We start from the raw sequence: 69,637 nt of genomic DNA, 5'->3' as shown, positions 1-69,637 counted from the left end.
CTTGGGGAGAACCCCAGGCCCTGCAGTACCCTTGCTGTGCAAATCCATCTCAGCCACCCCTCCCAGCACTGAGAGTGGGTCTGAATGTGAAGTGTTGTCCAGAAGTGCTTCCAGCAAAGCCCTTAGAGGTTCCGTGCAGGGAAAGGGCAATGGCCTGGGAATGAGGAGGCCTGGGCTTGAGTGAGACCAGCCGTGAGAACTTAGGCCCTAAGTTCTTAGGGGGTCACTTCCCCTCCCTGACCCTGAACTTGTCCCACTGCAAATGGGCATGGTGACGCCTGTTCTGTCTCTCTCGGGATTCGGCAAACTGAATAACACATATGAAAGTGCTTTGTAAATGGTAAAATGATGGACATATATATGGGAATCTGTTTTTCTTCTTTTCCTCTTCCTCAATAGGCAGAGTGGTTTTAGTAGCGGCAGCGGGTGGGGTGACCTTCTTTGGTGATTCCCAGGCATTAAAATGGCCAAGGTCCTCAAGCTATTTTGAGATGCTATAGGAATTTCATTCCTTGTATCCCCTTTTGTGACATAAAGCCTCAGAAATGGTTCCTCTGGCATAAACACTCTCTCATTTCCTTCAAGGAAAAGCATTGTGGGTAGTTAAGGTTCTGCTGATACAATCTGAGACTTAGGCCGAAACCGGTTTGGCTCAGTGGATAGAGCGTCGGCCTGTGGACTCAAGGGTCCCAGGTTCAATTCCGGTCAAGGGCATGTACCTTGGTTGCGGGCACATCCCCAGTAGGGGGTGTGCAAGAGGCAGCTGATCGATGTTTCTCTCTCATCGATGTTTCTAACTCTCTATCCCTCTCTCTTCCTCTCTGTAAAAAATCAATAAAATATATATATATAAAAAAAAAATCTGAGACTTAGCCTCTGTAAAGCACAGAGGTTAAGAGCAGTTGCTGGAGGCAGACTTCCTGAATCTAAATTCTGGCTTCACTACCTAGTAGCTGTGTGATCTTGGGTGTGTTACTTAACCTCTCTGAGCCTCAATTCCTCATCTGTAAAATGAGGATAGCAAAAGCATTGGCTTCATAGAATTGCTGTAAGGGTTAAATGAGTTTATATATATAAACTTATCTGTAATTTAGTGCCTGGCTTATAGTAAGAGCTCAATGAATGTGATCTTTGAATACAATGTGATGATGATGATGATGATGATGATGAAGAAGAAAATGAATACTGGGGTGGTGGTGATGATAGTGATGATGGTAATGATGGGCTGCTTGGTTTCCAGGGAAGCTCTTTACACCTCCCCAAGTATAATAGACCCATCTACCCAGCAATTCTTCCCCAGGAACCCAAACCATTTCACACGCGCACACATACACAAACAATGTCTCATCAAAGCTAACCTTATAATTATAAATGACAGGGCATTGGATGTGAACTTAAGAAATACAGGTCAATCACCCTGGGGCCCCATTGACTCATTTCATGTCACCAGAAGAATCCCTCAACCACTAAATGACTCACCTTCTCTCCCTCCCCTTAAATGGGAAGAATAATGCTTGCCTACTCTGTCATGTGCACGAATAAGTGGGTTTATTTTGTTAGGCAGCTTTGAACTTGTTGGATGAAAGGAGCTATTTAAGTACAAAGGAGGAGGTGAAGGTGTTTGAGCCAGGTGCTAAAATAAGACTAATCAAAACTGCTCTTCCTTATTGGGACCCACTCTTGGGTAGTGTCTCAGGCGTGTGTCACCTATGCCCAAACACTTCCACCACTTGGGGGCGGGGGGGGGAAGCAGAGGCACTGTGGGGTGGGAGAGGAGGTGACAGCCTCTGACCCTCCCAAAGCTTCCTAGGATCGGAGTCCTGACGCCTCCCAAGCAAATCAGTCTACACAGACAGTGGCCGACAGATAAGAGTCTGGACTTGAGAGCAGTTGAAGGTAGAGAGCCCCAGAGCTCTCTCCGCCTCTGGATCTGGAGACTGTGGCCACTCCTGCACAGAATGGGCTGGATTCAACAGCCATCAGCTGGGCTTTGTAAATGTCTCAGCAAGTGACTTCGATTCAGAGGGATCACAGAGCAGAGAGGGCTCCACTTTAGCACTTAAGACAAATAAGACCTCGAAGGCAGAGTCATAGAATCTGGGGACTAGAAGACCCTCTGCATTCATCTCGCCCAGCCCCATCAGATTCCCGAGTCCCCGCCTCAGCACCCCCACCAGGTGGCTGCAAAGGCCCTGCTTGAGTATCTCCTGTGATGGGGACGCCCTGCCTCCCATCTTTGGCAGGTGCAATGCTGCTTTCTGGAGATGTGTTATTCTCAGCCCAAACATGGAGCCTCCGGTCCATGCGTCTATTGCCTGCAAGTTTCATGCCCAGCAGCTGCCGGAAGGACTTGCCAGTGGAGCCTGTTGAGGAGCGTGGGTGGGTCAGTTTGATGGATAGACTGATAGTCTGACAGGCCCAGCAGTCACCAGGGTTAAATATGTCCAGAGTTTCGTAATGTGCAGGGGAAATGCTCTAGCTCAGCGGTCTGAGGGATTCCTCCCCCATGGGACTGGCCAGGAGAGCAAGGCCAACCCCTTCTGCAGTCTGGCCAGGCCGGGGCTCACTCCCCAAATAAAGCCCCTAACCCGCTGGTTCTCGAACATGAGAGTGCATAGAATCATCCGGAAGTCTTGGTAAACCAGACTTCTGATTCAGAAAGTCTCGGGTGGGGCTCAAGAATGTGAATTTTCCACAAGTTTCCAGGTAGTGCTGGTGCTACCGGTTGGAGGACCACACTTCACCACCACCCTGAACCTTCTCATGTTGGATTGTTTTCCCCTTTAAAGCTCCCAGAGGATGGGCTTTGGATCTAGTTCAAAGGGACTGCGGGTCAAGCCTTGACTCAGCCACCAGCTGAGAAGCATGACGGCCGCTCCCCGCTTGCGGGTTTCGGTGGGACCCTGGTCACAATGTCTGTAACGCCCAGCACGGGTCCTTGCTGGTCAGGAGCATGAGGTCCCGAAAGCTGACTTTATGCAGAGACCCGGCAGGACCTCTGGATGGAGCTTTTCCTCCGCACAAGAACCGCGATGCTTCAGCCAGATAAAGGGGCGGGGTTTTTTTAGTGTCTGTATCTTAAAAGCCCTGTGAGTCCGGGTCTAAATAGGCTTGGTCAGGTCCAGAGCCAGGCAACTCTCGTCTGTGCCGTTTTGCTGCAGTCCCAGTTCAACCCCAGTCATCTGCCATCTCCCAGAGCCACAAGCCCTGCTTCTGCGGGAACGGCTGGTTCAAGGAGCTCCCAGCATCGCTCTCGGCATGGGATGGAGACACTGAGACCAGCAGGCTCTGGCCTCCTTATGCTGCAGAAGGTGAAGCTTATTAGTAAAATAAAAACAAGGTTGCCTGCCACATCTCAGAGAAACCAGGAGGCAATGGAAGAAAGAAGAGGAAGCACAAGTCCAGGGCCCGGTGCTGAGCTGCAGGACTGGAATCCCCCCAAGGAGAAGCACCGACCGCCTGGCTCCAGTCTCCGGGGCTGGCTGAGGCTCGATGGAGCCGAAGGATCATGTTCTGTTTTCTGGCTCCTCGGGCTGAGGAATATGTCAGCACTGAGGCGACGAGTAGGGCCCACGGGAGGCCTGAAGAGGCCTGGAAGGGCAGGGAGGGCAGGGGGTGCAGGCTGCAGGGGCTGGACAGGGGGTGCTGGAGGCCGGGGTTGTGCATGGGTTGCAGGGAAGCCTGCAAAGAGAAAAACGCTGTTTGTAATATTGGCATTGGAAGCTCATGAAAAACAAAAGTATAGAATCAGAGGAGAAAACAGGGTTCTAGACCGTGAGTAACAAGTTTGTCTTCAAAGACTGCATCTGCAATGCCACCTCTAGGGCATTGCCAATAAGAGGTCTCTGCTTTTACACGTGACATTGACACAGACATCAGAGGACCTACGTGCAGTCCTCGCTCTCCAGAAGGTTCCGGTACGTGGCGATCTCACACTCCAGCCGGGCCTTGACGTCCAGCAGCACCTGGTACTCCTGGTTCTGCCGCTCCAGGTCAGCCCGGATCTCGGCCAGCTGCTCCTCCACGGTGCTGATCAGGCACTGCATCTGGGCCAGCTCGGTGCCGAAGCGGGCCTCGGCCTCACACAGGGAGTTCTGCAGACAGTCCCTCTGTGATGCCAGAGAAAATGAGAAGCAGGTTAAAAAGCATGGATTCCTGCCCGAGGGCTCTGCAGCCAGACGATGACACCCCCAAGAGGTTGCCAGAGACCAGCCCGGCTCCTGTTAGCAGTCTCCAGCTGGAGGAACGGACAAGGTGCTATGGCTCTTCATCGTAGACCTTAGGATGGGTTTGCAGGACCTCCCTCATCTGGGTTAATATTCATTCCCTCAGCATTCACATCACGAGAATGTTCAGTGCTAAGAAGAGGAGGCCAAGGTTCAGGCTGTGCCCTGGGCTCTATTTAAGGGAGGCATGCACTGAACCGGGAACTGCTCCTGGGAGTGGGAGCCAAGCCCAGTCTTCCATGCACGCACAGGAGCTCACCAGGTTGTGCTGAGCCTGAAGCTCCACCTCCAGGGCGTTCACCCTGCGTCTCAGCTCCAGGATCTCCGACTGGCAGCACTGCAGCTCCTCGGAGCAGGACGTGGCCTGCAGGCTGATGCCTTCAGACTGGAGCACAGTGGGTCCAACAACAGAGGTCAGCTCGCTGGCCCACGTGGAAGCCGGGCTGCCCCTGCCCCCTGCTCCGCAGCACCGCCTCACCTGAGTTTGGAACCACTGCTCCACATCCCGGCGGTTGGTCTCCACCATGGTCTCGTACTGGCCCCGCATCTCCTCCAGCACCCTGCTCAGGTCCACGGTGGGCTCGGTGTCCAGCTCAATCCAGAGCCTGTCTCCCAGCTGGCACGTCAGAGTGTGGACTTCCTGTGGGCACAGGAGGAGGACGTCCTATTCACTGAGCCCCCACTGCCCTCCACCCAAAGCCTCAATGATGTCCCACTGCCCATCATCCCAATGATATTCCTTCACCCTCTGCGGATGAAGAACATGCTCCCACTGAATACCAGAGCTCCTCTTCATGGCTTCTGAGGCTTAACCACAGGCAGGGCCTGCAGAGCTTCCATTCTGAGCCAGAGGAAGAACCTCATTTCTTCAGCTGAGCCTGAATTCACTCCCCTCCCCCAAGACGTCTACACGGATGACACAAAGGACCCCACCTGTTCATGGTTCTTCTTGAGGCAGAGCAGCTCCTCCTTCAGGGATTCCACCTGGGCCTCCAGGTCGCACTTGGCAAGTGTGAGGTCGTCCAGCGCCCTGCGCAGGCCGCAAACGTCGGCCTCCACCAGCTGGTGGAGTGAGTGCTCCATCTGGTACCTTTACCAGGTCAGGTATAGGAGTTGGGGTTCAAGGGTAGAAGGGACCCCAATACCCAATTTACAGCCATAACGTCACTGTCTTCTCTCTACAGTCTCATTGTGAGTTGGCATTTGCTGTGTAGTGTGCTCATAGAAAGCAATAGGGTGTTCCCCACTCATTCACCACTAAGCACCTAAGATGAACCGGCAGAGTGGCCGGTACTGAGGATACCGGGATGGACAGGTGGCTGACGGCCAGAGGGGAGGCAGCAGAGCAATGAGGTAATTACGATGCAGTGTGATCACTGCAGAACCCCCTCTTCCATTTTCCCTGCTGAGATGGACCCTGGAATCTCTCTCAGATTAAAAGGCAACAGTGAGAATGGAAGGAAGGAAATGGCTTTCTTTAGCTCTAGAGGAGTGAGGCTTCCATGTGCCCTGAAGAAAGACGACCAAACTTAAGGCCCCTTCCTGCTCCCAGGCGGGACCTTCTCAGGTGGTATGAACCCTTTGACCTCCACATGCCTCCACGGCATCATGACTTACTAGTGCTCACAAAGTAGTCAGGCTGCAGTGTGGAATCATGTCCTCACGGAGGCAGCAAAGTTCATAGGAAATGGCCTCAGGGTAGGAAATCAGGGGCCAAGTTCCAGTTCTACCTCTCAGTAGCCACATGACTTCTGGCAAGTCACATGAGCACTCTGAGCCTCCTTGTCCTCATGAAGGAGAGACCATCACTGCCCTGCATGCTTCACAAGGTTCTTCTTACAATGGAATCAAGTGGCCAGTGGTTCTAAACTGTCATGTTGTAAACTCTAAAGGCTAAACAATTATGGGGTGGGGGGGTTGTTCTTCCAAGATCTTGGGCTTAATTGCCCTTTGTTTTCTCTTGCTGGAACTGTTGGTTTGGTCCTGGTCGATTACATCTCTGATGCCAACTGCATCACAGGAGAGAAGAAGCCAGGAGATGCATCTGGCTCTGCCCCCTCCCCATCTGACTCCAACTCACTTGGTCCTGAAGTCATCTGCAGCCAGCTTGGCATTGTCGACTTGGATGACCAGCCTGTTGTTCTCAGATTTGATGCTCAGGATCTGAGGAAAGAAAGTAGGCTCAGTGATTCACTGTTCTCAGACCATCTGTGGCCTCGGGTCAAAAGAAGTCCTGTTGGCTGGGTTCAAACTGCAACATCCCCTTGGACAAACACAAACTCCCAAACATGTAAGGGATGCTTGTGTGGTGCAGGGCCAGAGGTAGGGGTGCAAACTGAACATATAAAAAAGATCATTTTATTTTGCCAGATGCGATGCTTAGCCAGATCTAAACAAAAAGGTCTAAACCAGAGAACAATGACTGGTTATGAAAGTTTTAAGGTGGGATCCATTCCTAATAAGAAGTCCTTTGCGCTAGTTGGTCAACCTCCCCATAGATCTTCTCTGAATCTAGTCAGATTTCTGTGGGGGGCCATTCTGACATTCCTTGTCTTCCTGTCTTCAGAACTAAGATGTAGGCTCTTAAGCAGCATTGACTTGATCATCAGAGGGGACAGCTGATGTGCATAAGAGGCGAGTGCTACTGAATGGATATACTCCTGCTCATGCAGAACATTGGAGCATACTCCTCTGACCCCTTTTACTGCACCAGAAGTTAGTTGCAGTTTTGCAACTATAGTATAGGAATTGTAAGTACTGAACCTAAGTAAGCATAAACTCAGAATCCTGGAGAGTCAAATCCTACGTCTCATCCTTTACACGTCCCCATTCACCTCCACTCAACAGTTTCTCTTCCCACATCTAAAAAACATTTCAGCTATTGCTGCTTCCACTTCCAGTCCAGGCCCTGGACATTTAGTGCAAGGGTCAGTAATCTTTGTAAAGGGCCAGATAATAAATATTTTAGGCTTTGCAGACCATGAGTCTCAGTCATGACTACTCAACTCTGCCACTGTAGCACAAAGACAGCCAAAGACCATACCTCAATGAAATAGCACAGCTGTACCAATAAAACTTTATTTACAAAATCAGACAGCAGGCCAGATTTGGCCCACGGGCCACAGTTTGCCAACCCATGACCTGAAGAACCCTAAACCTCACCTTCTGCTGGAGCTCCTCAAGGGTCCGGAAGTAGCCCTGGTAGTTGGGGCACATGGTGGTCTCATGGCATTTGCTCCACTCTCGGATCTTGGTCTCCAGCTCCGCGTTCTCCTGCTCCAGCTGCCGCACCTTCTGCAGGTAGTTGGCCAGGCGGTCGTTCAGGAACTGCATGGTCTCCTTCTCATGGCCGTTCAGGGTGCCTTCACTATAGGCCCCACAGCTTCCGATGTTGCCAGGAATGTTGCGGGTTCCTGGCAAAGGGCAAGCATTGTGACAGGTGTTGGGCAGACAGAGATTGGGTCGGCCCAGAGGGGTGGTCCCCACTTGAACTCGATTGGCATGTGCCCGGCTGTCCAGGAGGCCCTGGCAGGCAGCCTTGGCCTCTGAAACCTGCCCCCTGAGGGGAGAACTCCAGTGGTCAGAAGTCATGGCGCTCGAAGGCTGGCCTCCGGCTTTGTCCACAGTTGCATTTGCTGGAGCCTAAAACCTTCCTTCTCTAGATCTTATATAAGCCTGTAGTGGGAGTTGGTGCAAGAAAACTGGCATTTTGCTCATTAATATGTATATCGAATGTTATACGATCACTCGGTTAGTCAGTGATTTTGTCTCCTGTAAAGAGTTAATGAGTTCATAAAAGAGGCCTACCCCACACAGGATGCTGCTCATCCGTGCAGAGTCCTCGCACATGGGGGAAGAGCCGCCCACACTCTGGGGCTGTGAATTCTTTCCCCGCTGTCAGCTTGTGTCTATGAGATAATCAAGACCCTGGGACTCCTAAAATGTCCTCAAAAGTTCGGTCCCTCCTGTAGTCTTTTCCTACCTTAGAATGTTGTCATCATGGCAAAGTCTAAGATGCTAGTCCATCAGGCACATTGAGGAAAGAGAAAAATCACCATTCCCCCCCCCCCCCAGCAGATATGGATGGAGTGCTGGGGGAGCGGGGGGCACTGCTTGGCCTGATTGGAGGGAGCGGTGTTCGATTTTAATAAGAGAGAGAAGAAAGGTAATGGCCTTGATATTATAAAGGCACTAGGAGGAGTGTTAAACCTATTTTTAAATAAAAGAGCTGTGAAGATTTTAAGAAGAGAGCATCTGGAGAGACCAGAAAAAGACTTCACAGAATAGGGAGCGTCTAAAACGTGTTTTGAATGATGGTTTCCACGAGGGATTGGGGAAGAAAGTAGCTCTCATGGAGAACAGAATGAACAGAATCAAACATGCTTGGGAAGTGGGAAAGAATCTAACTGTGTGGGCACTTACTATGAAGACATACATGCCCCTCCTGGAAAGTTGTGTTTAGTCCAGATTGCAGGAGACTTGAATGCCAGGACCATCCCATGTATAGTCTTCAGGTAAAGGCAAATCAAAGATAAGATCTGCCCCTGGTAGCTGACTTTCCTCAGCTCTGAGGAAAAATAGCCAACATCCTTGTGAAGGAAAGTAACAGAAAGGAGAAGGAAGTTTCCTTCTGTGGACCAGAACAATGAAAGAAGAACCTAAATTCTAAGTTGATTTTGGTGTTTGAAAACTATATAACACACTTTAATAACCCAAGGGACATAGGCAAAACCAAATGAGAAAAGAAAGTATTTTGAGCTGAATTAAAATGAAAATACAACATATCAAACTGATTTTGGCAATTAAGACTTTCCGTGTGCAAGTGTGAAGCCGATGAGCAGTTTTGGAAGTGGGGAAAACACTTGGGAATGAAACTGGGTAATTGGTGATTCCCAGGGAATAAAATTATGTTCCTGTGTTTTAGAGTCTGCCGTCTAATTAAGGCAGGCAGTGATTTCTACTTTAGGGTGTCTGTTCTCAGGCACCTCCCCATCCTTTCTGGGCATTTTTCCTGGTCAGACACTCTCACCCACTGACTCCCTCCTCGCCTTATTTTAAAAGATACCCCCTCAAGAACTTTGATGTTTCACCTTTTGAAACTTCTTGCATTTCTTTGAAACGCACCTACCTTGATTGCCCATTACTTAGGAGACTCTAGAACAAAATTTAAATTTCCTTAATCTTCAGACACATTCAGCGCATCAGAAGTTTGTGGCCAGTCGTTTAATAAGCCGTGGAAAAGGGCAGCCAGCCAGCTTCAAGAATATGCTAACGAAGACGCTACTTTGACCCTATTCTTAAGATGAATGACTGCACCTGCCCTGGGAGTGCCCTTGAGGCAGCAATACACGTCAGAGCTGGCTCAAAAACATCAAATATCCAGCCAAAAGGGATCTCAAAGTCCACTAGTCTTGGACCCTTTGGCATTGAATCCCTTCTGATAACCCCCCTCTAACTAGTTGCCCAGACCACCATTTTCCAAGATGACTCATCCCTGGACCACCATTTTCCAAGATGACTCATTCCTGGCCAACTTGGCCCCTGTGGCTCCCAGTATCCCAGGCTTTGTACAAGACACTGGAATCAAGAGATATATAACAGCTAGCTTTGCCTTAGAAAAATTTCCACATCAGGATTATTAGAAAGTTCTTTATGCAGAGACAGATCTACCTCCCTGCTAGTTCTACCTAGTGTTTCCATTTGTTCTTTTATTCATGCATTCAACAAATTCTTATTGAGTTCCTACCTGTGCAAGCAGGCACAGACGTTGGGTGCGGGTGATACATTAGCAAGTAAGCCAGATTTTGCTCTTTAGTCCGTTTCCTTTCTCATTCTACCCATGGGGTCCCAGAGAGGAATAATCCAGTCATTCTGCCCTATAGCAGACCTTCAGCTCTTTAAGACGGCTATGTGATTTCTCATTCTCGGTTCTTTATTTAGCATGGTTCTAAGTCCCCTTGCCTGCCATCCTGAGTATATTCCTCTGAATACATTCCCCATAGTTCCTATCACCCTGAAGTGGGGACCTTAGAAGTGAATTTCTGATGAGTTTGGATTAAGAGGCTGCCAGTAGATGTGGGCAATATTCCCAAGGTAGGGTTTACCACCATCAGTGACCTTGTCCCAGTGACCCACTCCAATATTCATGAGCTCCTGCCATAGCAATGCCCTCTCAAAGCACTATGGGGCCTACAGAGATGAATCAGAGCAACCCCATTTCTCAAAAAACTGAGAGCAGTAGAGCTAGACCATGTAACTCAAAGGAAGGAGAGGCCACAGAGCCTTAGAGATGTAGAATTATCAAAGAGACTATCTGGGGCTTAAAAGATGCACAGGAGGAGGCTCTTACCAGAGTCCAGGTAGCACATGATGGAAACCCACTCCAGCCACTAGCAGTGCCAATAGTAAGGGAGGGAGGGAGAACAGAGATGTCCCAAAAGGACTCTCTAAGGCTGAGTGATTGGCTGTATATGTGGGGGTGGGGAGACACCAAAATGTTCTTGAGGTCACTCTGGAAGTATAATGAGATGGGAAGGAAAGCTGCGAAGTCAAGGCAAAGAGCTGGCTAAAGGGAGAGAAGCGGAATTAAGTGTGGAGAGTGTGACATGTAGTGAGTGGGACTGGCCACCAGGGGGTCAGAGATAAGTGTCTGGAGCCTGGGTTGTTTGGACCTACTGAGAACCCCTCCTGAGCTGCTAAGGTTTCTTACGCCTGAAGGCAGTTAGGGAGGTTGAGGCAGCCCAGGGCTCAGACCTGACCGGGAGCCCTGCTTCTCAATGGGAGAATGACCCTAGAGGGGAGTGGCATTTGGAATCTCTAAAACAGTGGCGGGGAAAATATTTTGGATAGAGGGAGTGTTGTCTGAAAGCAAGCAAAACCTGGATTCTAAATGAGCTGTCTTTTAGTCATAAAATGAGTTTGGTATTTATATTTTTGAAAGTTAAAACAACATTAAATGACAAGGTGAGGTTTTATTTAAAAATATATTCACTCAATGAAAAGCCATGGATGAAGAAAAGGTCGGGAAACACTGAATTGATGAAAAAAGACAAAAATGATTCAACAAGATGCGCTCGTGAAGGTGACTGTAAGTGGTCATGAGAAGGGACACATTGATTCTGTTCTTGGGAAGAGCAAAGGAAGATGGGGAGAGGACGAGGCAGGGCCTTGGGTCACACAGGCTGGACCACAGAAAACCTAGTATCTACATTTCAAATGCTCTTGTTCTGGAGAGCCCAGAATTCCACCTTGATTTCCTTGGCTTCCCAGTGTGGGTAGTGGGCGCAGAAGTGTGGGTCCCTTCCCAAAGCTCCTTGATCCACGGCCAGCCACCACCTCCTTCCCACTCTGCTGGGACTTGAGGAAAATGGCATTTGGAGTTGGAAAAAAGATGGTGGGTGCAAGGGCCTGAAAAGACCCGACCGGAAAGAAATATTACCAACCAGCACATCAGGAGTGCAGGGCTGGTTGACAGAAGACTAATGGGGTTAGTGATAGGTGGCTCCAAACTGGCTCTGGTCTCAAGCCAAGGCAGCCAGAGTCTCAGGGGGGAGGAAAATAATTAATCTGGCTGAAATTATTGTGACCAAAGCAAAAGCAGATACCATATCCAGGGCCAATCAGTGAGGGGATCATGATGCAGTCAGGCCACAGAGGGGAAGATGACATGCAGACGGGAGAATCACCCTGAGGAAAAGGAGTGCTTGGGTTTGGTACCAGAGGGAGCCCCGAGCCCTCAGACTGCAGTAATGACTGAGCAAGACCTTTGTCCAAGTGCCCAGGGCCAGCCACCTGCCGGCCTCCCTAACCTGCAGTCCCTTCCAGGTCTGAGTAGCCTTTCCTGCAGGCCTAGTAGCCATGGGGGTCCCACAATTAGAGTGCATTCAGGGTGTGACCTGGCCAGGGAATGGGGGACAGACCAGATGCCCATAGCCCTGGCACAGGAAGCGGTCCTGGCCACTGTTTAAAACATATGACTCTTGGGGGTCACTTAATAGAAGGAAGCCCGAAAGAGCCCAATGGAATTCTTGTCCTCCGACAGCCCAAAGAGTGCTTTTTAAAAACTTTTGGTTAGGCCACTTGGAGTGGGAAATTGAGCTCCAATAACAACAGTCGATGGTTTTTGTGATTGTTTATAAGTAGATGGGAGTATGGACACACCTTTGGGAAACCAGCATGGGAAGATGTGGTTCCTGGTGCCGCTGACAGGTTCTGCTACCACCTCATTACCTCCTCTTTCTCTCAATGAAGAAAAGACTGTCCCTTCTGGTTCCCAGGAAGCCCCATAAGCCAGTATTCATTGAGTGCCTTCTCCTAGTATATGCTGGAAACATTACCTGGATTATCCCTTAACAGTGGTGTGAGGGAAGTACATTATTCTAATTTTATGAATAGGTCTCAAGAGAGTGTGGTGACCTGGCCAACTTCACTCAGCTGGTGTTGCGGAGGTGGGATTTGAGCCCAGGTCTGCCCGAATCTGGAACATGTGCTCTAGCCACCATACTATGCTGCCATGAAGAAGGACCAACTTTGCATTGGTCTATGGACTAGGGTACATGGGTGAGCTGAGATCTGGGCACACTTGGCGCCTGCCAAAAGCGAAATTGACTCCTCAGCATGGAAGGGGCACAGCCTCTCCACTGCTGCTGCCCAAATGCTCTTCCACCAGGTCTGGCTGGGGACCACCTGGGCCTGTACCAGAGTCCCAGCTAGGAGGCCGGCAGGCATTTGGAGCACTTGTGGCAACCACAGTCCACACCAGCACTTGGAAGGTGGCAGCAGAGGAGACAAGCACATCGGTGGCAGCGTCTCTCTAGAGAAAACCACGTCCCAGAAGTGGGCCCGGACCGAGACAACTGTCCCCAGGGGCAAGCTGAGCCTCCATGTCTAACAGCAGGAGGAAATGCCATGCCTCCATGAAGGGGCCAGTTCGTATGAGAGAAAAACTTGGCAACTTGGCCAGGGCAGTTCTCAACATGACCTCCCTTTGACTGGGTTGGAACTCGAATTTGTGTGATTTTGCTCTGGAACAAAATACCAAGAGGCTGAAGATGCCAAAAAGCACAGTAGGGACATGTTAGTTCTGAGCTGTTCTGAAGGAATTCAAACTTGGCAACCAATACTGCTTTCTTTCACCAATCTGTAGGGATCTGCGGGCAAGGTAAAGACATGTGCAGTGTCAGCCAAGGACCTTCATCCCGAGGCTCAGACCCCAGTGCCCCAGAGAGGTCCGGGAAGCGACATGTCAGGGCCAGTGACCACCCAAGGGCTTGAGGGCCCGGGCTCTCTAGCACACCACATATACTGCCAAACCCAGGAAGGAGACCACGTGATACAGGAAGGATGTTTATTGACCATTTAATACAGGAGCCCAATTACATTTTAGAAGATTCTGAAGCACTGGAGTAGAATGAAAATCCCAGAAGAGAGAATGGGGGGGAAACAATAGTTTCAGTGGAAGGCAATGCAATATTTTTAAAAATCAGCCTAAGGCACAAATAGGAAGCCACTACTTAGAAGTTGTCTGCTGCCCTTTGATTCAGTGAAAATGCCTCCAGTGGGTTTGGTATTTCTAGAGGAAGACTAAGCAAGGTGAGGGTGATCCTAGCCGCAGGTCAGGTGGCCCTGACCTCCTGCGTTGGAACTCAGGCCTTCAGAGTCGGCTCTCATGAAGACCCACAGGCCGGTGGGGCACAGCTTGGACGAAGGGTACAGGAGGCAGGTGTAGAGCAGGGATTGCAGGGGAGTCTGCAGGGAGAGAGAGAAGGGAGAGTTAGACATGGGAAATAAAAAGATATCTCAGTGCTGGAGACAGAAAAGATCAGACCAAAATGTCGTAGAGAGGGTTTGCCACACACAAATCACACAACCCAACAGAACCTCTTCCATCAGACCCACGTCCACACTCAGCTGTGTCTTTCCATATCAAGGCGTCCCTGGGGCTTGGCTTAGGGACCCGGCTACTGTTTGTGATCCATTCTCTCAACAGCACAATCTGTACACACCAGCAATGGTAAACGCATCACTAAGCAAGGTAGTTTCTTTAGGATGAGATCTCCTTCACCAGTACGTGAGTTATCTCAGCGGAATCTGGCAGTCAGCTATGTGGCCTGGCCAGGAATTGCCTAGATGACACGTACTTGCAGTCCTCGCTCTCCAGAAGGTTCCGGTACGTGGCGATCTCACACTCCAGCCGGGCCTTGACGTCCAGCAGCACCTGGTACTCCTGGTTCTGCCGCTCCAGGTCAGCCCGGATCTCGGCCAGCTGCTCCTCCACAGTGCTGATCAGGCACTGCATCTGGGCCAGCTCGGTGCCGAAGCGGGCCTCGGCCTCACACAGGGAGTTCTGCAGACAGTCTTTCTATAACGGGAAACAATGGGGGAGAAGTCCCAGGGGATGAAAAATTCAGCAGTGAATTTGCTGAATTCACCAGGCAGGTGGCAAATTCCAAGAAGTCACAGGGCATTTCTAGAGCTCTGAAGAAATTACCATCAATGTGACCATGACTTTTTACACACACAAAAAAAAATCCAACTTGAACTGTGTCATGTTCTCCCTAATGCCTCCAATACATGACATGAAGGAGACACCCCACAAAATCTTGTGAAATGAGTGCCTGAACCTCCATACCTCATTCTGAAGGAAGTGGAGTTAACTTGTAATAGGAACCATTTTTCTGGGTCAAATTAGCCTTAAAAGCAAGCCTTCTCCACCCAGGAGAGAGGAACCCAGCTCAGGCTCAAACTTAATGTGTATAGAACTGAGTAGGGAGACTTCTCAGATATGCTGCGACCAGGCCGTGCAGTGGCATTCGCAGTGCCATGTGGGTGAGGGAGGACCCGTACCAGGTGGTGCTGGGCTTGGCGCTCCACCTCCAGGGCGTTCACCGTGCATCTCAGCTCCAGGATCTCCGACTGGCAGCACTGCAGTTCCTCAGAGCAGGACGAGGCCTGCAGGCTGATGCCTTCAGACTGAAGCACAGTGCACAGAGACGTGATCAGCGCCTGCCCAGATGGCAGCCAGGCTCCCCCTGCCCCCTGCTGCGCAGCATCGCCTCACCTGAGCTTCGAACCACTGCTCCACATCACGCCGGTTGGTCTCCACCATGGTCTCGTACTGGCACCGCATCTCCTCCAGCACCCTGCTCAGGTCCACGGTGGGCTCCGTGTCCAGCTCAATCCGGAGCCTGTCTCCCAGCTGGCACTTCAGAATGTTCACTTCCTGTGGGGACAGAAGAACCAACAGAAGAACCCCAAGTGAGAAAAGGGCTTTTGACAGCGCAGACAGCACCTGAATCGCTCTTGTTGCCGGGTCCAATGGGAAGAACCCATCTGGAGACCTTCCTAAACTCATGAGGCAAATCTTTAGAAAAGAAACTCCCATCTGCCACATCCCACAGGGTCAGTTTGACTCAGACCCTGATCAGCCCATTATCTTGATGCCAATGAACCCAGGTTCCAATCCTTGAGCCACAGGGTGGGAGTGCTCCCTTTCCTGCCCAACACCCACCACCACCACCACCATGAGTCTGCAGCCACAGGCCCAGACCTTCTCGTGGTTGCTCTTGAGGCAGAGCTGCTCCTCCTTCAGGGACTCCTGCTGGGCCTCCAGGTCGGCCTTGGCCAGGCTCAGGTCATCCAGGAGCTTGTGCATCCCACACATGTCCGCCTCCACCAGCAGGCGCAGGGAGTGCTCACTCTCGTGCCTTCCATCACAGGAGATGCAAGGTCAACAAGATGTCAAGGAGAGCCCCTCTCACCTGACCCCCGTTCCCACCTTGGATCCCCATTTGCTCACCTGATCAACTATCACTGTCTTAGACTCTGTAGCTACAGAGCCCATGGTCACTGACTAGATGGAACCTGAGTCTCAGAAAGAATAGTAGATGTCTAGAATTATATACCTTGAATAATAGTAAATAATGGACTCAATCTAAGTATTCAACCTTCAAATGCAGTATTCATTCTGCCATAGGAAAAAGAATGGATTAAATATAAGCCTTCTGGACCTACAGTTTGCTACTTCACCCATTGGATTAATTATTTCTCATTGTTTTTCTCGTTCATTCAATTGCAACTCTTAATAAAAGAAGCTACAATGACAGTTATTCCCACTAATGGATTAGGCCAAGGGTCAGTGAGTCTGTCGACGACCTATGCACTCAAAGTTTATTCTTGGAATGACTTGATTTTGCTTCAGGTTATAACACAAAACCCTCTTTTCTTCTAGATATGGAGAGAATATGACATAGGATCTAACCAATCTAGACCCTACCTCCTTTCTTGTTTTAATGTTTTTGTTCTCTTTCATCCCACATAATGACCATTTCTAGTAACAGATCAAATTATGGTTTGGAGAGGAAGAAAGAGGACACCTATTCATTGATTCATTCATTATTCTCATCAACAACTATTTCTGAACACCTACTCTGGACCAAGTACTTTGGTGGCCACTTAGAAATAAAACAGAAGAGAGGAGTCACTCTTAGCCTCCTTCTGGCCTTACTTACTTGATCCTAAAGTCATCCGCAGCCAGCTTGGCATTGTCAATTTGGCTAACCAGCCTGGCATTCTCAGCTTTGCTGCACAGGATCTAAGAAAAAACAGGAAGACCATTCACACACTAACATCACACTGGGCTCCAGCCCTATGTGTGGTGTCTACACTCCTGTTCAAAGAAACCTAAGTTCTTTCAGCCTTCAGTGGTTTTGCCTGCCATGCCCTCTGCCTCCCTCAGACCCAGCACACCCCAGACTACTCCAGACCCACCTTCTGCTGGAGCTCCTCAATGGTCTGGAAGTAGCCCTGGTAGTTGGGGCACATGGTCATCTCATGGCATTTGCTCCACTCTCGGATCTTGGTCTCCAGCTCCGCATTCTCCTGCTCCAGCTGCCGCACCTTCTGCAGGTAGTTGGCCAGGCGGTCGTTCAGGAACTGCATGGTCACCTTCTCATGGCCATTCAGGGTGCCTTCACCATAGGCCCCACAGCTTCCGATGTTGGCAGGAATGTTGCGGGTTCCTGGCAAAGGGCAAGCATTGTGGCAGGTGTTGGGCAGGCAGAGATTGGGTCGGCCCAGAGGAGTGGTCCCCACACGAACTCGGTTGCCATGTGCCAGGCTGGCCAGGAGGCCTTGGCAGGCAGCCTTTTCCTCTAAGCCAGGGTGGTACCCAATATCAATGGAGGAGGGGCAGACACTTCTTTCTCCAGGATTCTGGGTGCTGCCCAGAGGCTGGCTTGAGGTCATGTAGAAGGAAGTCATGGTGAGAGCTGATGCTACACAGGAGGTTCAGAGCAGCTGGAAAGGCCAAAACGCGAGTCTGAGAACCCCCTTCCTTCCTGGGCCTTTTATACCGTATCCCAGGTGGGTGTTGGCTCAGCGCTTTGACCTCACTGCCTTGATTCTCGACCTGTTGTTGTACCGCCATCCTGTTACTCAGCTGTTGAGTTTACCACCACGAGTTCCTCGCCTCATTAAAGGAATGCTGATGATCCGAGGTGCCTCTTGACTCTTTGATATCAGATTGTCGTTCATGGGAGATCAGAGTTTTATATTCCTACTCAACCACCACCAACAGTTAATGCAGCCTCAGATGTCCTCACTCTGGGCTGGACGGTCTCCCTGTGGATGCGGCCACACTGGAGGATCAAATCTTTCAGTCAATGATTTTTGTAGCAGGAGAGACAGCAAATCTATAAGATCCAGTGTCTCTCCCACCTGTGGTTGGACTCAACTGAGCTTTTCTTTCAAGAGAAATGCCAGTTTATAAAACTAGCAAGTCTACTGATACTTAAATATTGAGTGGTTCCCATTTCTTCTTTTTTCTTTTCTCTTTTAAATTGCATACTCCTCTAGAGGAGCAACAAAGCATCAATGCACTTCAAAACATTGCTGCTCTTTCAGTTTTGGTTGACTAGTCCACATCAGCATTCATTCATTCACTTGTTCAGCATGTTTCCTGAACACCCCCATAACTCAGGAGGTGTGCTGGGTCCAGGACACACAGTGGTCCCTGTTCTTCAGGAGAAAACAGTGTCACTAAAATCATAGGTTCTTAAACAAACTTGAATAAGAACCATAAATCAGTGAGAATTAGTGACAGAAAATTCATCATCCTGACCACAGGTGTATCTAGAGAGAAACTATTAACAAAAAACAACAACCTTATTTAATCTAGAAAATGGAAATTGGGCCACAGAGCTCAAAGGATGTTGTGACAAAAGTTCCAGAACTAACATTTATAGAGGATACAGGTAAGCTAGCTATGCTACTGTATTCTTTCCTATTGAGTCCTTACCACCTGTGAGGCAGCTGTTCTTAGCCTCCATGTACAGATGAGGAAACTAGAATAAAGTTCATTTTCTGATTCACAGAGCTGATAAGCTGGCAAGAGCTAGATTCTGTCTCATATCTGTAGAGCCCACTCTCTCTCCACCTCACCACAACTTCTAGGGGGAACAATCTATACTGCTTCCCAGGTCATTGCTCGGGAAAGTGTACAAGGCTTAGTTATTGGACAGGAAGTTGGAGTGAAAAAGAATATTATTGAGGGTCCTTGTATTCCGGCACAGAGATACTGAGGCAGGGAGGACAATAAAATGCACATAGAAAAGGTTATGCTTAAATATGAGAATCAGTAGCATATCTCGGATCCCAGTTTCATTAGAGTTTCATCAGGGCCATTGCGACCAACTTCTGTGGGGCCAGGCATTGCCCCTCCAAAGTGGCCAAGGAAAAGTAGAGGGACCTAAAGACTGAGGAAGATCCAATGGGATAAGACCCTAAAAGAATATAAATAGGTCTCTTCTCTGAGCAAAGTTCAGGAACAAGGATCCCCATGGGACCCAAATGGGAGGCAGTGAGTGTGAGGATGGGTGAGACCTAGGTTCTTGGAATTCTCTCAAGAAGAAATAAAATAAAGAGAACTGGAATTCTTCCCCAGAGGAAAACTGCTCTGGGTCAGCTGTGCCTCTCCCAGCTACCCTGAGGTCATCGATGAATAATTCTTTGCTGAGGCAATCCTTAGAAGACCTCTCCCAGCCAGGTTGTCCTTCAGAGGCCTCTGAGCACAATCTGCATATGTTCATCTTCAAACAACTTTTTGTTTCTCTCTTCCGTCTCGTCATAGCATCACTGTAATCCAGAGAATTGGACCATTAAAATGGTTTCCTTTGATTTGCTAAATAGGCTCCATCTTTTGACCCTATCCCCAGGCAGGATTTGTCCCATTGATGAACATCATGGTTCCTTCCATCTCGAAACACACTTCTAGGCATCAGAGCTGAAGTTTGCATCCCTGGCTGACACCCCTCTCTAAAGCTGGATTTTGTGTCCACCTTCCCCCCGTGTGGGCTCTGTAAGGTCTGTGTTGCTTGGTGGCATTGATGCTGCCTGCTCCTCTGTAGAGCAGTGGATTCTGCTGCTTCTCTTTTGTCTCAAAGGAACTGGCAGTAAGTGGACAGCATGAGGCAGGTGTTTGAGATACACTCGGCTGTGTAGGTGAGGAGGATCCCGCCCTGGACACCGTAGACTGCCCCCGTTCACTCCCCTGTGAAAACAGGCCCCGGTCCCTGAGAACAACATATGAGCCGGGTAACATGAAGGAAGGTGCTGGCGATGAAGAGCCAAGAGAAAGGTAGTCCTGCAGCCCTCCTTCATCCACAGGGGCCACCTCTATCTTCTCTCTTCAGGGGTAAAGTTTTTTGAGCTACCATCTATCTTCAGGGGGCAGTGGGCCACTGGGTACAGAATAGCATCATTCAATGCCATGGCAAATGTTGGGGCAATTCTGATGCATCTCTGAGTGAGAGCAAAAGCAGTGGAGTTGGAGCAGCCGATGGGGCTTGGGCCTAACCTGCAGCCACCTTGTCTATTGCAGGGGGAGATTCTGAAGATACCTAAGCAAACGCAGGCAGCACCCACTGTGTGTTACACCAGAAAGAAGTTTGCTTCTGGTAAAGATCAGAGTTTGAGGGAGGACACCTGAGGGATCTCTGACTTCAAAAGTCTATCTTGAGAGGCTTTGAAACAGAGGAAAAGTCACCATTTTCTTTTCTCTTCCATGGGATTTTTTTTAATGGACATACCTGTGTTTTTATTGCAGCTAGTGTCATAGTTCGTGACTTTGTTTTCTTTATTGATTAAGGTATTACATATGTGTCCTTATACCCCATTACCGCATTCCCCCCCCCCAGCTCGTGCCCTCACCCCCCTAGTGTCTGTGTCTATTGATTATGCTTATACGCATACATACAAGTCCTTTGGTTGATCTCTCCCCCTTCTCCCCAACCTCCCCTTCCTTCTCTCTGAGGTTTGACGGTCTGATCGATGCTTCTCTGTCTCTGGATGGGATTTTATACCCGTGTTACTTGGGCATCTTTAATTTGATTTTAAGGGGTTTTAACATTAGTATTCTGCTTTATTCTTGTCCCAGGTCTTCAGTTCATTAGAGACCGATCAGTATGAAAATAATTCACTTCCCCTTCCCCCCCCCCCCCCCCGTTCCTTTATCTACATTCTAGCGCAGGAAACTTGCTTTAATATTTATCTGCTACTAGAACCCATTACACAGAATTTTAAGGCAGCAGAGCAGAGTGTTAAAGCCAGGAACTCTGGAACCAGCCTGCTTGGATTCAAATTCTGGTTCTTCCATGTACTAGCTGTATGAACGTGGCCTGGTGACTTGACCTCTCTATGCCGTGGTTTCTGCATGTGAAAAATGGAAGCGGCAATAGCACCCAGGTCATCGATCTGTTTAAGTATTAAAGAAGTTGATATCTATAAATCATTTAAAATAATGTCTGCAGGAAGCACTAAACAAGTGTTAGCTGTTGCTTTTTTCAGATGGCCTTTAATCATGGTTTAGGTGTTCACATCATTTATAATTCAAAAATGCTTATTAAATTACCATTTTGTACCTATTTAAGTTAGCAAAGATCAAAAAGGGGGGAAATAGGGGACATCTGTAATAGTGTCAACCATAAATTTTTAAAAAGGTTAATGTCACAATGTTGGCACCGTCACACACTATGGCGTCATACAACCTCTTTGCAAGGCAGGTCAGAAATGTCTATTAAAAGTACAGCTGCACATACCCTCTGACCCAGTTATTCCACTTCCGGGAATTTATGCTGCAGACACACTTACCTGGACACATGTGCAAGGGGAACAAGGATATTCATCACAACAGCTTGGGAGTCACAGCAGACCAGGAAGAAACAAAATAGGAAAAGGCTTACAGCTATTGCACATAATGAGGTAGATCTATAGATGCTGACATAGAAGTGACACCTACAATATAAGAGTAAGTGAAAAAAAAATCCAAGTGCACAACAAAATACCTAGCATGCTACGTTTTATGATTACCAAAAGGGACGTCTATGTAGACATAAATTTATAGCAAGACTGAATCTCAGACCGTAAAGTCAGGTGTGAAAAACATATAGTTTTTCTGATACTTAAACTAAATTGCACTGTTAATCTTCATCTCTCATACGTCAAAGGGCAGAACCTTAATCTCAGTTATCTTAAGTACCCCTTCCCAAGGGGTGGCCCCAAGTTCCAGAGGCCTCTTTTCCATGGTGTTGGGGCCGAGGAGGAAGGCAGCGGTGTGTCCTCGGCATTTTCATTCATCCACCCTGCAGCCCAGGTGGCCCACCGGGCCCTCCTGCCTAGAGCTTGGTTGTCAGAACCCCCAGGTGTTGCCAGGTCATCCTTATCCTCATCCACAGTCCCCGGGAGCTCTCGGGATGAGGTCCCTGGGGTGCTGGACCAGGAACCACCTCTGCTGTCTTGTGTTCCCATAAGCCTCTGGATGTTATTCGTCCATTCCTCTGGGTTTCTCAGGGACCATTTCCTGTGGGTGTTAAGCTAATAAAACTCTCACTGGCCTGGCTGGAGATAGTCCTGGGGCAAATGTGCATTAAATGGAAAGGAGAAAAATAAACTGTGGGAACTTGGAGGGTGAATGATTTAGGATGTTGGGGAAATAGGAGCTGAATAAGTCATTATAGAAGTATTTATTTTGCCCACTTCACAAATTTTGTGCAGGAAAAATAGGGAAAGATGGACAAGTTGGCTCTATTTTGCACATGAAAAATCTATTATTAAATACTCTGATTTCTGAAGGTCAGGTCTAGCCCTAAGAGTTTGTATTTCTCAGTTAAAGAGTAGCCTTGAATATTCCTCCAGCTTTACTTGGTATTTGGTCAGTTCTTCTTTTCCACTCACACTGAGTCCCTAGTTTACCTTGAATATAGCCCCCCTCATGGTGTACTCTGCTGTCGGTTTACTTGGAAGACCCTTGGAAGCAGGGATTTTTATCTTATTCCTTTTGTCTTGTTCATCTCTATAATTCTCAGCATAGCACCTGACGCACAGTAAATGCTCAATCAGTGAAAAGATGAAAGAAATAACCAAATGAGCTCAGCTATGGAGCAAATCATATTCAGCATTAACCTCCACAGTGCTTGGTACATGGTGATGCTCAGTAAATGTGGAATGAATGAATGAATTAAGAGACATAGTATAAAGCCAGACAATAGCATGTTATGCCAAGGAAAGAAAATCCTGGACTTCTACACCCTGTGGTCCTAAATCAAATCAGGATAAGATTTGTTTTCATTTAGGATCATCTATATATATAAAAGCTTAAGTGACCATTCTACCGGTAGCTCGGTTGCACACTGACCACCAGGGGGCAGATGCTCAATGCACAGGCATGGGAACATGGAATAGACTGGTGAATCTCAGAGGGAAGGGGGAGGGGGGAGGGCGGGAAGAGATTAACCAAAGATCATACAGGCATAATAGAGGCCCGGTGCACGGATCATGCACTGGTGGGGTCCCTTGGTCTGGCCTGTGGGTATCGGGCTGAAACTGACAGTCTGACTTACCCTGAGGGGTCCCAGATTGCGAGAGGTCACAAGCCAGGCCAAGGGACCCCACTGGTGCACAAATCCGTGCACTGGGCCTCTAGTATGTATATAAAAAGTCCTTCAGAGCATTTACACTAGATCATATTGATTCATTTAACCCATGTTCTTTTGTGAAGAGAATAGAATTATTTAATGGCAGACAACTGGTTTGGTTTTACATCACTGGGACTAGCCCTCCTCTTCCAATGACATACTCTCCCCTCAAGAGTCCCCTGTACCCCTTCTCAGATATTGATATTGACCCTTGAAATGTTCAACATAGACAAGGCATTTAAAAGGAGGTAGACAGCCCAGCCAAGCTTGGCTCAGTGGTTGAGCGTCAACCTATGGGCCAGGAGGTCAAGGTTCAATTCCTGGTCAGGGCATATGCCTGGGTTGCTGGCTCAATCCCCAGTGTGGGATGTGCAGGAGGCAGCCAATCAATGATTCTCTCTCATTGTTGATGTTTCTATCTCTCTCTCCCTCTCCCTTCCTCTCTGAAATCAATAGGAATATATACACTGAGTGGCCAGATTATTATGATCTCTGAATGTGTAATAATCTGGCCACTCAGTGTATATCCTATATAATAAAAGACTAATATGCAAATTGTCCCCTTGACCAGGAGTTTGACCAGCAGGCAGGCTGGCCAACCACCCATGTCCCCTCCCCCTGGCCAGGCTGGCTGGACCCCACCCATGCACGAATTCATGCATCAGGCCTCATATATACTGAGTGGCCAGATGATTATGCTTCATAATCTTAAGGGGTTTATAATGTGCGCCTTTCTGAGAATGAGAGAACGACATTCAGTTCTTGGAGAGAAGTGATGGCATTTAACACCAGCAGGAGGAAACCGCTGCTACATAAAGCCCCAGTTAAAAGTGTGTGGTTAGGGTTCAATGTTTATTTTAACCATCGCAGGAAGAGAGCATGTATGATGTCACTGCTGCTGTCCATGGCGAGGACGGAAGGCCACCAGGCGTAGGTGGGAGATTGGAGCTGGGCTGAAGCAGGAGACGGGAGCTTTCCCGACAGGCAGCACCCTCAAGGTGGGTACACACACAACAGTCTCTTCTCAGGAAGATGTCAACCCTGCAGAGGGAGTTTTTCAAAGCTCAGATCATTGGGGGAGGAAGGGGGACAAGCCAGTTCCTGCCCCTTAACACAGCCCCGTCCATCAACTTCAGACAAAATGACCTGATAACACGAGAGGTTCTTCCAGAAGGGCACCCTCAGCACCGGCCACATTCAGCGCTGGACGCTGTGGGCCCAAATGCAAACGGGCAGCTCCTTCCCATGAAGACAAGGTTGCCTTGAACCAGGCCGGCCTTGACTCTGACTTTGGTGGCAGTGTCACTCCTTGGTCTCTCCACGTCGCCTTTTCTCTTAAAGAGCCACAAGGTAGGACGTGCCATGAGGCTGAGAGGAGCTATTTTTCCAACCATCTGGTAACCACATTTAGAAATCAGGACCGCAAACATATAATCCACATCCCCCCAAAAGGAAGTTCTGCAGGAGTCATCAGTGGCCCTTGGAATTCCTGAGTGCCTCCCGGGACTAAGGTGAGTTCCCCCATCACTTTAACCCTGGTTGGTCCAATAGGGGAAAGAAGACAAGACCATCCCTAAAACTGGGTCCCCTCCCCTTGGATGAACTCAGTAGAAGGGGGTTGCTAAGAAGGCTCTACCCCTCAAAGCAAAGTTTCCTCATTCTTTGGACAAATGCAAATACACTTTGCTCTGGAAAGCAAGTTATTCAGTGTATCCTTTTGTTTCTGGTTGAAGTTGGCTGCTAAAGGAACTTTCTTCTAACTGCCTCAAGGAAAAGGCCGGAGGCCCTGGGTGAGCTTTGAACCTGACCCGTCTGCCTCAGGACCCACACTCCTAGTCATGGTATGATATTGGCTCTGGAGGAGGTTTTTATGGTGCTTTCTCCCTTTCAGAGTGTTTTAATTCTGCCATCTCACTTAGAGTCCATGACAGATCTAAGACGTAAGTGGGAAAAGTCACATTAGCCCCATTTTATAGCAGGAACAAAACACTGAGGCTCGGGTGATTCTCGAGCCCCATGGCAAGTCAATGATAAAATCAGGTCCAGACACATTCATTCTTTCAACAGATGTTTATTGAGCATCTACTCTGTGCCAGGTGGTGGCCCAGGCCCTGGGGGAGCAGCAGTAGACAAATCTAATCTCAAGGAAGCATTTTAATGAGAAAATAATAGGCAAGTAAGCGAATTCAGCTGTTGAGAGCTACTCTGATGATAATAAACAGGACAGAGTGAGGAGGGTGTGAGGACTGAAGACTGAAGATCAAGCAGGATCTTTCAGAGGGAGTGATGTTTCAGCTGAGACCTGAATAACCAGGAAGAGGGAGGACAGCATTCCAGGGAGGAGGAAGAGCGGGGACAGGTCTCCTAGCACGTCCCGCACAGAAAGGCCGCCGTGGCTGGATTGTGGTGAGGACGGGGAAGAGTGGGAGACAAGAGCGGAAGCATAGAAAGTAAGAAACATAAACATGTTGAAGGTACTGTCGTGATATAGTTTCCATTACCCTTAAGCCCTGTGGCCAGCAGCCCTCTCCTGGTTGAGTCAATAGGTATTAATACTTCAGGGGGACGTGCTAGACAAAATTAAGTCACTGTTGAAATTTTACTGTAAAATTAGATGGAGAGGGGGAGTCTAGCCAGACAATAGTTGCGAGAGGCAGTGTTTATAGGGAAGAGAGATTTCTTAACGTGAACGGTCCCTTGACGTAGCAAGAGGAGAGCCTGGCCCTTTGTCAAAGACAGGGATCCCGAGCGGAGAGAACTCAGATTTGATGAAGGAGGTTCCCCCCGTGACCTAGGGAGGAAGTGGAACCAGCTTCCTAGGCAGGAGGCAGGAGAAAGTGGGAGAGGAAGTGATCAAATACGCAGTTTCTAGTCCCATATTTCCCTCTGGGACCATTGTCCGGGGCTGGAGATGTTAGAAACAGTCAATTTGGGGGAATCCTAAACAGTGAAGTTTCTTCCTCACTTTCCTGGTCACAAACGAAGTAAGTTTAGTGGGTAAATTTTCAAGTTAACATTGGTGTCCTTATAACACAAACTCAACTTCAAGTCGTGCCCTAGACTCACCCCGAATGATTCTTCCACGGGATCCCATCCCTGAGTGTCTCCAGGTAGATACTCTGAGCCACCACCGGTCATGGGGATCCAGCCAGTGAGATGTGGAGCCCATCTGGGGAAATCGGAAGCTGGGAGGGAAGGCTCCCCATCGAAACTCCACTTTTCCTAGTAGGTTTGGACAGGCCTATGCATGCGGAAAGGCAGTGATAGTTAGAAGCCAGATCTCCTAAATGTCTAATGAGCATCACTATGTGGGTACCCCCTTGCTTTAACCGCCTCTGCTGGTCGACAGACATTCAGAACCGGCTCCCAGTGCTGGCTGCACGGGCTGAGCCGGGCCCACAAGGGGTGCAGGGGGCACAGCTTGGGTGCGGAGCACAGGCGGGAGACACACAGGCGGCAGACGTGGAGCAGGGATTGCAGGGGAGTCTGCAGAGAGATGGAAAAGGTGGGCAAGGTTAGGGGTGGGAATTAATAGAAGGCTCACTGCTACGTGTGTGTGTGGAGCATGAGGAAGGGATCCTCACTCCCAAACCACAGGACATGATGCAACTGAAGCCCTCTGCCCGCTGACACCTGGTTTGCGCCTTTAGAGTTCGACTGGGTGACCTCTCCAAGGCCTGCCAGAATCAAGGTTTTGTACATGAGAGTCCGGTTCTATCCCACGGGGTATAAAATACTAGGAAAGATTTTAAAAAGGAAAAGCAAGTCCAAAAAACCCACTGGATCAAATCTCTGCCAAGAGACCTGGTAGATGGCAGCCTCCTCTGAATGGACAGTCAGTCCCTGCACACTCGCTCCACCTATGACTCAGAGTGCGCACAGGACAGGCAGTGGTCACTCACAGGTGCATGGAGAGCCTTGTGCTGTGAAGACAGCCCTTCTGTTACCCGGAGGAGCTTATGAGAAATGGCTAAATGATTTGGGCAACACGTACTTGCAGTCCTCGCTCTCCAGAAGGTTCTGGTACGTGGCGATCTCACACTCCAGCCGGGCCTTGACGTCCAGCAGCACCTGGTACTCCTGGTTCTGCCGCTCCAGGTCAGCCCGGATCTCGGCCAGCTGCTCCTCCACGGTGCTGATCAGGCACTGCATCTGGGCCAGCTCGGTGCCGAAGCGGGCCTCGGCCTCACACAGGGAGTTCTGCAGACAGTCTTTCTATAACGGGAAACAATGGGGTAAGGCGCCAGGGAATCTGTCCATGCACCAAATCTTAGCCGTGGTCACTATGGCCAGAACTGCCACTATGTGGACACCCACGGGGCACAAGAAAAATTGTAGAAACTCACACTCCAGAGCAGAGCTCTCGATAAATCAATCGTGAGCAAGACTTTTGCCAAAGTAGCATTGACTCAGAGCTTGAGTGGTGGTATATCATTCATCCCTAAATCTCCAATAACTGATGAAGAAGTTAGAAGTCAATAAATTTTGTGCAATGAATGCATAAGCTTCATTTTCTTAAAGGGAGAGATTGACTTTGAGGTATGTGTCTGAGCTAGAGCAATACATATTAAAAAAGAAGGAATGGACAATAATGGGTATGCAGATGAAAGGACCTGAGTAGTGAGACCTCCATCACAGAATGCTACCAGCTCATGGCTGTGGCATTCGCAGGGGCTGCGGGTGAGGGAGGACCCGTACCAGGTGGTGCTGGGCTTGGCGCTCCACCTCCAGGGCGTTCACCGTGCATCTCAGCTCCAGGATCTCCGACTGGCAGCACTGCAGTTCCTCAGAGCAGGACGAGGCCTGCAGGCTGATGCCTTCAGACTGAAGCACAGTGCACAGAGACGTGATCAGCGCCTGCCCAGATGGCAGCCAGGCTCCCCCTGCCCCTTGCTGCGCAGCATCGCCTCACCTGAGCTTCGAACCACTGCTCCACATCACGCCGGTTGGTCTCCACCATGGTCTCATACTGGCACCGCATCTCCTCCAGCACCCTGCTCAGGTCCACGGTGGGCTCCGTGTCCAGCTCAATCCGGAGCCTGTCTCCCAGCTGGCACTTCAGAATGTTCACTTCCTGCAGGGACAGAAGAACCAACAGAAGAACCCCAAGTGAGAAAAGGGCTTTTGACAGCGCAGACAGCACCTGAATCGCTCTTGTTGCCGGGTCCAATGGGAAGAACCCATCTGGAGACCTTCCTAAACTCATGAGGCAAATCTTTAGAAAAGAAACTCCCATCTGCCACATCCCACAGGGTCAGTTTGACTCAGACCCTGATCAGCCCATTATCTTGATGCCACTGAACCCAGGTTCTCATCCTTGAGCCACAGGGTGGGAGTGTTCCCTTTCCTGCCCAACACCCACCACCACCACCACCACCATGAGTCTGCAGCCACAGGCCCAGACCTTCTCGTGGTTGCTCTTGAGGCAGAGCTGCTCCTCCTTCAGGGACTCCTGCTGGGCCTCCAGGTCGGCCTTGGCCAGGCTCAGGTCATCCAGGAGCTTGTGCATCCCACACATGTCCGCCTCCACCAGCAGGCGCAGGGAGTGCTCACTCTCGTGCCTTCCATCACAGGAGATGCAAGGTCAACAAGATGTCAAGGAGAGCCCCTCTCACCTAACCCCCGTTCCCACCCCCTCATCACCGTGGCTCCTCATTTGCTCACTGTGCTCAGTCTCTGCCCTCAGAGATGAATTAGACACATCCCCTCCTCTCACAGGATTCGTGGGCTAGGGAAGCAGTTATATTTTTACCATTGTGCTTTGAAGCAACTCTGGTTCAGAAAGATGAACTGACTTGCCTAAGAATATGTGTCTTAGGACCCAGTACAGGGCTCGGGCCATTGCATGGGTTATTGTTAAGAAGGAGAAGCAACAGCATGAGCCTGGACCTTGATTTGCTCCCTTATTCTTTGTGTTGTGCTACTTGTTCATCTCTCTCCTTTATTTAGTGGAAATGCCTGGTACCTGAGGGCTTCATAGCTAAATCTGGACACTGACCCCTCTGTAAGTGGCTCTTCCAACTGATATGTGAAATTCAGTAGCTTTCCATATTCAGTTTATTCTTGAAATCACCCTATTTTGCTCTTAAGTAATGAGCTCAGGCATCCTTATCTTATATTTTAGGGAAATAAATGACATAGGACTAACATGAGGCTATGCCATACATGCTTGACTTACTGGTGTTTTTTCTTCTCCACCTTCTTTCTATTCGTTGTTTTTAATTTGGGAATTTAGGAAGAAAGAAACAGAACAGTAATTCCCTCATTCAACAAATACTTGGACATTTGGGATTTAGGTGGAGGAAGGAGTCACTCTGGGCCTTCTTAGACCCTTACTTACTTGATCCTAAAGTCATCCGCAGCCAGCTTGGCGTTGTCAATTTGGCTTACCAGCCTGGCATTCTCAGCTTTGCTGCATAGGATCTAAGAAAAAACAGAAAGACCATTCACACACTAACATCACACTGGGCTCCAGCCCTATGTGTGGTGTCTACATTCCTGTTCAAAGAAACCTAAGTTCTTTCAGCCTTCAGTGGTTTTGCCTGCCATGCCCTCCGCCTCCCTCAGACCCAGCACACCCCAGGCTACTCCAGACCCCACCTTCTGCTGGAGCTCCTCAATGGTCTGGAAGTAGCCCTGGTAGTTGGGGCACATGGTCATCTCATGGCACTTGCTCCACTCTCGGATCTTGGTCTCCAGCTCCGCGTTCTCCTGCTCCAGCTGCCGCACCTTCTGCAGGTAGTTGGCCAGGCGGTCGTTCAGGAACTGCATGGTCACCTTCTCATGGCCGTTCAGGGTGCCTTCACCATAGGCCCCACAGCTTCCGATGTTGCCAGGAATGTTGCGGGTTCCTGGCAAAGGGCAAGCATTGTGGCAGGTGTTGGGCAGACAGAGATTGGGTCGGCCCAGAGGGGTGGTCCCCACGCGAACTCGATTGACATGTGCCAGGCTGGCCAGGAGGCCTTGGCAGGCAGCCTTTTCCTCTAAGCCAGGGTGGTACCCAATATCAATGGAGGAGGGGCAGACACTTCTTTCTCCAGGATTCTGGGTGCTGCCCAGAGGCTGGCTTGAGGTCATGTAGAAGGAAGTCATGGTGAGAGCTGACGCTACACAGGAGGTTCAGAGCAGCTGGAAAGGCCAAGACGCGAGTCTGAGAACCCCCTTCCCTTCTGGGCCTTTTATACCGTATCCCAGGTGGGTGTTGGCTCAGTGCTTTGACCTCACTGCCTTGATTCTCGACCTGTTGTTGTACCGCCATCCTGTTACTCAGCTGTTGAGTTTACCACCAAGAGTTCCTCACCTCATTAAAGGAATGCTGATGAACCGAGGTGCCTCTTGACTCTGATATCAGGTTGTCTGTTGGTGAGAGGGCAGGGAAGCTTTTATTATTTTTCAAAGAACAAAAGTGCTCTTAGCCATTGGATGTTTATACCTTGACGGGGGTTGGCCTCCTTGCTGATTTGCCCACTCAAAGGCATGACTGTTACTTTGGGTCATTGGAGTAGCAGGAGAGACAAACCCCTGTGACTGCAGTGGCACTCTCTGGGTTTACAATCAACCAGCCTTCCCAATACTGGTTCTTAGTAGACGTTATGATTTGGGTTACTAATAAGTTCTACATTACTTTTTTTCTTCAGTTGTTTGCCTTTCAGACTCGCTCAAGGGGCAAAAAACTTCAGTAAGTCTATTCATTCAGCATACATCTCCCAGCCCATCCTACATGCAGGGCACCGTGCCACACACCTGACGTGAAGTCCATCGGGAAACAATCACAACTCAGATAGCTATAGGTGTCTGAGAGGTTCATCAGTATAAGAGTGACCCTGAAAACCATGTCAATCTGAACCAAGAAAAGTGAGCTCAAGAAGCCAAAAATAAAAATGAGCATAATCTTTGTAATCCCAAATAAGAATTGGCCATGAAACTCAAAGGACATTGAATTATCAGAGTCATGATGGGTCCTCTTCCTGGCTTACTTCCTTGATTCTAAAGTCTGTTACCAGGCACCTACTGTGTATGTTAGGGGATTGATCAATGGTATTGTTTAATCCTTCTTACCATCCTGCGAGGTGTGTGTTATTATTTTAATTTTATAAAAGAAAGAAATAGGCACTGAGGACCAGAGAGGTGAAGTCATTTTTCTAAGATCAACTCCATTATGAAATGACAAAGCCTGATCTCAATATCAGTTTCTTTTGACTCCAGAGCCTATCCTTGTTCTCTTCAACTTGACCACCGGACCATCTCCCACACTCCCACCACCACCCCAACAGAACAACTGTGTCATTGCCAAAACTAAGAAGGATTAAAAGGCCTACAAACTGGGCAGGAAGTTGAAATTAAGAGATAAAATTATCTGACATTCTATGTTATTCCTCTTTGTGTCCCAGAAAATACAGATGTTGGGGTACCAAAGCAATATGGCAGGGTTTCTCCAAGGACCATGCTGGAAGATGCCCAGGAGAAAGTCCTAGCACACCCTACTGACTCTTGGTACTGGGGAACGAAGATAGCTGACTGCTGAGGTCCAGAAAGTCTTCTCTCAAAATTTGTGGCAGGAGGTAGACAGGACCCTAAGACTGAACAACACCTAATGTGGAGTAAGTGGTTATAACAAGATCTTTGAAAAAATGAATATTTGCCAGTGCTTTGAGCATTGAGCAAAACTGAACAGACATCTTTGTATGGACAAGCTATGTATATGTGAAACATAGGCTATTGGAGTTCTATCAAGAAGAAATACAGAATTTGAGAATTCTGTTCAAGTTGGGTTTTCAAGGAAAGCCCTAGGGTTATTCAGAGCTCATCAATGAATAGCCCTTTGCAGACACCACAATTAGAAGTCATTGCCAGGCTAGGCCATCCCCTCCTTCAGAGGCTTCTGCATGCAATCTGCACAGGTTACATCTTCAGACACCCCTTTGCTGCTCTCCTCCACCTCATCACAGGGCAACAATCTTCTCTGTGAGCTAGAGAACTTGACTTTTAAAGTCATTTCTTTTGACTTGCTGAACAGAATTCATCCTTTGACCTTATTCTCTGGCAGGATTCATTTATTGGCTAAAGTCCATGATTTCTTCCATCTCAACATAAATACTTTACATCACTGTTGAAGCTTTATGTGTTTGGATGATGCTTCTTTCCATTTAAGCTCATTATGGTCCTGGCTTGGGCTTCTACTGAGTATGCTGTTTTGCATAATGACACTGGTGTTTCATGTCCCTTTGTAAAATTGCTTGTTTCTACTGATTTGCATTTTTCTGGAAGGAGGTGAATGCGGGGTGAGGATCCTTGCCCTCATACCTAAAACTGTCTTCCTTCCTAACTCTTGGCCCTTGGTGAACATATATGAACCAGGTTCTGTGACAAGGAGTGGTGAGGCAGAGGGAGAGATGGAGGGGACCCTTTAGCCCTCCTTTATTCACTTGTGTGCACAAAGTTCTTTGGGCTGATTCTGACTTTAGAAATACTGGTCTCCAGAGGCAGGAAGTCTAATGCAAATAGAAGTAGGGAGCGGTGGTCTTGAGATGCTATTTTCAAATATGGTGTTTTACCTAAGGGTGTATCTCAACCAGTGGGAGAGGAAGGTGTGGAGTTGCAGGCTAGCAGCTGAAAATTGTGCCTGACCCACAGCCTCCCTGCAGGACGATGCGTGGGAGCACCCAGGGGTTTGTGCCCTGTGTAGGAATGTTACCCATCACACATTGCAGTGGGTGCAAAGATTGAAGACAATTGCTGTGTGTAGAGCCTCCTACTGCAACGTCTCCTAGGTGTTAGGAAATGGTGCCAAAGAAAATCAGAGGTCAAGAAAAACATAAAGACTCTTAAGAGGCTGAGCATATCATTTTATTATTCTGGTTATGAAACTCTTGAAGCTTTGATGAATAGAAAAGGCACATTTTCTTGGCAAATTAGATGGGATTTACCATCTGATTTCTTAGTCCAGCCCCAGGATCCATAAAGTTTATTCACTATGAGTGTTATTTTTCCACCTACCATGACATATTCTAGACACTAGGGGTACATCTAGGAAAGACACAGTCCCTGCCTTAGAGTGGGGGAGACACTTGTGACAAAGCTCCACACTGGGCCTGTGAGGGTGGTGCCACCCTCACGCTGAGGTCTTTAGACTTGTCACCATCTTCCTTCCCATTACCCTAATGATGGCCCAAGAGCAGATCATAGTTTAAGCTAGTCTTCCTTTGCAACTATCTAGAAAAAGCACTCCTGTTTTTTGTTTTTTTTCTTTCCCCTTAAACTCATGATACTCCTGACACTAGATGTATGGGCTGTCCACACACCAAGCAGTTCTCTGTGACACCATCTGAATGTCCTATAATTCTAGCATTATATGCCTGGAGCTAGTGTCAGATTCTACAAGGTAAGGGCTCAGTCCCACAAAACTGTCCAGGGTAGAGTAGCCATGAGCCACAGGCTCTGGGAAAATGGCTACTAGATTGTCAGCTCCTTTGTGGGTGGGCCCCAGTGTGGCTGGAGCCTGGGTAGCCCCTGGGCATGGAGTTCCTGGGGCAGCTGCTTGCCACAGCCTGCCTGGACCTAGGAGCCTTCACACAGACTTCCCAAAGCTTGAAGAACAGCAGTTTTTGCTGCAGCTAGAAGCCATGGTCCTAGAAAGCTGAGTCGCAGGGTTGTTGCCAGGGCCAAGCACCCAAGTGTGAGAGTGCTTTTTCATCTCCCTCCTGGGGTTCAGGTGCACCCTGCAAGTTTCCCCCAGGATGTCCTCATGTTCACTCCCATCAGAACAGCCATCAGTCAGCTATTCAGTCTCCATAAGTAGCTCCCCACCTCATACAAGGGAGAGGTAACTGCCTTGGACTCCTTATCACTGCCCTCTGCTGCTAACAGGGATCTTTCACGTTATCTCTTTTAAGACACCCCATTGAGAAGTTCTGCTCACCTGGCGTCTCTCTGGAGTGGTGCTCTCGAAGAGGTAGAGTTCACTGAGCGTGGGGTCCTCTAGTCTCAGGGCAGGAGCCCCAGAGAGACTGGCATAGAAGGGAAGGGTGCTAAGGTGTTAGAACTAAACTCTGAGAGCTAATTCCGCTGGAGAGGAGAGAGGGGCTGTGAGCTCCTCTGGGCACAGAGCAAGTCAGCCACAAGGTCAGGACTGGGACCTTGGGCTTCCAACCCCAGCACATCCTCTCTCCTCTGCATCGAACCTTGCCTACGAAAAGGCCAAGTGGTAAATATCTTAGGCTTTGCAGGCCAGACTGTCTCTTTGCTCTACAGCTGCTCAACTCCACCCTGTGGCCCCGAGCAGGCATAGACAATATGGAAGCAATGGGTGTGGCCGTGTTCCAGTAAAATATTATTTCCCAAGACAGGCAGCAGCTGGATTGGGCCTGTGAGCAGTGGTTTACTGACCATCACTCTACACAACACAATGAACGAGTCTTAAAATTTGGATCCTTCAGAGCACGTAGGGCCAGAGGGAGGGCAGCACCCAGGTGGACTCCAGTTCTGGACTCTGGGTCTCAGATACTGGACCCTCCACTTTATTGAGGCATTTAGACCAAGACTGAGAGTCTATCCAGATGTACTATAATTTTGCAGCAAAGAAAAGCTGTCTGTGTTGTTGTTGTTGTTGCTGCTGCTGCTGTTATTTCTGAAACGTGAGCTTCAAATGGCTCAGAAAAGTGACTCAGCTTCCATAGACATTGGGGAAACTCAGAAGACAGGGGCACTTGTTGCAAAGCAGATCTTCCTCAACCAAGCTGGTATTGAGCGCTTACAACATATTGGCATCGTGCTAGGCATTTCAGATGCATTCATCCCAACGCCTCTGGGAAGGAGGTAGAATTACCCCCATTTCCGAAGGGGAGAAGGAGACTGAGATACATAGAGGTTGGGGGATCTGCCCAAATCACACAGCATGTTCGCAGTAGCATTAGGACGCCAGCCCAGGATCCCTGAAGCCAGCAGCACTGATGGTTTCCATTATGGCAAGATGCTCATCAGTGTGCTTGGGAGAGGACTATGTAGAAGTAAACCTATCTCAACCAGTGGTTCAACAAGATAAGCCATCAAATGATCTTTCAAAGGAACTTGCTGTTTATCAAAATTGAGATCATTGTATTCGTGTGCTAAAATGTATAAAAACCCCAGAGAATTTTTTATTGTTGATGATTTTCCCAGTTATCTCCTAGCATATCCTTTTTTTGTAAATATGCTTTTATTGATTTCAGAGAGGAAGGGAGAGGGAGAGAGAGAGAAAAACATCAATGATGAGAGAGAATCATTGGTCGGTTGCTTCCTGCCTGCCCCCTACTGCTGAGCTTGTGCCCCGGACATGTGCCCTGATCAGGAATCGAGCCATGACCTCCTAGTTCATAGGTTGATGCTCAACCACTGAGCCACACAGGCCGGGCCTGGCATATCCTTTTTGGATCATGCTGTGAAAGTGTCCCTAGTATGGTAGGGAGGAGATTGATTCAGTGCATTTCAGTCCACACTTCACCCGTCCCCCAGTCACTGTGTCCAACTCCTGGACCTTTCTCTGTGGGAGCCATCGCCCTCTGGCCAGGCTTCCTGGAGGCAGCTCTGCCCGTGGGTCTTCACTCCTGCTTCAGAAGGGGCCCTCTCACCTGGACAGTGAGGGGCAGGTCTGAGTCCCAGACTCTTTAATGGCCTCAGGGAGAGTTGCACCTTTGAAACCCAAGTTCTTTCTTTTTCATTCCCACCTGGAAAGGATCCTGCTACCTGTGGGAGTTTCTCCCAAACATCAAATACGCCAGAGGTTTTATTACTTTACCATAGCCCTTCCTAAGTCTTCCTATAAACCAGAGTTAATTAAACCCAAACGCTTTGATATGAGGACACGGTTCCTTTGAGAATCCCCCATGTGGGTAGCACTGGGTCCAGGAGGTCCTGGTGCTGGTGGACATATTTTCCCAAAGTCTATGCCCCGGAACTTCCTCATCCATCAAATAAGAGAGATGGGCTAGGCAGGAGGATAGCTCAAGAGGTCTCTAACTTGAAAGTACCATCCAAACACTGAAGGTGGTGGCCATCTGTGCCCAGGAGGGGGCAGCACTCCTGGCCCTGGGCTGTGGGGCTTGGTTTCACATAAAAAGCTTTAACGGGCATTTGGGTGGTCAGACAGGTCTTGGCAAGTCGGAGGACACACAGGTGTGGGAACAAGGGCCAGGTTGGACTGGACAGTATGTGCTGGGGCGGGGGGAATGGAGCCTGCAGAAGTCTGCATGAGGTCCAGGGGCCTGGACTCCTGGGTCGCAACTCTGGTGTGATTGTTCCCATGGCAACTCTGGCCACAGCCTGAGGTCTGTGCTGTTACTGAGCCAGATGCTCCAAGGATGAGGGGATGCTGAGTTTGAAGGTTGCTAGTTGTTATTTAAAGGGGAACTATATTCCCAGGAAAGAGTTTCAGCATCTCAGAGAAAGTGCCTCTGTCCTTAGGGGCATGAAAGAAGGGGAAAGAAGAAATATTTATTAGCCTGAAAGAATAACAAACCTTGGTGCTTGGAGGAAGCATAACAAGCTTGGAGAGACCCACTGGCTGGCATCAGAACACTTGGCTCCGGTTCTCACCTGTTGGCTGTGTGTCTGTGAGCACATCTTTCCATCAACCTGGGCCTGTAGACTCCTCGTCTGTGAGTGAGAGGCTGGGCCAGGCCAACTGTAGGGCTGCTTTTGATTCTGATAGTTTAGGACAGCACCGTGCAATAGGCTTTCTATAGTCATGGGAACAGTCCCTATCTGTACACACCAGTGTGGTACCACCAGCCACGCAAAGGCCTTGAGCACTTGAAATGTGGCTAGTGCGACTGAAGAACCTAAGGTGTGTTTTTTTTTAATTTATCTTTATTGTTGAAAGTATTTAAAATGACCCCTCCCCGCATTGATACCCTGCACCCGCACTCCCTGAAGCCTATTGCACCATTGTCTGTGCCCATGGGTTATGCATATCTATATACATAAAAGCCTAAGCGACCATTATGATCAGTCAACTGGTCGCTATGATGCGCACTGATCACCAGGGGACAGACACTCAATGCAGGAGCTGCCCCCTGGTGGCCAGTGTGCTCCCACAGCCAACCTCCCGCCATTGGCCAACCTCCCACGGTCCCTGCCCCCCGCCGGCCTTGATCGGCCCTAATTACTGGCCAGGCTGAGGGACCCCACCCATGCACGAATTCGTTCAATGGGCCTCTAGTGTGCATATAAGCTCTTGGTTACTCTCTTCCCATCCCCGCTTCCCTGAGATTCATCAGTCTGTTCCATGCTTCCGTGTCTCTGGATCTGTTTTATTTAATTAGAAGTTAAACAGCCTGGTGTAGGTAGTGGCTACCATATTGGACGGAATGGGCCTAGGATTCTAGAGCCAAAGAGTTGGTTCTGTTTAGTCTGTCATGTTAACCAAGCTGAGCACATTCTGGACAAATTTTGCACAGGGACTGAAAGTAAGGAATGCAGGTTTGTGCTCAGTTATTAGAAGCTCCCTGCCATGGCGTTCCAGCTCATTGAAATCTCTTTCTCTTTCTCTCTCTGTCACACACACACACACACAAACACGACCAGGAACCACAGCAGGCTGAGCAGTGTGTTTGTGTGTCTCCAGTCATCATGGCCCTGTCTGCCAGGCATGTGAAATCATGTCTGAACAGCCTCAGGCAGTGTCAGGAGCCACTCCATCTCTCATAATTTCTTGGCAGGTCCAGAGGGCAGATCCTTAATAGAAACATCACCTCAGCTCATTAGGAAGAGCTACGTATTTGCAGAGTGAGGTGCAAAAAGGTGTTCAAGATTCCTGCTCCCGGCTTTCTCCTCTTTATCTGCTGTTGCCAAGTTGGGCCCTTCCCTGCGTCGCTCCAGTCGATCCCTTACTATTCCATTTCCCACTGTCATTGCCTTGGGTGAGACCCCTTCAGCTTCTGCCACACTGTTCCTCAGCCCTCTCCCTGCCTCTCAGCTGTCCTGGTTACACTCCTTTGTGAGACTTTTTACAATACCTCCCACGCCCGGTCATGTCATCCCTGGACTCAAGGCCTGCAGCAGCCCTCCCACTGCCTTCAGGATGGAGTCCAGGCTCCTTGTGGGGTAACCAAGGCCCCCCACGGTCTGACCTTCCTACCATTTCAGCTTTATTTCCACTAGTTTGTCACAGGAACCTGCTGCTCTCACCAGGAGGGCCACTCACGCACGCGCCACCCACCCCCCCCCCCACACACACACACACACCGCTGACATGACTTCTGCTTTCCTGCACCTATACCTCTCTTTTGCTCCATAGACATCCTATTCAACCTTCCAGGTCAATCTCAGATGCCACCAGCTACATCAAGCATGTCAAACTCAAAGGCTAACACGGGCCAAATAAATGAGGCATGTGGCCCGCAGGCCGCGAGTTTGACATGCTTGAGCTACATGAAGCCTTCTCTGCTCTCCCCAAGCCAGGACTTTCTCCCAGTCTTTGTCGTGTGTATACTCTGGAATTTGGCAGTGAGGCAGAGTGGTTAGAATAATGCTACAGTGGAAGCAGCTAGACCAGGGTCCAAATCTTTGTCCTTGCATGTAGCTTTGGGCAACTGACTAAACCATTCTCTGCACCTCAGTTTCCCATCTCTAAGACGGGTGGTCATGAAAACTGCATAAGTTAATTTATGTAATGTGCGCAATACAATATAAGGTGCATCACAAGTGCTCAGTAAGTGGCAGAAATGGTTATTATTATTTTATTACTAGGCCCTTATTGAGGCATGAGTGAGGCCTTACACATACTGGTTCTAGCTCCTTCTCTAATTAGAAGTGCCTGGATGATGGGGATCATTTGCATTTTTGGTATTCCCTGGCCCCCAGCTGTCGTTTGCAAATAGTGAGGACCACTTGAGAATATGAATTGGTTGAGCATCTCTGGAGCCTGAAGGACTGTGTTTGAGTCCTGGGCCCACCACTTACTAACTGTGTGGTCCTGAGCAAGATTCTTAACCTCTCTGGGCCTCAGTTTCCTCATTTGTAAAGTGGAGAAAATAACGGTGCCTTTTTCATAGATTGTTGCAAGGATTTAATGGGGCGTTAACAAGGTGTCTGGGGGGCTACCGCCTGGGTTCACCAGCCCATGAGGTAGAACCTTCACCTCCCAAGCAATCAGTAAGGATATTATGAATGAATGACCCCATTGTACCAGCTGCCATGAGGTTTGGGGTGGGACCATCACAGGAATATTCTCATTTACAGTTGTTGGGCCTAAGTTTCCGGCATAATTATCTCCCTCCTCTTTTCATGTTTTTATTACTTGGCTCTGAACCAGTAGCCTGGTTTTAACTGGTTTCTGGCATGTGGGCCTTTTTGGAAGCCTCTGCGGAAGCAGAGGGGCATACAACAAATACAGAATGTGGCCGCATTCCTCTTAATGCCCACTGCGCAGCAGTACCGGCTGCTGGACACAGCGTCGTAAATGACCAATAGAGAAAGATGTTTGCAGGGCCACCGAGTGCGGCTTTATTTGCCAGTTGACTAAGGACACAGGCTCTTGAGGCAGCAGAGAACTAGAAACATCAGCAGATTCGCCTATGGAGAGGCTGTTACTAAGCGGTAGGGGCCAGGGCGCCCCCTGCAGTATCAGAGCGCCTTGCAGACAGACGGCCCACCTGGCACTGCTCAGTCTTCCTTGCTGGCCCCGCTCTCTTGGTGGCCACTGAGCCCAGGTCAGGCTCGACCTGCAGAGGCACCGGCTTCCCAGCTCCGGTCCCTCCAGGATCCATCCACCAGCACCGAGGGGCTTCAGTAGCGGCCCGGGGGGCAGGGCACACAAGGCACACAGACAGTGTGGGGTACACAGACAGTGTGGGGCACACAGACAGTGCGGGGCACACTGGGGGAGGGCGCACAGGGGGGACACGAGGGAGTGGAGCATGGGTTAGAGGGCAACCTGCGGAAGAAAGGCACATGAAGGGGTTAAAGGAGCCGGCGTGGGCAGCAGGTTCTGCCCCCAATGCCTCCCAGATCACCCACTGCTCACCTTCTCTCCTCACTTCCCTGGTCCCACCCTTCATCGTCTTCATCTATGTGACCCCAGTGGCCTCCTAACTGGTCTCCCGGCCCCACTCTTGCCCCTTCTAACTACTGTCAACTTGGTGGCCAGAGCAGTCTTCCACCAACACAAATCTAATCATCTCCCTCCCCTGCTTAGGATCTTCAGAGGCTCCCATGTGTACTCAGGACAAAGAGCAACTTCCTTCAACTCGATTGTCACCTCCTCCTTGAAGCGCCCCCCCCCCCCGCCCCCGGATCTCTCTGTGTCAAATCCCCCTATGGTACCATGTACCTCCTTCCAGAGCGATGTGTGATTATTCTAGTATGATCTCTCTCCCACTGGGCAGTGAGGTGAGCAGCCATGGATGCATGCCCACCTGCATACCTAGCCTAGAGCAGACTCTTAATAATTGATTAAGTGAATTAATCAATTAATATAGAAGAAACACACGGCAAAGGGGAAAAGGATGGTCTCAGAGACTGACAGGTGTTGGCTCAAAACCAGAAACGACACACTGGATGTTGGATGGACACCGAGTAGCCCGGAGACTAGACAGGCAGCCCCAGGACCACATCCAGCTGGAAATGCCGGCACTGTGTTGTCTTTTAATTCGTTGAAATATTTAAAATTCAAGAGAATTTCACATTTAAAAGAAATCCAGACTCCCGGTTTCCCTTGAACAATCAGACGATCCAGCAATGCTGCCACTCTCCTGTGATAGAAATGGCCCTGAGGGGTGGTGCCACCCGCATGGGACAAGGCCTAGCTCCCCAGTGGTCCACAGTCCTACATGAGCCACGTCACTCAGGTCCGCTAGCAGCCTGGTCCTAGGAAAACATTTGACTTTGCGACTCTTGTCTTGGAGGACAAGACTCTAAGTGACAGAGAAGCAAGGCTGAACGTAGAATCAGAAACTACCTAGAAAGTAATCAGCCCCCAGGGGTCCACAGCGCAGCGGTGTCCTGCACACAGACCACCGCCCAGCCCTGTGATTCTGCCTGCACTGCGGCTGGGGGCTGATGCCTCACTGACCTGATTCAGACTCCCTCCCCTCACCCCTGTTGCTTATTACCTAGACCATGGCCAGGGCCTCCTGAACAGTGTCCCTGCCCGGTCTCTCCTCCCTCTACTCAGCCCTTCCTCTGTGGCCTCTTCCTGAGGAGCAGCTGTGAGCTCTCACTGACTTGGTCAAGAAATGTTTACTGAGCATCTACTATGTGCCAGGTGGAGGGGGTAAAAATATTTTATATTGTCTCTGAGGTCCAGGTATTTATTTACCCTCTAGTGAGGGAGATCCGCAGTTAAGCAAATTCTATCATCTCCTCCTTAAAAAAAAAAAAAAAAAAAAAGCAAGGCCTCCCCATTGCCTATAAAATAAAACCCTCCCTCTCCAGCATGGTCTTTATGGCTCTCCATGAACGGTCCCCAACTGACCTTTCCTGTCTGCCTCCCACCCCAGATCATCACATGAAGCTACTTACTGCCCTCCCAGTGCTGAAACCATCCCTCCCCCCCCCCCCCCCCAGTATGATCTCAGGTTGCCTGTCTGCCTGGCTCTCTAAACAGATGGGAACAACTTGAGAGCAGATGCCTTATCGTCATCCATCTGGGTCTTCCCCTGGCGTCTGGCACACGCTGGGCCCTTGGAAGGAGTTTGTTGACTTGGGATGGAGCAGGATCTTCACTGGGCCAGGTTTAGGGAGGGCGGCATGAACGCCTGCCTGACTTTCTTCAGATTCTATCAGCTTCCTAATCCCTTCTTAATTACACCAGGGTTCTCCCTTATGAGAAGACCCAGTTGCTTCCTATGGCTTCCCCAACCCTCCCACGCATCTCCCGGTACAGCCTCGGCTGGGCCCACGTACTTGCAGTCCTCGCTCTCCAGCAGGCCCCGGTACGTGTTGATCTCACACTCCAGCCGGGCCCGGACGTCTAGCAGCACCTGGTACTCCTGGTTCTGCCGCTCCAGGTCGCAGCGGATCTCGGCCAGCTGGGCCTCCACGTTGGTGATCAGGCACTGTATCTGGGACAGCTGGGAGCTGTAGCGGGCCTCCGTCTCCGTCAGCATGTTCTCCAGGGAGTCCCTCTGAGCAAAGGAGAAGAGGAAATAATTATGAGGAACAGATCTATTTTCCATGGCCCGACTCAGGAAGAGCCAGAAAGAGCCAAGTCTCTCTTTGGGGTTGAGAATGACCCCTCTTTACCTAAGTCACTGTGGAAACTAAAGCCCAGAAGGGTCAAGGGACTTGTTCAAGGTTAAGCAGCTGGTAAGTGAGAGACCAGGGTTTGAACACATGTCCGGGTGATCCTAAATCCCTATTCCTTCTCCAACCTTAGTCTGCCTTCAGGCTTTGGGGCTGAGGTCCACCGGGCTCCTTCCCTAAGGCATCACTGGGAACAGTGGTCTTTAACCCTGGCTGCATGTTAGAGTCACCCAGGCCCAGGCCCCACCTCCAGGAACTCTGATTTCATTCTTCTGGGGAGGAACCTGGGCATTTGGTTCTTTAAACCTTCACGGGTGGGGTGGGAAAGCACGGGTTTGGAAGGGCAGGCTGAGCAGAGAACAGCATTCTTGAGGAGTCATTTTTGACCACCTCACTCATGTCAGATCTGGGACACCCGTTTTATCTCTGAGCTTGATCCTGGGAGAAAACTCCCTCCAAGGAAGGTCAGCTGGGCCACCAGCCCTGGTAGCTGAATCTGGGCCTCCTCCTCCTCCTCCTCCTCCTCCTCCTCCTCCTCCTCCTCCTCCTCTTCCTCCTCCTCCTTCTGGGATGCTCGGTGCCACCCACGCTCGGTGCCACCTGGGAGCCAGAGCTGCGGAAGAGGTGCCCCCTTCCCCCAGAGGCACTCACCAGGCTGTGCTGGGCCTGCAGCTCGATCTCCAGGGTGTTGACTGTTCGTCTCAGATCAATGATGTCCGACTGGTAGGTCTGAAGCTGCTCAGAGCTGGTGGCCACCTGCTGGTTAAGCTCCTCCATCTGCAAGGGGGGGGGACAGGAGAGGCTGGCAGTGCCTTCGTGGGGGACACTGGGGAGGCCGCCCACCGGTGAGAGGCCCACCTGCGTGTTGAACCATTCCTCCACGTCCCTGCGGTTGGTCTCCACCACCGTCTCGTACTGACACCGCATCTCTTCCAGCATCCTGTTCAGGTCCACGGGGGGCGCAGCGTCCACCTCAATGTTAAGGCGGTCCCCAAGCTGGCATCGGAGGGTGCCGACTTCCTGAAAAGGAGCAAGAGCCCCAGGCAAGTGTGAAGTTGTGGGATTCGGGGCTCACCACCCCAGGCGATGTGAAAAGACAGAACAAGAGGTGCTAAAGATTTCTACATTGAAGGGGCCCCGGCGGACTGCCATCTGCTCTGGAGTATCCTGATGGTCTTCTGGCTCCAAACAGATGGGGAAGCACTCCGGCTAAACACCTCCCTTCACACATGAGCATCAGGGTGCATTTCATGCATTTAAGCTAAGATGGGAGCCCGTGCGCCTGCATCCCCGGCCACCCTCCCCGCGTGTCCATCTGGGAAGCGGGGCAGCAAAAGCCTGGCTTCACTTGGTTCAAGGCCAAGTTAGAGCAGGCGCCCCCGCAGGCTTGGCTGCCAAGGAGAGAAAGTTGTCTCTGAGGCTCCGGGGTGCAATAGCGCCTCATTAGTGGCTTCTCCGTTCAGGTCCCAGTTCCCTGATTAGGTGGGATGAGTCAGGTACCTTAGGGCACTTGGCAAAGGCATGGTGGCGGGTTGTTACTTTACACTTAAGCCTAAGGGAACCCAGCCAGGATTCAGAGACACTTGTTCTTTCCAGTGCCAAGTCAAGAAGAGGTTGAGAGTCAACACAGGGAAGGAGGGAAAAACACCAGAGCTCAGTGGGCGTTCAGCACGCAGGCGCCCGGGGAGAGGGGATTCCCACCGGGACCTGCAGGAGAGGAGGGAGAGCCAGAAAGGGCTGACCTGAGGCTCTTGGATTAAGTCTATTAGATGCAAACAGAAGAGAGGAGGGAAGAGGAGGATGGGGACAGAAGGAAGGAAACCACTGCAGTTCAACGCCCCCTGAGAAGACATGGGGGCACCCAGCAGTCCAGCCTCGCAGAGACGGGCAGGTGTGGGTTCCAGAACACAACCCCATGGTTCCAGTGCACCAACCCCCCCCCCCCCCCCCGGAACTTGGCTTTCGGGAGAAAAACAAATGCAGTGGAAAGGCACCTGGCAGTCACACAAGTCCAGGGAATGCAGAGAAGATGGCTAGCGCTTCTGAGCACCGACCAAGGGACAGGTGTTTCAAGCCCCAGGCCTCACTGAATTCTCAAAGCAACCCTGTCTGATCGTGTTGCTCCCACGTATAGATAAGGAGGCTCAGAAAGGTTCAAGACATTGGGCAAAGTCACAGAAACAATACGTGGCAGGCCTGGGACTTCCAACCCACGTCGGTCCGACCCAAAGCCCCACGTTCTTCCCACGTTCCGCGTCTGCCTGACTTCCGGGCTCACCTCCTCGTGGTTCTTCTTGAGGCAGAGCAGCTCCTCCTTCAGGGACTCCACCTGGGCCTCCAGGTTGGCCTTGCACAGGGTCAGCTCGTCCAGGATCCTGCGCAGGCCGTTGGTGTCGGCCTCCACCAGCTGCCGCAGGCCCAGCTCCGTCTCGTACCTGCACCAGGACAGGGTCAACAGTGAGGGGTGGATACAGAAATCAGGGGAGTCCTTGAACGGCTGGCACTTTTCCGGCTCTCTATGAAGTTAATGGAAAGCTGCCCCCATGTGTGTGCAGCGGGGGGGGGGGGGGGGGGGGGGGAGGGCGCCCATCCCCGGGCCAAACTCACTTGGTCCTGAAGTCGTCGGCAGCCAGCTTGGCATTGTCGATGTGCACCACCATCCTGGCGTTGTCTGCCTTGGTGCACAGAACCTGGAGGCCAAAGCCCACAGAGGGGGTCAGTCCAGGGTAAAACCCAAGTGAGGAGAAGACAGTAGCTGGGGGGGCGGGGGTCAGCAGCCTAGCAGCCATCCCTACAGAAGCCCCTCCTCCCTGGAACTCTGGGGGTACTTAGTGAACTGCTCGTCCGTAGAGACATGAGATTTATTTCTTAAGCACCTGGGTCTGCATAAATCCAAATGCCCCATTTTGGATACAATGAGCAATACGGAAGGAAAGGCTCTCATTAAGTCTGAAGTCATTCGTGTGACAGTTAGAAGGGTCCTTCATCAGCACTAATATTTACTAACCCCCCCCCCCCGCCATCCCCCGTTCCAGGGGCTGTGCTAAGCACTTGACCTGCATCAACTCATGGAATCCTCTTGGCAGCTCCATTAGGTAAGGACCATCCTACAGATGGGGAAACTGAAGCCCAGGGAAGGGAAGGGACCTCCTAAAGTCATGCAATGAAGACTACATCCCAGGCCCCTTTCCACGTTAAGGGCTCTGGCCGAGTGCTCCAATTATGAGATAATCCTATGCCCTAGGGAAGCCTCTTTTCCCTGAACATAGCTTAGTAAGTGACGAGATTCAAATCTAGAATGCCCGCCGTTCCGGTTGCCTTCCCAGTGAGACTGTTTACCGCTTGCCCTCACCTTCTGCTGCAGCTCCTCGATGGTCCTGAAATACGACTGGTAGTCAGGACACATGGTGGGCACTTGAGACTGGCAGGCCTCTTGGATCTTGCTCTCCAGGTTGGCGTTCTCCTGCTCCAGCTGCCGCACCTTCTCCAGGTAGTTGGCCAGCCGGTCATTGAGGAACTGCATGGTCTCCTTCTCGCTGCCGTTGAAGGTCCCTTCACAGAACCAGCTGCAGGTCCCCATGGTGCTGGAGATGCCAGCGGTTGGCCGGCCGCCGCTGGGTCGGCAGGAGCTGGATAGGTAGGTCTTGGAGAGGCAGCTGGCCGGCCGGTGGGTGGTGGGCATGCAGACGGAAGGCACGCAAGGCATGGGCTGGCAGACGTAGCCCAGGCACAGCTCGGGCCGGCAGCTCATGCTGCTGGAGCAGACAGAGGGCTGGGGGCAGCTCTTGGTGGAGACGGGTGGGCAGTTGGATGCCGTGTTGGGGAGGGCCCTTCTCTCAGCTGCAGCCACCTGGACCGCCAACACCCTCAGACCCCATCCCTCCGGGGCCTTTTATCCCCTTGGAGTGAGGGGGCTCGCCCTAGAGAGCGGTGTTGATGTGTACACTGGGCCTCAGAGGAAGCTGCTAATTAATTTGTAATTTGGTTTCCAATAAGCAGTTCCTTTCCTCATAAAAGAGGCCAAGCTTGTCATTTGGCTAAAGCAGGCCTCCTGTCATTGATCACCAGGGGAGAGTTTCCGGACACATCTTCAAAGGATCGACTCCATGCTGGGCCCTCATTACCAGGGTGGAGTCGCCAGGAGACCCATGGCCTGGCCCACCGCGCCCCCGCCTGCTCCAGCCCTGAGAACGGCACCTCCTATGGGCCGGCGGGCGCTCCTTTTAATGAGAGCATTCCCTGTGGGAAGAGGCCTGGCCCCTGAAGGAGGAAGTGTGTGGGTGACAGAAGCTGCATCGATACTGGCCACGGTAGAAATCCAGGGAGGTCGGGAAGAGAACCTCGGAGGCTTCGGAGCACGGCTCATCTTCCTCCCCGGGGGGAGAAATAATATCTGGGGCAAGAGAACAAACTCAAGTCAGAAAGCCTTAAGAGCGAGGGACGGCCTTTCAGCTGGACACTGTTGAGAACGATGAGGGAACGCCACTCTGGGAGAAAACCTTCAATGTCATGGACATCTCCGTGGGGCGGATGGATGCTCTATCCTGACCGTCTCTGGATCCACCCTTTCATTGCTCACTGCCCCACGCACAGAGTTGTCCAGTTCGATTCTTGTTTGCGGAGACGGAGGTGGCCAGGCTGGCACCGGCTCAGCTTTCACTTTCTGCAGTGGTGGACAGGGAGGGCTCCCGTCAGGGCCTCAGAGACGGAGGCGGTGGGCATCAGCTCCCTTGAGAAGTGACACTTGGCAGCCCTGCGATGAGCTACACCAGGAGATGGGGAGCAGGCATCTCCAATCCTAGGAGCCTTGGACATTCCTTTCGAAAGCAACAGGGGAGACCCGTGGTTTCGGTCGTTGCCTGCAATACCCGCCAGCTCAAACACGTCATGTTTAATGTGTGTGTGTTATATAGCCACGTCTTGTTTCTTCATCTTCTCAACATAATATTGGAGTACTAGAGGCCCAGTGCATGATTGAATCATGCACGTGTAGGGTCCCCTACACACTTTCGCTTTCGATCATGGGGGATCTGGGTGCCTGTCTGCTGGTGCACCAGGCCTTTCAGAAGCCTCCGGCACAGCGGAGGCTTCTGAAAGGCCTGGTGCCTGAGCGGACAGGCACCCAGCTCCCCCGCTTTTGATGGTCCGCGGTGGGACGTGAGTTCGCTGCCCCAGAGGCCCCTTCTGTGCCGCAGCACAGCCATGGCGCAGACGATGAGCTCAAGCCGCCGCTGGCGACACGAGCTCAGCATCGCGCCGGCCCAATCGGCCACCCCGGCCACCCCGAGTCCCGCCCCCCCCCCGCGCCTCCTGGCCAATCGCGGGCATAGCGAAGGTACGGTCAATTTGCATATTTGTCTATTATTAGGTAGGATAAGCACTTGTCTCATTTTTAACATATTTCTAGAAGTATTGGTGAAGAGGCAGGGAAGAGAAAACCCCACCTAGTTCTATTCCCAGAATTCGTTGCTTAAGAAAAGCCAAGATAGAGATTATTACCTTCTAATTTGCTGTGTGACCTTGGGAAAGTCACTTTACCTCTCTGGGCCTCTGTTTCCTCATGCAAATTGAAAAGGTTAGGTTAGCCCAGCCACGTGGCTCAGTGGTTGAGCGTCAACCTATGGACCAGAAGGTCACAGTTCGATTCCCAGTCGGGGCACTCGATTCCCAGTGTGGGGTGTGCAGGAGGCAGCCGAACAATGATTCTCTCTCATCATTGATGTTCTCATCTCTCTCTCCCTCTCCCCGTTCCTCTCTGAAGTCAATAAAAATCTTTTTTTAAAAAGTACACCATGGGGATCAGACAGTACTAAGGTCGACATCAGAGGCACTCTGAGCCCCCTGAACTCCCAGGGGCCTTGCCAGCAGGGCTCTCAGCCCGGCTGCTCACTGGAATCACGTGCAGAGCTTTTATAAACCCCAACACCAGGCCTGTTCCAGACCCACGAAGTCAGGATTTCAGGATTTCAGACCTGGCATCCGCGTGTTTTAAAGGCATCAGCCTTGGCCAAGGCCGAGGACCTCTGGCCAAGTGGAAACAACTTTACAATTGAAAATCACAAGCTAATAAAGTAGATAGTAATGCTTTCTGCACTGGGCTGCACAGGATCTGGTGTGCTCCATCTTGGAGGGAGTTAGGGTAGGTTTGGAAGAGGCTTGTACCACAAAGAATGAAGTAAGAGTGTGGCTTGTGTGAAACAGTTAACCCGAGCTGTGTGCTCAAGGGAGGGTGGTGTACTGCTTGCTGGCTGTGGATTCTCCCGCTGACTTTGCTCCGAGTCAGAATTAGCTAATAAGTCATCTCCCTACTTACCCACTTTGGCTCTCCTGGTTTGCCCTGGGCATTGCTGCTTGGAAGGAAACCTCAGAAATGAAACCATGGGCAGGAAAAAGGTGGGTGCCCACATTCAGAGCAACCCAGGCATCCAGCTAGGATAGAGTCCACAATAATTACTGGCCAGTTTTCAAATGCTCGGCATAGCATTAGGGACCTTCCGGCACAGTCAATGTCATGTTCTCTTTTACTGATGATGAAACTGAGACCTACACCTGCCCTACACCTGCGAAAGCTCCCACAGGCAGTAGGTGGGGCTGAGATTTGAACTCAGGTTAGTCTGGCTTGTGTTTGGAGCCCACATTCACCATTCTTGCCAGGGGTCTTATCCAGCATCTAGAAGGGTTCAGGAATCTGGAGAAGGGCTGCGGTAAATTAATAAAGAGTCCAGAGACAAAACATAATTTTGGAAGGCATTTTGGGGAGCCAGAGGAGACTTAGCTAAAGGAACCAAGTCCTCCCTTGCTCTTTATTAACACAAGTTGTCCTAGGGCAAGGTAGATATACACATCAAAGGCCAAGGTTTAGTATATAGAGGCATTGTTGGATTAGGGGAAATGCCTATGGCTATTCAGGTGTTTGGCCAGCAGGAGGCAGTAACATGTATATTGAAATGCCCTCAGCTGTCTGGCAGCAAGCAATCATTTATGCTTCCTTTTCAGGTTTGGGGAAATGCCCTCAGCCATTCCAGATGATTCAGCCCTGCTGACATGCTAGAATTAGCTTCCTGCAATTCTAACGCCATGGCCCCCTGTCGCTGGCCTCCTCCTACTGCTGAATTAGGAAGGAAAAGAGACAGAGAGTGGGCTCCTTCCTGTCCCATCCCAAGGCCTCCCTCCGATGAGAGTCAGTCCTGTCCCTGGCACCTAACACACCGCCTGGCCCAGGAAGGTGCTCAGCAAGGGTTTGTTGAATGAACTGAAATCCTGAGACCATCATCCTCTTTGGGTGGCTGAGCCTCAGCTAAACCAGCCGAGGGGTTCCAAGAAGCCCAGAGCTGAGGGGGTGCAGAATGCCAGGCGTGAGGGGGCTGGGAGAACCGAAGCCCCAGACCCGCCTTTCCAGGGGATTGGAAAGGGGATGATTCTAAAATCGAATCAGGGTGAACTACGCTCGGCACCCTTAAGAGGTGTGTGTGTGTGGAGCGGGGGGGGGCGGGGGGGGGGTCCTCAGCGTTACCTTAGTAAGCATCTTCCCCAATCTGTTTTCCATCTTGAGTGTTGCTATAACTCTCTTACCATCACTGAAGCTCCTCAGCATGTGCTCTTGGGGCCCACCCACCTTCCTTTCCATCTCAGAAAGCTTTGCCTTCATCCTTCTCCACTTCCCATTAGCATTGATGGAACTTGGAGCCTGCCTGGTCTGTTGGGGGAGGACATTCTGGGCCCAAGTGAGAGCCTTTGGATCAAGATGCTGGAAGCTCCCACTTTCCTGCTGAAATGCTTTGGTACCCGTGGTTGGCCTTATCAGACGTCAAGGGCACACAAGATCGTGATGAGCCTCTTAAAGGGCTAGAATCTCTGAATTGTGGGTGGAAGTCACGGTGGCTGTCTCACTCTTGGATCTTGTGCTTTGGATGGAGGGTGGGTTTTCAGGGGGGGTTGCTGAACGGGGGGTGGGGGGCGCTGTGTGAAAAGGCTGCAGTGAAAGAGTGGGTTGATTGAAGCATGCTCCTAGAAGCATCCTGGTGTGGGACTCCATACGGCTGCTCTTAGGAGGACCACAGACATGAGCTAAATGAAGTGGCCTGAGATGCTTCCCATTGCACTGGCCCAGATTTATTCTCCTCCTCTGGGCTCCCAGGGTGACTGTGTGTACTGAATAGTAGGGTCTGGTAACATCTGCCACCACACTGGACTCTTGGAGAAAGGTCTTCATCAGGAAAGCTGAACAATAAGCCCCACTGTAGACCTCTACTCACCCCAAAAAGGAGTACAGGGACCCTGTCATCCCCAGCATCATGGTCAAGCATCCCCCATTCATCTGCCCAAGAGTCACCCCTCTTCACACAGCAGAGACACAAACCAACAATCCAGACTGGTGCTACTTAGGCATCGAGAGCCAGAGCAAATGCACTTTATTGTTCTGAATCCCTCTGTTGCATTTCAGAACCCACTGGAACAGCACCCAGAAGGAAATGCTGACCCAAGAGGCAGCCTGAGAACAGAGACCCTGGCACCCATTGAAATGACGAGGAGTTGCGGCCTTCGGGAGCGGCCAGCCTTAGTGACAGGCTCTGAGAAACTTTATGGCATGTATTTGTGGTGAGGCCTCTCAGGACCAGGCCCTGGGCTCTGCATGAGAAGGGATTGGGGCTTTAGGGTTAGGGTTAACTAGAGGCCAAGTCCTGGAGACAGTGGCCTTGGCTTTCTGGACCTAGGCACTCTCAGAACCGGCCTCCTGGGCAGGGCACACAAATGGGGCGGGGGCTGCAGGTCGTGCGGGCTGCTCCAGGACCACAGGAGGCCATGGGAAGACAGGGGAGGCATGACTTGGAGGGCGAGGGTTCCGGGGCACACGGGTTACAGGGCAGCCTAGGAGAAAGAAAAAGACCAGGTTAGTATGATTTTCCAGTTGCTGTTTTCCATAACTCAGAGTAACCTAAAAATCACCTAGACCTGCCCCATTGTTTTTATCAAAAGGGGAACAGAGGCCAGGGGAGAAAAGAGGTTTGCCCAAGTCATGTGATGAATTTGTAACAAGACCAGAAGGAAACCCGGGCTCCTGGCTGGGCTCTTCCCAGGCACCAAGCTGTCTCCCCAGAACTGTGTGGACTGCGTTCAGAAGATGAGAGCGCAGTGGTACTCACTTGCAGTCCTCGCTCTCCAGCAGGCCCCGGTACGTGTTGATCTCGCCCTCCAGCCGGGCCCGGACATCCAGCAGCACCTGGTACTCCTGGTTCTGCCGCTCCAGGTCACCCCTGATCTCGCCCAGCTGGGCCTCCACGTTGCCGATCAGGCACTGCATCTGGGCCAGCTGCGAGCTGTAGCGGGCCTCGGTCTCCCCCAGGGTGGATTCCAAAGCATCTCTCTGTGAGGACAAGGGTTGTGTAGGGAGGAGGAAGGTTAGAGATCAGAGGAGGAGCAAGGAAGATGCACCTAATCCATCTGGGTCTCACGGAGGCCTCGGAATCCAAGAACAGAAGCTCAGAGAATCACTTGGAGCCAGGATGAACCACAACCAGACATTTCCCTTGAGATGAGCCAATTAGCCCCTCTAGCCATCTTGGTCTAAAATGACCTAAAAATGATATCTCTGGCCCTCGTCGGTTTGGCTCAGTGGATAGAGCGACAGCCTGTGGACCAAAGGGTCCTGGGTTTGATTCCGGTCAAGGGCATGGACCTCGGTTGCAGGCTCCTCCCTGGCCCGAGCCCTGGTCAGGGCTCATGCAGGAGGCAACCAATTGATGTGTTTCTCTCACATGGCAATGTTTCTCTCTGTCTTTCTCTCTCTCTTCCACTCTCCCTAAAAATCAATGGGAAAATATCCTCACGTGAGGATTAACAAGAAAAACAAACAAATAAAAATAATGATATCTCTGAGTAACAGATAATTGCTCAGAAAGAATCTGCTTCCACAAATAGAGGAGCTGCTGCCTGGACATGTCGGTTGCCACAGCCTCCTCTTCTACCACTGGGGCATTTGTGAATGGGGGCTGGGCTCTCGTTCCCTCTTCTCTGCACAGAAAATCTCTGATGCTTAAGAACTTGACCACGAGCCTGTGTGGTCAGAGCATGGAAATCGGGGGGCTCATGGGCAGCTAGGCTTGGTCCCCAGCAGCCTCAGGACTCACCATGCTCTGCTGGGCCTGCAGCTCGATCTCCAGGGCGTTGACCGTGCGTCTCAGCTCGATGATCTCCGCCTGGCAGGTCTGCAGCTGCTCCGAGCTGGACACCACCTGCTGGTTCAGCTCCTCGGTCTGAAACATACATACCTGGTCAGGATCACTGGGGACACAGCTCCTGAGGTCCACAGAGGCCACTGAGAATCGTGAGCTGAGAAGGACCTTCCAGTTCACCCAGCCCAAGCTATTCATTTTAGAGGACGTGGTTGCTCAGACCACAGCCACCTGCCCAAGGTGCATGTGGAAGTCAAAGCAGAGCTGGGACTCAAACTCAGGGTTCTTGATGGGGAGCCCCCAGGTCACTCCTGTGTGACCCACGGTGTGTCTCTGTGGCAGACTGCTTCCAGGATGTACCTGGGTGTTGAACCAGTCTTCAGCATCCCGGCGGTTATTCTCCACCAGGGTCTCATACTGGCACCTCATCTCATCCAGAACGCGATTCAGGTCCACAGGTGGGGCAGCATCCACCTCAACGTTGAGCCGGTCACCAAGCTGGCAGCGCAGTGAGTTTACTTCCTGTGGCATAGACCAAGGTCAGCACTAACTTTACCACTGGCTGCCCCATCGCCCTCCCCACCACTGCACCTGCTCCCCATGCTCACCTACTCCCCATGTTCACCTACTCCCCTATGCTCAACTACTCCCCATGTTCACCTACTCCCCATGTTCACCTACTCCTCTATGCTCAACTACTACCCATGCTCACCTGCTCCCCATGCTCACCTATTTCCCCATGCTCACCTCCTGCTCTTGCTCACCTACTCCCCATGTTCACCTACTCCCCTTGCTCACTGCTCCCCATGCTCAACTGCTCCCCAGGCTCCCCTGCTCCCCCATGCTCACCTCCCCATACTTACCTCCTCGTGGTTCTTCTTGAGACAGAGCAGCTCTTCCTTCAGGGACTCCACCTGGGCCTCCAGGTCAGCCTTGCACAGGGTCAGATCATCCAGGATCCTGCGCAGCCCGTTCATGTCCGACTCCACCAGCTGCCTCATGGACACCTCCATCTCATACCTGGCAGGCACGTAACAGGGCACCTGAAGCTGCATTTCTGTTTTAAATCTAAGTCACATTTCACCCCAGACTGGCCTGGTGCTGTGTGTCCACCTTAATGCCTCGGTGACTTGGTGCCACCAAAACCTTGAGTTTGGGCATCCCCAATGTCCAGTATTACCCGCCCCAACCAAGGGGCAAGCAGGACACTCACTTGGTCCTGAAATCATCTGCGGCCAGCTTGGCATTGTCGATCTGCACCACCAACCGGGCGTTCTCTGCCTTGGTGCACAGGGCCTGGGGGTGGAGTGGGGGGAAGAGTTACTTCAGTAAAAGAAAGGACATTCTGCTGGCCAGAGCACCCCAAAGCTGGCATGCGTTGCCTGCCGTTGGAGAAAGGGCAGCACCCATCCCTGGACTCCTGGCAGCTGAGGCTCCATGAAGGCTTATGGGCATGCTGCACGGATCAAGGCAGGAAACCGCTAGGGCCCCTTCTGATGCAGTCATCTGTGACCTGTCGCCTGGAATAGAGGGGAGGCGTGGAGATGCTGCAGGAAAGATGGGCATGGTGGCTTCCTCTTCTCTTTCTGTTGCCCAGGCTACAGGGATCCTTCTCAGAAGCCAGCTGATGTTCAGGGGATGTGGGCTAGGCAAGAAGGAAACTTCTGACAGGCTTTTCCTTTCCTGAATCAGTTATAGGAAACCTGCCCTGCACCAACACATCAAATTCAATCCCCTTACATTAAGGGAGAAGGAGGAGGAGGAGGAGGAGGAGGGGAGTTGGGCTATGATATCAAAGGTCATACAACCAATTAGTTCACAGAGTCATGTTCAAGCTCTGGCTCCACTAACTGCCAGTGGGACCACTTAGAATAGGTCACTTAACCAGCCTGAGCCTCAGTGTTCTCATCTGTTAAATGGGCTGGTGATACCTCCCTCGTAAGATTACTGGGAGGAGCAAGTGAGGCCACAGTGTGGATATGCTCTGTGACCTCTGAAGTGCCCCAGGGGCGCTGGGCCGCCACCACAGATGTTCTGGCTTCCAGTCCAGTGCTGGTGGCATCAGCCTCCGAGCTGCCGGTGCCACTCTAAACCCCTCACCTTCTTCTGCAGCTCCTCGATGGTCCGGAAGTGGGCCTGGTAGTCGGGGCACAGGTAGGGCACCTGCTGCTCGCACCACTCGCGGATGCGGCTCTCCAGGCTGGCGTTCTCCTGCTCCAGCTGCCGCACCTTCTCCAGGTAGCTGGCCAGGCGGTCGTTCAGGAACTGCATGGTCTCCTTCTCGCTGCCCGTGAGGATGCCCTCCCCAAACCAGCCCCCGCCCACGCTGTAGCTGGTGGCAAAGCCTCCGGACGGGAGGCAGAGCGCAGGGAGGCAGCTGGCGGCCCTGCAGCTGCTCCTGCCTAGCCCGACTGAGCAGGTGGAGAAACTCCGGGCCCCGCGGGAGAGGCTCGGGAGCTTGCAGGAGCTGCTGGAGTACACGGCGGACACACGGGGCGAGCCCTTGAGGGACCCCGAAGAGAAGCTGGGCTTGAGGCATTTGGAAGCCATGGCCTCCGCACCGGGACGCAAGGGACAGAGCTTCAAGGCTGGACGCCCCCGATGCAGAGACGCAGCTCCTCGCCCCGGGTTTATATCTCGGCCCCCGTGGGCGTTGGCCTTTACCAAGTGTCTTCTCCTCGTAAAGTTAATACCACTTTCTATCAGAACCCCTCATTACCCTGCTCTTTAGCTTCCTGTGAACATTGCTCGGCCTCGTAAAAAAGGAGCCCCGTTGGACTGGTGGCTACGTTGAGACTCATCTCCACCGCCCCGTGCTGCTGGCAAGACCCAGTCTCCCTCAGTTCTTCAAAGGGGCCTGTCATCAGAGCCCAGACCTCAGCCTCCTGGGTAAGAGGTGTGGGAGTCCAGCCACGGCCTTGACTTTCTCCAGCATTGTCTTCTTTTATGGGCCAAGGGAGTCGGGGAGGCCTCTGGGGTGGCTCCTGGGCGTTGGAAAGGCAAGTCTGGTTGTTGCAAGAAGTCCTGGCCTCAAGCCCAAGCAGACACAGAAGGCTCTAGAACAGCTCAGGAAATAGGACTACGGTAACCAACTATGGCTGTTTCCCCAGGATTGTTCTGGTTTTAGTGCTGAAAGTCTCCGATCCCTGGGAACTCCTCCATCCTGAGCAAAAGGGTTCAGTTGGTCACCCTGGACACAGCAGAGCCTTGATGAACACATCCCCACTCCCTCCCTTGCCCAGAAGTCCATTCTGGTTGTACAGCCTCAGCTCCAGCCAAGATGACTACAGGTCAGCTAACTGGGCGCCTGCCCCATGCAAGGAAGGTGTCGTCCAGGCCCTGGTTGAAAAATGGAGAAGCCTACCCGTCTGGTTGCGGGGCCAGGCGGAGTGGCCCTGCCTCACAGGCCTCCTCTGAAGGCTCAAAGCGCCTGGCCTTTGGCATTTGATCTCTGCTATAAGAGTGGTCTGGATGGATGCCCAGAAAGCTGGACAAGGGTGGGTTATTTGCCCAGAAAATCCAGTCTGCCAAGCAAGTGGGATCTGGAAGAGGGCCTGGGAGCTGAGCAAGAGGGCAGGTGTTGCTGGGGAGGGGCCTCATCAGGTGGGCCGATGGGACTTGCCTTCTGTTCTGCCCTGTGGTCTGGGTCCTGCTTACTCTTCTCGGGATCCCATCAGGAGAAAGACCGTGGGCTGAGCACCAGCAGCCTTCCTGGCAGGGCGCTCGGTGCTTTCCCGTGCGGGGTCTCGCCGAATCCTCATGGTGCCCCGTGAGCCGAGCTTGTTATCATCCTCTCAAAGCTGAGGAAACCAAGACCCAAGGGGCGATGAAAGATTGCTAGTGGCACCCGCTCGTCACAGGCAGAACCCAGATGCCAACCCGAGTCTGGCCTGGCCCTCTCCACCACAGCTCCGAAATCCAGTCCTGGATTGCCCGCTGTGGCTGGGCTCTGTGGAGAAAGGAAAGGACAGAATAGGGTGGACTCCACAAGAGGATGGCCAACAGCCTCTGGTGTCCCAGGAGATGCAGCTCAGCATTGTGGTTCCCTGTGAACTCGGGGGGTTCGAATCCCAGCCCTGCCACGTGCCAACTGTTTCCTCTCTTTTTCCTCCTCTGTAAGCCAGGAGGAAGATAGATCTGCCTCCTAGGCCTGCTCTGAGGATAACATAAGTGTGAAGCTTCTAGAACAGCGCCTGCTCATGGTTCATGCTCAGTGAGGGCAGCGGCTGACTGCTGGTCCCCACGCTTGTGGAGTCTTGTTGAAGTCACACCTCAATGGCACACAGCTGTCACTAGGGAGGTCGGACGGTCTCTGAGCACACAGGCCACCATCCCACGGGCCAGGTGCATGTGTTTGGGGCCCTCAGATACAGAGCTTCCATGAGTCACCATGCCCTTCCCACACCCGGGGGCCTTGTGTGACCGGCACCCACCCAGCGCCAGCCCAGGCCCCCATTGGCTGCCTCAGCCTCTCCCTCCCTGGAAATCCATGCCCCGGTGCAAGGCCACACCTGGGCGGAGAACCTGGCGGCACCTGCTTGCGTGTTTGTGCTTCCCACCCAGGTGAGTACAGGGCTCCACCCAAGCCCCGCTAAGCCGCAGCCTCCTGGAGCCACCCAGGAGCCCAGAGAAGCTACAGCGGTGGAGGCCAGCAAGCCACATGCTGTTTATACAGCCCTGAGGGTCACAGGGGTTCCCAGGCAGGGCTCCACACCTGTGCTGCCTGGAAGGGGTTTCTCTCTCCCACATAGTCCTTGTAATACAAGCTAGTGGTACCAGCCATCATTCACTGAGCACTGAGCACCTGCCAGGCTCTGGGCTGAGCTCTCTCCAGGCGTTCTCTCATTCACTCCTCACAACAACCCCATGAGATTGGCATCGCCAATATCCCCATTTAATAGATGATTCAGGAGCCTTCCCCCTGCTCCAGCCCTGTGGTACTCTACCAGCTCCAAACACTCATGGCAGTGACTAGTGGTTGACCTGTTGGCCCTCCATTCGATGATATCCTCAAATTGTCTTGTGTTTCAGCCCTATCTTCTCAGGGAAACTGTACATTCTTGGGGGCAAGGAATGACCTGGTACTTCTTTTGAAACCTCTATAGTGTCAAGCACAGTGCTGGGCTTCTAGATGTCTCAACATACATTGATGGATGGATGGATAGATGAATGAATGAATGAATGAATGAATGAATCAAAGAATCAATGAGTCAATGAATGAATGCTTTGCCCATGGTGAACTGTGCTAACTAAGGAAGCAAAGAAAGGATTTTGAGAGGAAGGGAGCATAGAAAAAGGAGGGAATGAAGAAAGAAGAAGAGAAAAGTGGGTAGAGAACTGAGAGAGAAAGATACAGTACTTCCAAATTTAGTCTTATCATCCTTACTCTTACAGATGAGGAAACCGAGACTTAGCGATAAAAGATTAGGCATCTCCGTGTAGGTGAGCAGCACCTGCTCAGACGCACCAGCCCCTTTGGCAGAGAACAAAGTGTTCTCTGGGCCAAACGCCATTCTGCCCAAAGGGAGACAGGACCGTGAGCCAATTCACTGCCGCGCCCACGTCCAGTCCACAGTGTTGAGCTCCGGTGTGCACACTGCTTAGTGATTTAAAGTGGAACTCAGTTGAAGGTGTATGTGAGGGTGAGAGTAGGAAGGGGTTCCTTAACCAACACAGACTCTAAACAATTTAATAGAAAGCTAGACAAGGCTACCTAAATAAAGCGCCCATGACACCCAGGGCTGTCTGAGTGCATGGCATGAGGCTGTGAATTCCCTCTGCATAAAAAGGGAACGCAGTGCACGCTGGGAGGAGTTGACAGTGTGATTGTCAGGTCGCAAGCCTGTGTGGTCTGTCTGTCTGCTCCGACACAGTAGCCAGGCAGCTTGAGCTGTCGACGGAACAGAAGGTCCAGTCCAATCCTGGCTGTTCCCCATGTACCAGCACACAGGGGTGGCGTGCTCTGCGTGCCCCCTGCCCACCGCTCATCTCCTGAGCCTCGGGCATGAGCCAGGAAGGGGAGCCCGCAGGCCCCGGAGCAGGAGTGGGAAGCCCAGAGAGCGCAGGGCAGGAGGAGAGTGAGACCACATGGAAGGACCCTCCTGGCCAAGGCCAAGCAGCGACTCTGAGGCCAAGGCCTTCGGACTCACTGTCCAGCTCTGAGGGTGCTGCTGACCAACAGTGAGGGCTCCACCAGCATCCTGCCGTGTAACCAAGCAAAGACCCCGTGCCCACCTCGGCGGGCAGGGGGTTCCCACTCTCCATACTCAGCTCAGGGGCCCTTCATTTAACACTAACGCTCATTGCTACCACTTCCTGGGGGCTGCACACACTGAGCCTCCTGCAGCCCCATTTCACAGATGAACCAGCCAACACTAGAGAGGTCACAGGACATGACTGGGCGCCCACTGCCAAACACAGAGCCAGGCTCAGTGCAGATGCTCCAACCTCCCCATGTGCCTCTTCCCTAAGATCCGAGGGGTGTTCGCTGCACCTCTGCTTGAGCAGCAAATTCCTGGTGACATCCGTCATGGCCATGCCTTTCCCATGGAGGTCTTGGGCTCCAGTAAGAGCTCAGAGGCGGAAAAGAAGAGAAAGAGACAGACATGGAGAGAGGGGTGAGAACCTGACCTGCGTGCCGGGAAGAGCACCGGAGCTACAGTCTCAATAGCTAAGCCATGGCCTGTCCCTCTCACCACCGTGTGGCCTGGGACAAGTCACTGCTCTCTCTGGGCCCGTGTTCTTCACTGAAGAACGAGGCCGGAGACAAAGCAGGCGTGAGGGCCTCAGACTTCTCCCAGGCCAGGCTCCTCAGTCAGAGGGGAGCAGGTCCTGGCATGGTTAGGCTCCCTGCTCAGATGGCACGGCTCAGCCAGCAGAATCCAGGGCACTTTGAACGCTGTCCCATTGTGAAGTTTCCATCCCCCCATTCTCCCCCCCCCTCGGCCGCCCCCCCCCCCACACACACACACGTCCCTGTCCCCATCACCTTTCACTTTGGCTCTGTAGCCAGTGTTGTGGACGTGAATTCACCTCCCACCTTCATACCCCAAGTCACTCCAACTCCCCTCCCTGGGGCGGTTGGCCCAGCCTGGCAGCCTGGAATGTGCCTCTCTCTGGTTGGTCCTGGAACCCCCTCTCCTAAACTGTCCCCGAGCCAGGTCTGAGGGTGGGTGAGCAGAGGAAAGGGCGCCAGGCCAGGGAGAAGCTAAAGGGAAGGGAGAGGTAACCCCCAGATAACCCCCCAGATCCAGGCAGGACTGCTGAGGAGGACTGGCCGGGGAGCCTTTGCCTCCTCTGTGGTCTCCCCAGGTGGGTACCCACAGGCAGGGCCCACAAGCCTGTGGGTTGTGGCCAGCGCCCATCCTGATTGGGTCAGTGTCTGGGCTCTTGGACCAGGGCCTGAGGTATCCCCGTTACTCAATATTTTTAATCACCCCGTCACTTCCTATCACCCAGCACCAGCGAAGACAGAGCTGACACCAGAACCCACACCTTCAGTGCAACCCCTGACCAAACACCCCCAGAACTAACCACGTGAGAGTAGACAGAGCCGCGTTTGCTATGCCAAGAGAACACACTTTATTGGGTACATTTCCAGGGAAACCTAGTTTTGCATGCATGAAAGCAGTGAAATGGAGAAGCACAATATAAGAAGTATTTCAGTAGAAAAACCTGCTGAGCGGGGAGCCCCTCTAGGGAAGGGGGGTTGTTGAGAGCCGGGAGCCACAGGGGTGGCCTCCCTCCTGTGGGCCAGGGCCCTGCCCTCTGGGCTGGGTGGCTGGGCACAGCGGGCAGGCCTGCTTGTGCTCCTGGAGGAAATGACTCTCCCGTCTCGGATCTCCTCGGCGATGGTGCGAATTTAGGTGCTGCCCTGGGGAGCCGGGGCGCAGGACATGCCCGAGACGTAGGGAGCTCTACCAGCAGGCTTGCATTCCGTGGCACAAGGGTGGGCAGGCAGCCTGGGGAGATGAAATCGTATCAGGTCAGGCATCGGGACTTTGCACCGACATCATGTTAATCAGATTTAGGGGATCAAGTGAAACACGTGGGTGACAACAATGAACGGCCTCAGACAGTGCCGGGGGCTGCAGGGATGAAGACTAGGAACTCCCAGCCAAAACAGTGCTTGGACGGCTTGTCCCCCCGTGAATGACCCAAGTGGGGGGCCGGGAGGAATCTCTCTCGAGAGGCTTCGGCTCAGTCCCCCTTCATCTGTGCACTAGCCACTCCCAGGGCTGATGCTGCCAGCCAGGCCCTGGGGTGGGTCTAGGTGCACCCTCCCTGCCCCCCCTGCCCCCCCGCAGGCCTGACTCCCCAGGACCCTGGCCACTCACTTGCAGTCCTCTCCCTCCAGCAGGCGGCGGTAGGTGGCGATCTCCGACTCCAGCCGGGCCTTGACGTCCAGCAGCACCTGGTACTCCTGGTTCTGCCGCTCCAGGTCGCAGCGGATCTCAGCCAGCTGGGCCTCCACGTTGCCGATCAGGCACTGCATCTGGGCCAGCTGCGAGCTGTAGCGGGCCTCGGTCTCCTCCAGCGTGCATTCCAGGGAGTTCCGCTGCAGCGGCAAAGAGGAGAGCTGCCAACCGGAGGGGATCCCACCCAGACACCCACAGCCCTGGGACTCTGCATGTCACTGTGATCACGCCCCATGGCTGTCTAAGAGCCGAGGCTGGCGGGTCAGGGAGCCACAAGGGGCCGACAGCCACTCAGTCAGGGCCGCTCACCATGCTGTGCTGGGCCTGCAGCTCGATCTCCAGGGCGTTGACCGTGCGTCTCAGCTCGATGATCTCCGTCTGGCAGCACTGAAGCTGCTCCGAGCTGGACACCACCTGCTGGTTCAGCTCCTCGGTCTGGGAAACGAGAGGGCCCAGTGCGGTCAGACCAAGGGAAGCTACTGTCAAGGGTAACCCCCACCCAGGAGCTGGAGATCCTGGGCTGCCCCCAGCCCCACCTGCGTGTTGAACCAGGCCTCCACGTCTCTGCGGTTATTCTCCACCAGGGCCTCATACTGGCATCTCATGTCATCCAGGATCTTGTTGAGATCCACTGGGGGCGCAGCGTCCACCTCCACATTCAGTCGGTCCCCGAGTTGGCTGCGGAGTGCGTTGACTTCCTGCAGAGAGCCGGCAAGATGCCATAAGGTGATGAAAAGGATGCTGGATGCAGGGGGTGGGATTCAACTGAGCTGCATTCCAACCTTCCTCCCTCGGTGGCCAGCTGTGTGACATGAAACAGGATACTGAACCTCTCTGAGCCCCCGTCTCCTCCTGGACTTGGAGCTACCTCCTCAGAGGGCTTGGGAGAGTAAGGTGAGATGCTAACAGGCCTATTTGACTGGTGCAAGTACCAGTCAAATAGGCCTGTTAGCAGGCATTGCAGTCCAAATGGAGCTTTAGTGTTATGGGCAGGAGTGTGGGATCTGGGTGACCTTAGGCAAGTGACTTAACCTCTTTGTGCCTCAGTGTTCTCATCTGTAGAATGGAGCTTATAATAGCATATCCCTCCTGGGATTACGGTGAGGATGAAATGAAATGCAAAGTTCCTGGCACACAGTAAGCCATGAACAAATGGCAGCTGGAGGTCCTGTGGTGGTTGCCACAATTGTTATGCCCAAGACTCCCTACTGGGTGGGAAACATGGGAGGTCTCATGGCACCAGCCTCACCTCCTCGTGGTTCTTCTTGAGGCAGAGCAGCTCCTCCTTCAGGGACTCCACCTGGGCCTCCAGGTCGGCCTTGCACAGGGTCAGCTCGTCCAGGATCCTGCGCAGGCCGTTCATGTCCGACTCCACCAGCTGCCGCAGGCCCAGCTCCGTCTCGTACCTGCACACACAGAGCCCTGCTGTCTGGCTGCAGTGGCTGAGTTGGGGTCGGCAGCACAGGGGCCCTTTCCCCTGACCCAGAAGGGATCCGGAGCCAATGCTGCGTTTTCCTCGTACAGTCTCATCTGGCCTCACCCCCACCTCCCCGGCTCCCCAGGGCAGGGGAGCAGCACAGAATCCTCCCGGGCCAGGCCCACTCACTTGGTGCGGAAGTCGTCAGCAGCCAGCTTGGCATTGTCAATCTGCAGGAGCAGCCTGGTGTTCTCGGCCTTGGTCAGCAGGATCTGGGGAACAAGGGGCACCCCGTGAGCTGGAGAAGGCCAAGCAGGGTGGGTAGGTTGGCTCACAGAGATGCCTTCAGCATCTCCAGCCCTGAGCCCTGAGCCCTGAGCCCTGAGCCCAGGTCTGAAGGGAGCGTCAGTCCTAGGAGGGATGTCAGTGGCCATCAGTCCTGGCATCAGCAGCCCCCAGAGAGGCACAATGGGAAACACCAGGGGGCGTGGAGAGAGCCAGGGTGAGATGGAGTCAGGCTCTGCACCCAGCACTGGCAGACTGTGTGATCTTGGGCAAGGTGCTGACCGGGCACTCCACCCGTTCAACTTCAACTTCCTCATCTGTTCAATGGGCCCAGAAAAGCCCATCTCTCCCAGATGAGGAACCAGTAAGCCACAGAGAGGAATATGCCTGCGCCCAGTAGGGGCTTGGTGCATGGTGTTGCCCTTCCTATCGCTGAGACAGTGAGGGGCGGGGAGGAATGGCTGGCCACAGATTATAAGCAACAGAGAGATCTGGGCCCTCCAGGAAACCAAGACTCCGAGGAGAAAAGCTTGCCTTGATGGGAGAATTCCCTAAGAGCTACAGTTCCACCCGTGGCCCCTTGGTATGAGACAGACCCCCTCCAGGGACGGGGCTGCGGGGCTGTAGAGGGGCCAGGCCCCGGTTACCTTCTGCTGGAGCTCCTCGATGATCTTGAAGTAGGACTGGTAGTCGGGGCAGATGTACGGGATCTGACACTCGCACCACTCCCGGATCTTGGCCTCCAGCTCCGCGTTCTCCCGCTCCAGCTGCCGCACCTTCTCCAGGTAGCTGGCCAGGCGGTCGTTCAGGAACTGCATGGTCTCCTTCTCGCTGCCATTGAAGGCGCCCTCGCAGAGCCAGACCCCGCTGCCAGCAAAGCCAGAGGGGTAGCACCCGGAGGACAGGCAGGAGCCCGGCAAGCAGCTCCCCAGGCCCGAGAGGCCCAGCCGGCCGGAGGAGGCCGAGCCCGCAGCACCGGCGAAGCTGGAGACCCTGCACGAGCCCATGGAGCGGACGGGGGACACCCGAGAGAGCCCGCCCGCTGGGCCACAGAGGACCTTGACGGACCCAGAAGAGAAGATCGGGGAGCAGGTGGCCATGATGCTAGCAGAGGCAGGTGCAGCAGTGCAGGGAGCCGGGGTTCTGGGTTCTCCCGGCCTCTCTGGGGCGGTTATATACCCTCTTTGTGGGGTGTTGGCGTGTTACTCTTGGGAAAGCCTAGTCCTATTCCGGAAAGCTAATCGCATTAGAACGTGACTTTTTGCTACCCATCCAGAATTCCCTGCCTTGTAAAAAAAAAAAAAAATTGTTCAATTCAATTCGGTTGGCTAAGTCAGGACTCTCAGCTGTTGTCACTTCGGAGCAGAATATGAATTTTATTGCCTCTTCAAAGACTTTGCACCAGATCCCATAAACCGGGAGTGGCCTCGCGGGTGGCATTTGGTCGCTGCCCTGTCTGCATGCCTTCCCCTGAGGAGCCCAGTCTGTCCATCTGTCACCATCACCCACGACCCCACGCCTCCTCGCCCCTGACCTGGGCCTGGGCCACCGGGATGGTGGAAAAGGAGCAAAGAAAACTAAAATTCATGGAGCGTCTATTATGTGCCTCACCACCTCACCACAGTCCTGGGAAGTAGCCGAAATTGTCTCCATTTTGCCAATGTGGAAACTGAGGCTCAGAATGGTTAGAAAATAAATAAATAAAAACCCGCTCAAGGTAAACAGGCTGTGAGGAAAGAGCCTGGATCTGACACCAGGGCTCTCAGACCCCAACTCCCACGCCCTTGTCGCCCACACAACCAAGGTCAAGTGCCACCACCTGGAATTTAGGAACGGGAGGCCCAGGTTCAAATCCTGGCTCTGCTGATCATCTGCTGCGCACGTCACCCCCTCTCTGGCCTCCTCAGTGCCTTCATCGTGGCAGGAGCGATCACCAGCCTCAATCAAAAGTCAGAAGGGAACGTGTTTTGAAAACCATCGGGCGCCGTAGAGATGTTGGTTAAGCTAAGAGAACTGTCTTTGATGGTCCTTGATGGCTGTGGCCAGCAAAGGATCATGGGAGTGAGCTTGCAAACAGGGCTGCTTTGGAGGGTAGTTCCCTTTGTGGCCTCCAGGTCTCTACACCGAGGAGGGGAGACTCAAGACCCCAAGGTGGCCGGCGCTGACCCCCCAGTCCCTGAACTGGGTCCAGAGATGGCCGATGCCAACTCTCTGGACAGGGAAGGAATGAGGAGCAAAGTGCCGCCGGGTAGGTAAGCGAGCGGGGAGAGGCTGAGGATGAGGGAGCGACGGTAAACGCGGCCCCTGCCTCACCACGCGGGCTTTCCCACGCAGGCCTGCTGTGCAAGGCTGGCATTTATGGGAGCGTTTATGTGCTTCTGGGGCTGTAATTTACCAGCCTCTTAAAACGCTTTACAAGCTTCTCTCTGGAATTACTCAGGAGGGTTGGCTGTGGTGCACAGCACCTCGCCCAGTGCAGTGGGCATCCTGTCGAGGTGCCCCAGTTTGCACTGGGGGGCTCCTTCCAGGACTGAGAGTGGGCCAGCGCCCCGCAGGGTCTCCAGGGCTGAGCAGAGCACGCACCCCTCCTGGAGCACTGGGGGGCTCCTTCCAGGACTGAGAGCCCTGGCTGCCTCAGCCACGGTTCCTCCCAGCTGCCCATCTCCCCTGCTCTGCCCCAGGGCCTAGGACGGGGCGTCTCGGGCTTTCTCAGCCTCAGCGCTGTTGACATCTCGGACTCCATAGTTCTCTGTCGTGGGGGCTCCCTGTGCACTGTAAAATGTTAGCAGCATCCCTGGCATCCACGGACATGGCCCAGGAGCAGTCCCCTCCCCTCGCTGTGACAACAGAACATGTCACTAGACATGGCCAATGTCCCTGCGGGAGGCACAACCGCCCTCGGTTGAGACCCACTGGACTATCGGGACCGGAACTGGGCTCTGTCCAGACCTCCTATAAGCACCCCCTTTGTTTCCTAAGACGACTGGGGCGGAGTCCGGTGGGCTCTGGGGCCTCTCAGGCAAGTCCTCAGGGCATCCGTGCCTCGATGTCCTGCATTTGCGACACGGGGCTCGTCCCACGGGCAGCCCTTGCCAAGCCCCCGGCGCGGCTCTTCTCTGCTGGGATCTCCGGCTGAAGCGGATGCTCTCATTTTTTGTGAAACCCAGACCTGAAGCTGATTCTAGGTCTCTCTCGGGGCAACTGAGGAAGCGGGGGTCCGCCGCCCTGGCCGTCCCCCGCTCCGCCGTGCCGCAGGAGGGCCGTGGTGGGCCAGCGCCCCGCAGGGTCTCCAGGGCTGAGCAGAGCACGCACCCCTCCTGGAGCAGGTGACCAGCTGGCAGAGAAGGTCTCTCAGCCGCCCTCAGGCCCTGCCTTTCTCCAGGTTGGGGACTTCAAGGCAAGTGACGAGGGAGCCTCGTGGAAAGAATTCCTGTTTCCTGCGCCCAGAAGCCCGGATCCTCATGGGATGGCGGAGGCCCACGTGGAACAGATGCTGCACCTGTATCGAAGGAGAGAGCCCGCACTCACAGAGCCGCTCACCCCCAGGACCGCACCCGGGGACCGCCCGCCCTCCCTCTCCTGGCCAGCCAGCCCTGGGGAACACCCGCCTGTTCACTGTTTAGTAAACCAGGGCTGCCCGTGCATCGGGTTTTATATCCAGATCCGGTCCTGGGCTCAGCAAGAGCTCAGGCCAAGCTACTCAACCCGGCTGAGCCTCCACTTTCCCAAGAGGTGAATGGAGGTCCCAAAGCCACAGGATTGTGGGAAATGTATGGAAATGTGCTTGATAAACAGGAACTCATTTCACAGATTTAAGAGATCAAAACTGTTCTTAGAGCCCATGCCGTCTGAGCCCCCAAGTACGGTTTCCGGTACACAAACCGCTCTCCCCCCCCCCCCCCCCCAGTTTCATGGGACACTGACTCGGAGGCCTGACCCACACTGACTCGGAGGCCTGACCCAGCTGTGCCAGGAAACACAACTGCTCGAAGAGGGCTATGTCCAGGGCTAAAGGGACCCCATCAGCCACGACTCTCTGACCTTTATTCTAGAAGCTCCCACCCCCACCTCCACCCCACCCTCACTTTGCAGGAGCAGTGCTGGTTTTAGGGCTACTGAGCTGACAGGGCGTTCTCTGCCCACATGGCCCCCGCTTCAGGGGCAGGGGGAGAGAAAATAGTCTGGCTTTTCCCAAGCCCATCGTGGAAAGCCACCAAGTTCAAAGCCAGCCACGGAGCTTGTGGCTCCTTCTTTGGTAAAAGGAAGTCTCCATCCATAAGTGAGTTTACATCGGAAGCCGAGGCTCTTCGTGGGCAAAGAGCCGAGAGATCAAGCCTAAGTCTCCTTCTGCCCAGCCCTGAACAGTCCCTCCAGTGCAGATGGCAGCAGGCACAGCCCGTCACGGTGTGCCCTGGAGGAAATGGGCTCTCTGAGCAGGGCCCCACTTTCCCTGCTGCTCTGGGCTGTGGTCAGAGGGTGCCAGCCACCACCACACCAGAGTGCCCCACAGGCATCAGAGGGACAGTGGGCCATGGAGCTGCCAAGTCCCCTGCAACTGGGCACCGAGGGGACCAAGATCATTCAAAGCCCATGGCTGCCTCTCAGTGTCCTGTTGCCTTGGGTTTCATCCTCCTGGTTGTCATCTGCTGCCTGTTCCACCTTTGACGTCCACACACACACACACACACACACACACACACACACACACAGATCCTGCAGAATTTCCCACCGTAACAGGCATCTAAGGAATGCTGGTCCCGTGTCTTAACCCCTTTATTTTTAATTTTTTTAATGAGAGAGAGAGAGAGAGAGAGAGAGAGAGAGAGAGGGAGAGAGAGAGAGAGAAATGTTGGCTGGTTGTTCCACTCATTCATGCATTCATTGGGTGATTCTTGTATGTGCCCTGATCCGGGATAGAACTCATGACCTAGGCATATCAGGAGGATGCGCCAACCACCTGAGCTACCCGGTCAGAGCCCATGTCTTTACCTCTTTAGACCCTACCCAGCAGTCACCCAGAAATAGGGAGACCCACACCAATCTCATTTACACACACACACACACACACACAATGACTTCTTCCTTGTAACCAAGAATGTGTTCAAGTGACGAAGCACCTGCAATTCCAGCCCCTCCCAGGAAAGCAGGGTTACTCTCTCTTCTGTGCCAAATAACCACATCGAAAGCTTGGGCCAAAGCTCCTGCCAGCTGATGGCAGGTCTAGTGCAGGCATGCAGTGGCAGGTACACAAAGCTGCAGGGAGCATTATGGGAGGAGAAATCTCCAATGAAGACATTTTAAGCCACCCATTTAGCCATTTGTCCAGAGAACTGGAGAAAGGTCTCGCTTACTCAGTTTCGATGGCAGAAGACTCAGGGCTGTTCACAGACCAAGGATGGGGTCGTGGGATTTTGCAAATGCGCATGCAGGCGATGTTTGGGACATACTTGTACTAAAAAATGTCTGTCATTCCGACTTAACTGGGCACCTGCATTTTTCCTAGCAGGCCTCGGTAAGGAAGCATCCCCGGCTGAGCTCCTGGGCCAATCAGGACACAGCTGTTCCTTCCCTCCTCCCCTGTGGCCAGTCCCGTGACTGGCTGGGCTTGGGGACAGGTGTATCTGACTTCCTTTGGAAAATCGTATCTTTCTGTTCTCTGTACCCTATTCGGAGTGGCTGCATTTTTCCCTCACAGGCCCAGCGAGTACGACTCGGACCTACGGCGCTGTCCTCACTGTCGTCCTGGCCACCGCAGTGACAATCCACCCCATGGCAGCTGCCTTGAGCAGGGTGACTCAGACCTTCCTCGGCAAGATCTGGCAAGTCCCTCTCTGCTCCGTTTCTCACTCCCCCAGCCTGTGCCCCAAACCTCTGCCCACCCCTGCTGTCGCCAGGCCTCACCAAGCTCGGGACAGGGCAGGCACACACTGGGTGAGCCAGGAGGGCTTTCCACACTCCCTCTACAGAGCCCGGAGCCCAGAGCCTGCTGACGAGTTGGCCAGGGCCCTGAGCAGGGGTTTCTCCCATGGCCCTAGGGTCTGTGGGGCTCCCGGCTACCCAGCTGCCCACATGCGGCTCTGTGCATGGTCCTGAGTCCCCCCTGGGCCTTGGGGCCTCAAAACTCCCCCTTTGCCCAGCCAGAATTGCCCTGGAACTCTCATCTCCCCCCAAATACAAAGGTATCCCCCCGCCCCTGAATATGGTTTTGGCAATTGCCTGGGATTTCGGGGTTCTGCTCCAAACTGCCCTTGCCATGGGGGAGGCCTAGAGAGCCGCCCTGACCCCAGTCTTAAGCCATACCTCCTGGTTTTCTCACGCCAGGCTCGGCCTTCTGCCCGCAGGCCAGCTCTTCCTGCGCGGCTCTGCTGGCTGACAGCTCCCATCTGGAAGTCCAGGGCCTCCTGCTCAGATCCACTCCGTCCCACTCCCCCCACCCAGCTTTTATGGACAATCCCAGCGCTGCCACTGCTCTCCCTGTGTGCTTAGAGAACCTGTGGTTTGTGGGAGACCCACAGCCTGGGGAAAGAAGCTGCTACCTCGGTCTCCCGCGTCCCCTGGATGCAGGTACCACTTAACTGAACCACAAAGCAGGTTTCCCCGTTTGGTTGGGTTCCACCAGCTGCGTTTACAAGGGGCTGGTGCGCAGTGGGTCTCAGGGTGTCTGCCAGCCGGACTGTGGGCTCTGGGTTGTAATTAACCACAGTTTATACTGTGGAGTCTACTTTCAACCTGGGTCTGAGAGCCTGGGATGAAAGAAGCCGCGGGGTTATTACGGCTGTCTATAAAAATAGGCCAGAAGAGTGAATGCCAGCCGTCGGCCAACTCCCCAAATCTCCACCCCCAAGAGCAGCACCCACCCAGCCATCACCCACCCACCTGATGCCCCCCAAACTCTGTAGCACCCTGAGGAGCTGCTCCAAGGGAAGCAATGCCC

The 69,637-nt window shown here is 52.4% G+C and overlaps 6 protein-coding genes across 6 annotated transcripts; all 6 read right to left on the bottom strand.

Moving 5' to 3' along the window:
• Window positions 1-3,545: 3,545 nt before the first annotated feature.
• On the bottom strand, window positions 3,546-7,817 carry LOC307115415 (keratin, type I cuticular Ha7-like; the record flags this gene model as incomplete). Its single annotated transcript, XM_079798636.1, has 7 exons — window positions 3,546-3,681; window positions 3,889-4,109; window positions 4,486-4,611; window positions 4,705-4,866; window positions 5,160-5,316; window positions 6,307-6,389; window positions 7,389-7,817. 7 exons carry the CDS (start codon window positions 7,815-7,817, stop codon window positions 3,546-3,548), a joined length of 1,314 nt encoding a protein of 437 aa, XP_079654762.1.
• Window positions 7,818-13,891: 6,074 nt separating this feature from the next.
• Window positions 13,892-17,486, bottom strand: LOC307115414 (keratin, type I cuticular Ha7-like; the record flags this gene model as incomplete). Its single annotated transcript, XM_079798635.1, has 7 exons — window positions 13,892-13,973; window positions 14,366-14,586; window positions 15,072-15,197; window positions 15,286-15,447; window positions 15,775-15,931; window positions 16,736-16,818; window positions 16,995-17,486. 7 exons carry the CDS (start codon window positions 17,484-17,486, stop codon window positions 13,892-13,894), a joined length of 1,323 nt encoding a protein of 440 aa, XP_079654761.1.
• Window positions 17,487-26,547: 9,061 nt separating this feature from the next.
• KRT38 (keratin 38) lies at window positions 26,548-30,286 on the bottom strand (the record flags this gene model as incomplete). Its single annotated transcript, XM_079798210.1, has 7 exons — window positions 26,548-26,680; window positions 27,189-27,409; window positions 27,893-28,018; window positions 28,107-28,268; window positions 28,599-28,755; window positions 29,535-29,617; window positions 29,795-30,286. The coding sequence occupies 7 exons, from the start codon at window positions 30,284-30,286 to the stop codon at window positions 26,548-26,550; spliced, it is 1,374 nt and encodes a 457-aa protein (XP_079654336.1).
• A 9,669-nt stretch (window positions 30,287-39,955) lies between these two features.
• Window positions 39,956-47,301, bottom strand: KRT32 (keratin 32; the record flags this gene model as incomplete). The annotated part of the gene is made up of 8 exons (XM_079798634.1): window positions 39,956-40,103; window positions 42,074-42,294; window positions 43,064-43,189; window positions 43,271-43,432; window positions 44,691-44,847; window positions 45,020-45,102; window positions 45,765-46,262; window positions 47,281-47,301. The coding sequence occupies 8 exons, from the start codon at window positions 47,299-47,301 to the stop codon at window positions 39,956-39,958; spliced, it is 1,416 nt and encodes a 471-aa protein (XP_079654760.1).
• A 3,831-nt stretch (window positions 47,302-51,132) lies between these two features.
• KRT35 (keratin 35) lies at window positions 51,133-55,134 on the bottom strand (the record flags this gene model as incomplete). Its single annotated transcript, XM_079798212.1, has 7 exons — window positions 51,133-51,280; window positions 51,556-51,776; window positions 52,540-52,665; window positions 52,945-53,106; window positions 53,448-53,604; window positions 53,798-53,880; window positions 54,685-55,134. The coding sequence occupies 7 exons, from the start codon at window positions 55,132-55,134 to the stop codon at window positions 51,133-51,135; spliced, it is 1,347 nt and encodes a 448-aa protein (XP_079654338.1).
• A 5,280-nt stretch (window positions 55,135-60,414) lies between these two features.
• Window positions 60,415-63,803, bottom strand: KRT36 (keratin 36; the record flags this gene model as incomplete). The annotated part of the gene is made up of 7 exons (XM_079798215.1): window positions 60,415-60,545; window positions 60,921-61,141; window positions 61,311-61,436; window positions 61,538-61,699; window positions 62,251-62,407; window positions 62,608-62,690; window positions 63,351-63,803. 7 exons carry the CDS (start codon window positions 63,801-63,803, stop codon window positions 60,446-60,448), a joined length of 1,302 nt encoding a protein of 433 aa, XP_079654341.1. The 3' UTR covers window positions 60,415-60,445.
• Between the last annotated feature and the right edge of the window lie 5,834 nt (window positions 63,804-69,637).

This window comes from Cnephaeus nilssonii, assembly GCF_951640355.1.
Source record: "Cnephaeus nilssonii genome assembly, chromosome: 19".
Lineage (NCBI taxonomy): Eukaryota > Metazoa > Chordata > Mammalia > Chiroptera > Vespertilionidae > Cnephaeus > Cnephaeus nilssonii.
This window is presented reverse-complemented; position numbering and strand designations above follow the sequence as displayed.